The following is a 61,996-nucleotide window of genomic DNA, read 5'->3' as shown; positions in this document are numbered from 1 at the left end:
GTCTGAGACAGGAGTCCTCCCCTCTTGCACTCTCCTGCTCGTGCTTCCTCCCGGTATCCCATTTCCCCACTTACCTCAGGGCTTTGGTCCCCTTCCCCCGGTGAACCTAGTTTAAAGCCCTCCTCACTAGGTTAGCCAGCCTGCTTGCGAAGATGCTCTTCCCTCTCTTCGTTAGGTGGAGCCTGTCTCTGCCTAGCAATCCTCCTTCTTGGAACACCATCCCATGGTTGAAGAATCCAAAGCCTTCTCTCCGACACCACCTGCGTAGCCATTCGTTGACTTCCACGATTCGACGGTCTCTACCCAGGCCTTTTCCCTGCACAGGGAGGATGGACGAGAACACCACTTGCGCCTCAAACTCCTTTAGCCTTCTTCCCAGAGCCATGTAGTCTGCAGTGATCCTCTCAAGGTCATTCTTGGCAATATCATTGGTGCCCACGTGGAGAAGCAGGAAGGGGTAGCGATCCAAGGGCTTGATGAGTCCACATGCTTCACTTTACTACCTTTATGATACTTTTGGACAAAACCTGCAGTTCTCACTCAGGGTGAAATCCGCTCCTATGCAGAAAGCCAGCACAAAAACTATGCACCTCTTTAGTCCAAATTAAGCCCTGTGTACAAGGGAGTATTTCACGTAAGTCCTTAATCAAGCTAAACTTTCATTGAATATGATGGGAGTTTAGTTTTCTTGAAGGGAGGACTCAGAGCCTGACCCAGCTTCCATTACATTGAATGGAAACAGGAGCAGGTCCAGAGTGAAAAAGGGATTTGGTTCTTCGACTATAAACTAGTGATAGAGAAAATATAAAATCATCAAACAGCAAGGACAAATTTTAGTACATATTTTTAGTCACAATGTTTTAGAGTTCAATTAGGTATCCGAGGGATCTGAGCCTGCTCCAAATGAAGTCAGTATTAGCCATGGTTGGAATTACAAATTCATGGACATACAAAATGTCAATGAAAAATGGCTGTTCTTTTGAGCACCTCTAGTCAATATTGGTTTAGTCACTGATATCTGTCGCAACAGAATCTAATCATGGGTCTCCATCTGATTAAAATGTATCTTATTTCTCACACTGCAAATTGAATAATCTCTGAATAAAATATATTGAGGAGTTGCTGTTGACTACAAGCCAGCATGTTTTATATAGAATCTATATACATCTATGAATTTAGTACAATAATTTCATTTAATGTAACTTTTGATTGTATTGCACCTTCAATTTTTAGTGTGTTTATATGTCCAAAAAGTAGTTGATTTTAAACAAAACAAGATGAACATTATACACATTTTATATTAATATTTACAAAAACCAACCTCTTCTTCAGGAAAAAGAGCTTAATGAAAAAATTCCTGGAACAACACTGGAAATTTCAGAAAAGACTATTTCAGAAGAAGACAAGGAAAAGGGAATTGTAAAACAAAGGGTGGGAAGAACAAAACAACCCAGAAAAGAGAGATTGTCCTGGCCCAAATTCCAGTCAATGAAAAATAAAAAGATTTTGGGGCACAGAAGATCTCATAGTACATCTGATGCACATGAACATGCTACACAAGATATTTCCCCAACAAGCCCTGACACCGAGTCACAATTACAACAAGAAGAATTCTGTTCTAAAGAGAAAAAAGGAAGCCAAAAGAAACTGAAGTTCCCTAATATTGTATTCAAAATGCATAGAACAAAAGCAGAAGCAGAAGAGAAGCAGAGATTAGAAATAAAAACCGTGACACCAACAAAAAAGGATAAAATACGAAAAGAAGATGTCAGCATGGAAACTCCAGAAATACCAACTGTACAATATAGCGCATCTTACGCATATGAAACAAAAGCAGGTGAAATACAAGACAATGTCAAAAAAGACTTAAAAGACATGGGAAATGGCTTACCAATTTATACAAAGAAGTACCCTGAAGTTGAAATTCACATTACAAAACAAAAAGACCAGATAGCAACATCTAAACCTACTACTGCAACATCACAAATACCACCAATAACAACACAAATATCAAAACCTACATCAGAAATACAAACACCTGGTCTCAAAGACATACAAAGCAAACAAATACCACAAGCTTTACCAAGGACGAGAAAAAAGAAACAAAAAAGTTCATCAGAACAAAAATCCACCAAAATTTCTCTGCAACATCCTGGAGAAGGGATAACAAATACAGAAATGAGGGATCACCTAGAACACACTTCTGTTCAAATAAAGGGCCTAGAAATAAAAACAACAAAAAAAGAAACCGGAAAAACAAAACAAGAAAAAGAGATGAATGAAGAATGTGAGCAGGATCACATGCAAATATCAGATATACAAAAAGAAAACTTTGGAATTTACACAAATAAGGGAAAGCAGCCAGAAAGTGAAATCACATTACACAAACTGGAAACTGACATACACAAGAAAACAGTAAAAATAGAAGCAATTGAAATTGATATGGACGTCCCAAAAACACCAGTGCAAATTGATCCTGTGACAGAAGGCTCAGGCTGGAAAATGCAAATGCCATCACTGAAAAGGCCCAAAGTGTCGAAAGCAGACATTCAACCACCAAAGGTGGACATCACCCTCCCATCAGTAGATGTGTCTCTTCCAAAGGCCGAGGTGGAGATTAAGGGCCCAGAAGCAACAGCTAAAGTGGTGCAGATAGAAGGTGAAATAAAAGCCACAGATAAAGATGCCAAAGGAAAAGAAAGTAAGTTCAAAATGCCAAAATTCAGTATGCCTTCATTTGGCTGGTCCACCACAAAGGAGACCAGTGGTGGAGTAGCAGATGTTGAAGCAAGCCTCAAAGAGCCCCAGGTGACAATGCCATCAGCCAGAGCAGAAGGAGAGATAACAGTGTCAGGACCTGCAATCCAGACTCCAAGTGCTGAACTGGAAATCGGGACATCTGCAGGAAAAGGTGGTGAGAAGGGAAAAATTAAAATGCCTGACGTTAAGCTGCCGAGTGTGAAGCTTCCGAAAGTTAAGGCTCTTCAGGTACAGGTCAGTCTACCTAAGATGGAGGCAGATATTTCCCTTCCCAAATCACAAGCCGAAATTAAAGAGGGGGGATTTGAAGTGAAAGTTCCCGACATGGAAAGCCGTATTGAAGTTGAGACAGGGAAAGCTGAGGCAACAGGGATGAAAATACACATGCCAAAACTCAGGATGCCTTCTATGGGATATTCTAAACCAGAAATCGAAGCTCCCAAAGTAGACGTGGATGTTACTTTACCCAAAGTCGATGTCAAACTTCCAACAGGTGATGTCAGTCTTCAAGAAGCTGACCTGAAAGCACCCTCTGTTCACGGAGATGTCAAAATCTCAGCACCTGGAGTCAAGACTCCCAAAATAGAAGGTTCCATTCAATTGAAGGGTCAAGGGATTGAAGCAAAAGAGCCATCACCTGAAATTGCGGTGCAGGGACCAGAGGGGAAAGCTTCTGGTTTGGAAGGGAAAATTCAAATGCCTAAATTTGAAAAGCCAAAGTTTGGAGTTTCACTTCCAAAAGGCAAAGTGCTAGAAGGTGATATCAGCTTACCGAGAATGGAAGCTGACATTCCCAAGCCAAAAGTCAAAGGCCAAGTGGCTGCAATCAGCGTGGAAACCCGGACGCTAGCAGTGGAAGCTGATGTTCCTGACATAGAGACTGAAGTTTCTGGCTGGAAAATACAAATGCCATCACTCAAAATGCCCAAAGTGCCAAAAGCAGACATTCAAGCACAAAACATGGACATCACCCTCCCATCAGTAGACGTTTCTCTTCCAAAGGCCAAGATGGACATTAAGGGCCCAGAAGCAAAAGCTAAAGCAGTGGAGATAGAAGGTGAAATAAAAGTCACTGATAAAGATGCTAAAGGAAAAGAAAGTAAGTTCAAAATGCCAAAATTCAGTATGCCTTCATTTGGCTGGTCAACCACAAAAGAGACCAGTGGTGGAGTAGCAGATGTTGAAGTAAGCCTGAAAGAGCCCCAGGTGACAATGCCATCCGTCAGGGCAGAAGGAGAGATAACAGTGTCAGGACCTGCAATCCAGGCTCCAAGTGTTGATCTGGAAATCGGGACTTCTGCAGGAAAAGATGATGAGAAGGGAAAAATTAAAATGCCTGATGTTAAGCTGCCGAGTGTGAAACTTCCCGAGGTCAAGGCTCCCCAGGTACAGGTCAGTCTGCCAAAGGTGGAGGCAGATATTTCCCTTCCCAAATCACAAGCCGAAACTAAAGAGGGGGGATTTGAAGTGAAAGTTCCTGACATGGAAAGCCATATTGAAGTTGAGAAAGGGAAAGCTGAGGCAACAGGGATGAAAATACACATGCCAAAAGTAAAGATGCCTTCTCTAGGATTTTCTAAACCTAAAATCAAAGCTCCCAAAGTAGACGTGGATGTTACTTTACCCAAAGTCTATGTCGCACTTCCAACGTGTGATGTCAGTCTTCAAGAAGCTGACCTGAAAGCAGCCTCTGTTCCCGGAGATGTCAAAATCTCAGCACCTGAAGTCAAGATGCCCAAAATAGAAGGTTCCATTCAGCTGAAGGGTCCAGGGATGGAAGGGAAAGAGCCATCGGCTGAATTTGCGGTGGAGGGACCAGAAGGGAGAGCTGGCAGTTTGGAAGGGAAAATTCAAATGCCTAAATATGAAAAGCCAAAGTTTGCAGTTTCACTTCCAAAAGGCAAAGTGCCAGAAGGTGATATCAGCTTACCAAGAATGGAAGCTGACATTCCCCAGCCAAAAGTCAAAGGCCAAGTGGGTGCAATCGGCATGGAAACACCGACACTAGCAGTGGAAGCTGAAGTTCATGACATAGAGACTGAAGTTTCTGGCTGGAAAATACAAATGCCATCACTCAAAATGCCCAAATTGCCAAAAGCAGACATTCAAGCACCAAAAATGGACATCACCCTCCCATCAGTAGATGTTTCTCTTCCAAAGGCCAAGGTGGACATTAAGGGCTCAGAAGCAAAAGCTAAAGCGGTGGAGATAGAAGCTGAAATAAAAGTCACTGATAAAGATGCTAAAGGAAAAGAAAGTAAGTTCAAAATGCCAAAATTCAGTATGCCTTCATTTGGCTGGTCCACCACAAAGGAGACCGGTGGTGGAGTAGCAGATGTTGAAGCAAGCCTCAAAGAGCCCCAGATAACAATGCCATCAGCCAGGGCAGAAGGAGGGATAAAAATGTCAGGACCTGCAATCCAGGCTCCAAATGTTGATCTGGAAATCGGGACTTCAGCAGGAAAAGATGGTGAGAAGGGAAAATTTAAAATGCCTGATGTTAAGCTACCGAGTGTGAAGCTTCCCGAAGTCAAGGCTCCCCAGGTACAGGTCAGTCTGCCAAAGGTGGAGGCAGATATTTCCTTTCCCAAATCACAACCTGAAATTAAAGAGGGGGGATTTGAAGTGAAAGTTCCCGACATGGAAAGCCGTATTGAAGTTGAGACAGGGAAAGCTGAGGCAACAGGGATGAAAATACACATGCCAAAAGTCAAGATGCCTTCCATGGGATTTTCTAAACCAAAAACTAAAGCTCCCCAAATTGACGTGGATGTTACTTTACCCAAAGTTGATGTCACACTTCCGACGTGTGATGTCAGTCTTCAAGAAGCTGACCTGAAAGCAGCCTCTGTTCCCGGAGATGTCAAAATCTCAGCACCTGGAGTCAAGATTCCCAAAATAGAAGGTTCCATTCAGCTGAAGGGTCCTGGGATGGAAGTGACAGAGCCATCGGCTTCTTTTGCAGTGGAGGGACCAGAGGGCAAAGCTGGGAGTTTGGAAGGGAAAATTCAAATGCCTAAATTTGAAAAGCCAATATTTAGAGTTTCACTTCCAAAAGGCAAAGTGCTAGAAGGCGAGTTCAGCTTACCGAGAATGGAAGCTGACATTCCCAAGCCCAAAGTCAAAGGCCAACTGGGTGCAATCGGCGTGGAAACCCCGACGCTAGCAGTGGAAGCTCATGTTCCTGACATAGAAACTGAAGCTTCCGGCTGGAAAATACAAATGCCATCACTCAAAATGCCCAAAATGCCGAAAGCAGACATTCAAGCACCAAAGGTGGACATCACCCTCCCATCAGTAGATATTTCTCTTCCAAAGGCCAAGGTGGACATTAAGGGCCCAGAAGCAAAAGCGAAAGCGGTGGAGATAGAAGGTGAAATAAAAGTCACTGATAAAGATGCTAAAGGAAAAGAAAGTAAGTTCAAAATGCCAAAATTCAGTATGCCTTCATTTGGCTGGTCCACCTCAAAAGAGACCAGTGGTGGAGTAGCAGATGTTGAAGCAAGCCTGAAAGAGCCCCAGGTGACAGTGCCATCAGCCAGGGCAGAAGGAGAGATAACAGTGTCAGGACCTGCAATCCAGGCTCCAAGTGTTGAACTGGAAATCGGGACTTCTGCAGGAAAAGATGATGAGAAGGGAAAAATTAAAATGCCTGATGTTAAGCTGCCGAGTGTGAAGCTTCCCGAGGTCAAGGCTCCCCAGGTACAGGTCAGTCTGCCAAAGGTGGAGGCAGATATTTCCCTTCCCAAATCACAAGCCGAAATTAAAGAGGGGGGATTTGAAGTGAAAGTTCCCGACATGGAAAGCCGTATTGAAGTTGAGACAGGGAAAGCTGAGGCAACAGGGATGAAAATACACATGCCAAAAGTCAAGATGCCTTCTATGGGATTTTCTAAACCAGAAATCAAAGCTCCCAAAGTAGACATGGATGTTACTTTACCCAAAGTTGATGTCGCACTTCCAACGTGTGATGTCAGTCTTCAAGAAGCTGACCTGAAAGCAGCCTCTGTTCCCGGAGATGTCAAAATCTCAGCACCTGGAGTCAAAATGCCCAAAATAGAAGGTTCCATTCAGCTGAAGAGTCCAGGGATTGAAGCGAAAGAGCCATCAGCTGAAATTACAGTGGAGGGACCAGAGGGGAAAGTTTCTGGTTTGGAAGGGAAAATTCAAATGCCTAAATTTGAAAAGCCAAAGTTTGGAGTTTCACTTCCAAAAGGCAAAGTGCTAGAAGGCGAGTTCAGCTTACCGAGAATGGAAGCTGACATTCCCAAGACCAAAGTCAAAGGCCAAGTGGGTGCAATCGGCGTGGAGACACAGACGCTAGCAGTGGAAGCTGATGTTCCCGATGTAGATACTGAAGCTTCCGGCTGGAAAATACAAATGCCATCACTCAAAATGCCCAAAATGCCGAAAGCAGACACTCAAGAACCAAAGGTGGACATCACCCTCCCATCAGTAGATGTTTCTCTTCCAATGGCCGAGGTGGACATTAAGGGCTCAGAAGCAAAAGCTAAAGCGGTGCAGATAGAAGGTGAAATAAAAGTCACTGATAAAGATGCTACAGGAAAAGAAAGTAAATTCAAAATGCCAACATTTGGCATGCCTTCGTTTGGCTGGTCCACCTCAAAAGAGACCAGTGGTGGAGTAGCAGATGTTGACGCAAGCCTCAAAGAGCCCCAGGTGACAGTGCCATCAGCCAGGGCAGAAGGAGAGATAACAGTGTCAGGACCTGCAATCCAGGCTCCAAGTGTTGAACTGGAAATCGGGACTTCTGCAGGAAAAGATGATGAGAAGGGAAAAATTAAAATGCCTGATGTTAAGCTGCCGAGTGTGAAACTTCCCGAGGTCAAGGCTCCCCAGGTACAGGTCAGTCTGCCAAAGGTGGAGGCAGATATTTCCCTTCCCAAATCACAAGCCGAAACTAAAGAGGGGGGATTTCAAGTGAAAGTTCCTGACATGGAAAGCCGTATTGAAGTTGAGACAGGGAAAGCTGAGGCAACAGGGATGAAAATACACATGCCAAAAGTCAAGATGCCTTCTATGGGATTTTCTAAACCAGAAATCAAAGCTCCCAAAGTAGACTTGGATGTTACTTTACCCAAAGTCGATGTTACACTTCCAACGTGTGATGTCAGTCTTCAAGAAGCTGACCTGAAAGCAGCCTCTGTTCCCGGAGATGTCAAAATCTCAGCACCTGGAGTCAAGATGCCCAAAATAGAAGGTTCCATTCAATTGAAGGGTCAAGGGATTGAAGCAAAAGAGCCATCACCTGAAATTGCGGTGCAGGGACCAGAGGGGAAAGTTTCTGGTTTGGAAGGGAAAATTCAAATGCCTAAATTTGAAAAGCCAAAGTTTGGAGTTTCACTTCCAAAAGGCAAAGTGCTAGAAGGCGAGTTCAGCTTACCGAGAATGGAAGCTGACATTCCCAAGCCAAAAGTCAAAGGCCAACTGGGTGCAATCGGCGTGGAAACCCCGACGCTAGCAGTGGAAGCTGATGTTCCTGACATAGAGACTGAAGCTTCCGGCTGGAAAATACAAATGCCATCACTCAAAATGCCCAAAGTGCCAAAAGCAGACATTCAAGCACCAAAGGTGGACATCACCCTCCCATCAGTAGATGTTTCTCTTCCAAAGGCCAAGGTGGACATTCAGGGCCCAGAAGCAAAAGCTAAAGTGGTGCAGATAGAAGGTGAAATGAAAGTCACTGATAAAGATGCTAAAGGAAAAGAAAGTAAATTCAAAATGCCAACATTTGGCATGCCTTCATTTGGCTGGTCCACCTCAAAAGAGACCAGTGGTGGAGTAGCAGATGTTGAAGCAAGCCCGAAAGAGCCCCAGGTGACAATGCCATCAGCCAGGGCAGAAGGAGAGATAACAGTGTCAGGACCTGCAATCCAGGCTCCAAGTGTTGAACTGGAAATCGGGACTTCTGCAGGAATAGATGATGAGAAGGGAAAAATTAAAATGCCTGATGTTAAGCTGCCGAGTGTGAAGCTTCCCGAGGTCAAGGCTCCCCAGGTACAGGTCAGTCTGCCAAAGGTGGAGGCAGATATTTCCCTTCCCAAATCACAAGCCAAAATTAAAGATGGGGGATTTGAAGTGAAAGTTCCTGACATTGAAAGCCGTATTGGAGTTGAGACAGGGAAAGCTGAGGCAACAGGGATGAAAATACACATGCCAAAAGTCAAGATGCCTTCTATGGGATTTTCTAAACCTAAAATCAAAGCTCCCAAAGTAGACTTGGATGTTACTTTACCCAAAGTCGATGTTACACTTCCAACGTGTGATGTCAGTCTTCAAGAAGCTGACCTGAAAGCAGCGTCTGTTCCCGGAGATGTCAAAATCTCAGCACCTGGAGTCAAGATGCCCAAAATAGAAGGTTCCATTCAGCTGAAGGGTCCAGGGATGGAAGGGAAAGAGCCATCGGCTGAATTTGCGGTGGAGGGACCAGAAGGGAAAGCTGGCAGTTTGGAAGGGAAAATTCAAATGCCTAAATTTGAAAAGCCAAAATTTGGAGTTTCACGTCCAAAAGGCAAAGTGCTAGAAGGCGAGATCAGCTTACCAAGAATGGAAGCTGACATTCCCAAGCCCAAAGTAGAAGGCCAAGTGGGTGCAATCGGCGTGGAAACCCCGACGCTAGCAGTGGAAGCCGATGTTCCCGACGTACAGACTGAAGATTCCGGCTGGAAAATACAAATGCCATCACTCAAAATGCCCAAAATGCCGAAAGCAGACACTCAAGAACCAAAGGTGGACATCACTCTCCCATCAGTAGATGTTTCTCTTCCAAAGGCCAAGGTGGACATTAAGGGCCCAGAAGCTAAAGCGGTGGAGATAGAAGGTGAAATAAAGACCACAGATAAAGATGCTAAAGGAAAAGAAAGTAAATTCAAAATGCCAATTTTTGGCATGCCTTCATTTGGCTGGTCCACCTCAAAAGAGACCAGTGGTGGAGTAGCAGATGTTGAAGCAAGCCTGAAAGAGCCCCAGGTGACAGTGCCATCAGCCAAGGCAGAAGGAGGGATAACAATGTCAGGACCAGCAATCCAGGCTCCAAGTGTTGAACTGGAAATCGGGACTTCTGCAGGAAAAGATGGTGAGAAGGGAAAAATTAAAATGCCTGATGTTAAGCTGCCGAGTGTGAAACTTCCCGAGGTCAAGGCTCCCCAGGTACAGGTCAGTCTGCCAAAGGTGGAGGCAGATATTTCCCTTCCCAAATCACAAGCCGAAATTAAAGAGGGGGGATTTGAAGTGAAAGTTCCTGACATGGAAAGCCGTATTGAAGTTGAGACAGGGAAAGCTGAGGCAACAGGGATGAAAATACACATGCCAAAAGTCAAGATGCCTTCTATGGGATTTTCTAAACCTAAAATCAAAGCTCCCAAAGTAGACTTGGATGTTACTTTACCCAAAGTCGATGTTACACTTCCAACGTGTGATGTCAGTCTTCAAGAAGCTGACCTGAAAGCAGCGTCTGTTCCCGGAGATGTCAAAATCTCAGCACCTGGAGTCAAGATGCCCAAAATAGAAGGTTCCATTCAGCTGAAGGGTCCAGGGATGGAAGGGAAAGAGCCATCGGCTGAATTTGCAGTGGAGGGACCAGAGGGGAAAGTTTCTGGTTTGGAAGGGAAAATTCAAATGCCTAAATTTGAAAAGCCAAAATTTGGAGTTTCACGTCCAAAAGGCAAAGTGCTAGAAGGCGAGATCAGCTTACCAAGAATGGAAGCTGACATTCCCAAGCCCAAAGTAGAAGGCCAAGTGGGTGCAATCGGCGTGGAAACCCCGACGCTAGCAGTGGAAGCCGATGTTCCCGACGTACAGACTGAAGATTCCGGCTGGAAAATACAAATGCCATCACTCAAAATGCCCAAAATGCCGAAAGCAGACATTCAAGCACCAAAGGTGGACATCACCCTCCCATCAGTAGATGTTTCTCTTCCAAAGGCCAAGGTGGACATTAAGGGCCCAGAAGCAAAAGCGAAAGCGGTGGAGATAGAAGGTGAAATAAAAGTCACTGATAAAGATGCTAAAGGAAAAGAAAGTAAGTTCAAAATGCCAACATTTGGCATGCCTTCGTTTGGCTGGTCCACCTCAAAAGAGACCAGTGGTGGAGTAGCAGATGTTGAAGCAAGCCTGAAAGAGCCCCAGGTGACAGTGCCATCAGCCAGGGCAGAAGGAGAGATAACAGTGTCAGGACCTGCAATCCAGGCTCCAAGTGTTGAACTGGAAATCGGGACTTCTGCAGGAAAAGATGATGAGAAGGGAAAAATTAAAATGCCTGATGTTAAGCTGCCGAGTGTGAAACTTCCCGAGGTCAAGGCGCCCCAGGTACAGGTCAGTCTGCCAAAGGTGGAGGCAGATATTTCCCTTCCCAAATCACAAGCCAAAATTAAAGAGGGGGGATTTGAAGTGAAAGTTCCCGACATGGAAAGCCGTATTGAAGTTGAGACAGGGAAAGCTGAGGCAACAGGGATGAAAATACACATGCCAAAAGTCAAGATGCCTTCTATGGGATTTTCAAAACCAAAAACTAAAGCTCCCCAAATTGACGTGGATGTTACTTTACCCAAAGTTGATGTCACACTTCCGACGTGTGATGTCAGTCTTCAAGAAGCTGACCTGAAAGCAGCCTCTGCTCCCGGAGATGTCAAAATCTCAGCACCTGGAGTCAAGATGCCCAAAATAGAAGGTTCCATTCAGCTGAAGGGTCCAGGGATGGAAGGGAAAGAGCCATCGGCTGAATTTGCAGTGGAGGGACCAGAGGGCAAAGCTGGCAGTTTGGAAGAGAAAATTCAAATGCCTAAATTTGAAAAGCCAAAGTTTGGAGTTTCACTTCCAAAAGGCAAGGTGCCAGAAGGCGAGATCAGTTTACCAAGAATGGAAGCTGACATTCCCAAGCCAAAAGTCATAGGCCAGGTGGGTGCAATCGGCGTGGAAACACCGACGCTAGCAGTGGAAGCCGATGTTCCCGACGTACAGACTGAAGCTTCCGGCTGGAAAATACAAATGCCATCACTCAAAATGCCCAAAATGCCGAAAGCAGACATTCAAGCACCAAAGGTGGACATCACTCTCCCATCAGTAGATGTTTCTCTTCCAAAGGCCAAGGTGGACATTAAGGGCCCAGAAGCAAAAGCTAAAGCGGTGGAGATAGAAGGTGAAATAAAGATCACAGATAAAGATGCTAAAGGAAAAGAAAGTAAATTCAAAATGCCAACATTTGGCATGCCTTCATTTGGCTGGTCCACCTCAAAAGAGACCAGTGGTGGAGTAGCAGATGTTGAAGCAAGCCTGAAAGAGCCCCAGGTGACAGTGCCATCAGCCAGGGCAGAAGGAGAGATAACAGTGTCAGGACCAGCAATCCAGGCTTTAAGTGTTGAACTGGAAATCGGGACTACAGCAGGAAAAGATGGTGAGAAGGGAAAAATTAAAATGCCTGATGTTAAGCTGCCGAGTGTGAAACTTCCCGAGGTCAAGGCTCCCCAGGTACAGGTCAGTCTGCCAAAGGTGGAGGCAGATATTTCCCTTCCCAAATCACAAGCCGAAATTAAAGAGGGGGGATTTGAAGTGAAAGTTCCCGACATGGAAAGCCGTATTGAAGTTGAGACAGGGAAAGCTGAGGCAACAGGGATGAAAATACACATGCCAAAAGTCAAGATGCCTTCTATGGGATTTTCTAAACCAGAAATCAAAGCTCCCAAAGTAGACATGGATGTTACTTTACCCAAAGTTGATGTCGCACTTCCAACGTGTGATGTCAGTCTTCAAGAAGCTGACCTGAAAGCAGCCTCTGTTCCCGGAGATGTCAAAATCTCAGCACCTGGAGTCAAGATGCCCAAAATAGAAGGTTCCATTCAGCTGAGGGGTCCAGGGATTGAAGCGAAAGAGCCATCAGCTGAAATTACAGTGGAGGGACCAGAGGGGAAAGTTTCTGGTTTGGAAGGGAAAATTCAAATGCCTAAATTTGAAAAGCCAAAATTTAGAGTTTCACTTCCAAAAGGCAAAGTGCTAGAAGGCGAGTTCAGCTTACCGAGAATGGAAGCTGACATTCCCAAGCCAAAAGTCAAAGGCCAACTGGGTGCAATCGGCGTGGAAACCCCGACGCTAGCAGTGGAAGCTGATGTTCCTGACATAGAAACTGAAGCTTCCGGCTGGAAAATACAAATGCCATCACTCAAAATGCCCAAAATGCCGAAAGCAGACATTCAAGCACCAAAGGTGGACATCACCCTCCCATCAGTAGATGTTTCTCTTCCAAAGGCCAAGGTGGACATTAAGGGCCCAGAAGCAAAAGCGAAAGCGGTGGAGATAGAAGGTGAAATAAAAGTCACTGATAAAGATGCTAAAGGAAAAGAAAGTAAGTTCAAAATGCCAACATTTGGCATGCCTTCGTTTGGCTGGTCCACCTCAAAAGAGACCAGTGGTGGAGTAGCAGATGTTGACGCAAGCCTCAAAGAGCCCCAGGTGACAGTGCCATCAGCCAGGGCAGAAGGAGAGATAACAGTGTCAGGACCTGCAATCCAGGCTTTAAGTGTTGAACTGGAAATCGGGACTTCAGCAGGAAAAGATGGTGAGAAGGGAAAAATTAAAATGCCTGATGTTAAGCTGCCGAGTGTGAAGCTTCCCGAAGTCAAGGCGCCCCAGGTACAGGTCAGTCTGCCAAAGGTGGAGGCAGATATTTCCCTTCCCAAATCACAAGCCGAAATTAAAGAGGGGGGATTTGAAGTGAAAGTTCCCGACATGGAAAGCCGTATTGAAGTTGAGACAGGGAAAGCTGAGGCAACAGGGATGAAAATACACATGCCAAAAGTCAAGATGCCTTCTATGGGATTTTCAAAACCAAAACTAAAGCTCCCCAAATTGACATGGATGTTACTTTACCCAAAGTTGATGTCGCACTTCCAACGTGTGATGTCAGTCTTCAAGAAGCTGACCTGAAAGCAGCCTCTGTTCCCGGAGATGTCAAAATCTCAGCACCTGGAGTCAAGATGCCCAAAATAGAAGGTTCCATTCAGCTGAGGGGTCCAGGGATTGAAGGGAAAGAGCCATCAGCTGAATTTGCAGTGGAGGGACCAGAGGGCAAAGCTGGCAGTTTGGAAGAGGAAAATTCAAATGCCTAAATTTGAAAAGCCAAAGTTTGGAGTTTCACTTCCAAAAGGCAAGGTGCCAGAAGGCGAGATCAGTTTACCAAGAATGGAAGCTGACATTCCCAAGCCAAAAGTCATAGGCCAGTGGGTGCAATCGGCGTGGAAACACCGACGCTAGCAGTGGAAGCCGATGTTCCCGACGTACAGACTGAAGCTTCCGGCTGGAAAATACAAATGCCATCACTCAAAATGCCCAAAATGCCGAAAGCAGACATTCAAGCACCAAAGGTGGACATCACTCTCCCATCAGTAGATGTTTCTCTTCCAAAGGCCAAGGTGGACATTAAGGGCCCAGAAGCAAAAGCTAAAGCGGTGGAGATAGAAGGTGAAATAAAAGTGACAGATAAAGATGCTAAAGGAAAAGAAAGTAAATTCAAAATGCCAACATTTGGCATGCCTTCATTTGGCTGGTCCACCTCAAAAGACACCAGTGGTGGAGTAGCAGATGTTGAAGCAAGCCTGAAAGAGCCCCAGGTGACAGTGCCATCAGCCAAGGCAGAAGGAGGGATAACAATGTCAGGACCAGCAATCCAGGCTTTAAGTGTTGAACTGGAAATCGGGACTTCAGCAGGAAAAGATGGTGAGAAGGGAAAAATTAAAATGCCTGATGTTAAGCTGCCGAGTGTGAAGCTTCCCGAAGTCAAGGCGCCCCAGGTACAGGTCAGTCTGCCAAATGTGGAGGCAGATATTTCCCTTCCCAAATCACAAGCCGAAATTAAAGAGGGGGGATTTGAAGTGAAAGTTCCCGACATGGAAAGCCGTATTGAAGTTGAGACAGGGAAAGCTGAGGCAACAGGGATGAAAATACACATGCCAAAAGTCAAGATGCCTTCTATGGGATTTTCAAAACCAAAAACTAAAGCTCCCCAAATTGACGTGGATGTTACTTTACCCAAAGTTGATGTCACACTTCCGACGTGTGATGTCAGTCTTCAAGAAGCTGACCTGAAAGCAGCCTCTGCTCCCGGAGATGTCAAAATCTCAGCACCTGGAGTCAAGATGCCCAAAATAGAAGGTTCCATTCAGCTGAAGGGTCCAGGGATGGAAGGGAAAGAGCCATCGGCTGAATTTGCAGTGGAGGGACCAGAGGGCAAAGCTGGCAGTTTGGAAGAGAAAATTCAAATGCCTAAATTTGAAAAGCCAAAGTTTGGAGTTTCACTTCCAAAAGGCAAGGTGCCAGAAGGCGAGATCAGTTTACCAAGAATGGAAGCTGACATTCCCAAGCCAAAAGTCATAGGCCAGGTGGGTGCAATCGGCGTGGAAACACCGACGCTAGCAGTGGAAGCCGATGTTCCCGACGTACAGACTGAAGCTTCCGGCTGGAAAATACAAATGCCATCACTCAAAATGCCCAAAATGCCGAAAGCAGACATTCAAGCACCAAAGGTGGACATCACTCTCCCATCAGTAGATGTTTCTCTTCCAAAGGCCAAGGTGGACATTAAGGGCCCAGAAGCAAAAGCTAAAGCGGTGGAGATAGAAGGTGAAATAAAGATCACAGATAAAGATGCTAAAGGAAAAGAAAGTAAATTCAAAATGCCAACATTTGGCATGCCTTCATTTGGCTGGTCCACCTCAAAAGAGACCAGTGGTGGAGTAGCAGATGTTGAAGCAAGCCTGAAAGAGCCCCAGGTGACAGTGCCATCAGCCAAGGCAGAAGGAGGGATAACAATGTCAGGACCAGCAATCCAGGCTTTAAGTGTTGAACTGGAAATCGGGACTACAGCAGGAAAAGATGGTGAGAAGGGAAAAATTAAAATGCCTGATGTTAAGCTGCCGAGTGTGAAGCTTCCCGAAGTCAAGGCTCCCCAGGTACAGGTCAGTCTGCCAAAGGTGGAGGCAGATATTTCCCTTCCCAAATCACAAGCCAAAATTAAAGAGGGGGGATTTGAAGTGAAAGTTCCCGACATGGAAAGCCGTATTGAAGTTGAGACAGGGAAAGCTGAGGCAACAGGGATGAAAATACACATGCCAAAAGTCAAGATGCCTTCTATGGGATTTTCAAAACCAAAAACTAAAGCTCCCCAAATTGACGTGGATGTTACTTTACCCAAAGTTGATGTCACACTTCCAACGTGTGATGTCAGTCTTCAAGAAGCTGACCTGAAAGCAGCCTCTGTTCCCGGAGATGTCAAAATCTCAGCACCTGCAGTCAAGATGCCCAAAATGGAAGGTTCCATTCAGCTGAAGGGTCCAGGGATGGAAGGGAAAGAGCCATCAGCTGAATTTGCAGTGGAGGGACCAGAGGGCAAAGCTGGCAGTTTGGAAGGGAAAATTCAAATGCCTAAATTTGAAAAGCCAAAGTTTGGAGTTTCACTTCCAAAAGCCAAGGTGCCAGAAGGCGAGATCAGTTTACCAAGAATGGAAGCTGACATTCCCAAGCCAAAAGTCATAGGCCAGGTGGGTGCAATCGGCGTGGAAACCGCGATGCTAGCAGTGGAAGCCGATGTTCCCGACGTACAGACTGAAGCTTCCGGCTGGAAAATACAAATGCCATCACTCAAAATGCCCAAAATGCCGAAAGCAGACTTTCAAGCACCAAAGATGGACATCACTCTCCCATCAGTAGATGTTTCTCTTCCAAAGGCCAAGGTGGACATTAAGGGCCCAGAAGCAAAAGCTAAAGCGGTGGAGATAGTAGGTGAAATAAAGGTCACAGATAAAGATGCTAAAGGAAAAGAAAGTAAATTCAAAATGCCAACATTTGGCATGCCTTCATTTGGCTGGTCCACCTCAAAAGACACCAGTGGTGGAGTAGCAGATGTTGAAGCAAGCCTGAAAGAGCCCCAGGTGACAGTGCCATCAGCCAAGGCAGAAGGAGGGATAACAATGTCAGGACCAGCAATCCAGGCTCCAAGTCTTGATCTGGAAATCGGGACTTCAGCAGGAAAAGATGGTGAGAAGGGAAAAATTAAAATGCCTGATGTTAAGCTGCCGAGTGTGAAGCTTCCCGAAGTCAAGGCGCCCCAGGTACAGGTCAGTCTGCCAAAGGTGGAGGCAGATATTTCCTTTCCCAAATCACAACCTGAAATTAAAGAGGGGGGATTTGAAGTGAAAGTTCCCGACATGGAAAGCCGTATTGAAGTTGAGACAGGGAAAGCTGAGGCAACAGGGATGAAAATACACATGCCAAAAGTCAAGATGCCTTCTATGGGATTTTCAGAACCAAAAACTAAAGCTCCCCAAATTGACGTGGATGTTACTTTACCCAAAGTTGATGTCACTCTTCCGACGTGTGATGTCAGTCTTCAAGAAGCTGACCTGAAAGCAGCCTCTGTTCCCGGAGATGTCAAAATCTCAGCACCTGGAGTCAAGATGCCCAAAATAGAAGGTTCCATTCAGCTGAAGGGTCCAGGGATGGAAGGGAAAGAGCCATCGGCTGAATTTGCGGTGGAGGGACCAGAAGGGAAAGCTGGCAGTTTGGAAGGGAAAATTCAAATGCCTAAATTTGAAAAGCCAAAATTTGGAGTTTCACGTCCAAAAGGCAAAGTGCTAGAAGGCGAGATCAGCTTACCAAGAATGGAAGCTGACATTCCCAAGCCTAAAGTAGAAGGCCAGGTGGGTGCAATCGGCGTGGAAACCCCGACGCTAGCAGTGGAAGCCGATGTTCCCGACGTACAGACTGAAGATTCCGGCTGGAAAATACAAATGCCATCACTCAAAATGCCCAAAATGCCGAAAGCAGACATTCAAGCACCAAAGGTGGACATCACTCTCCCATCAGTAGATGTTTCTCTTCCAAAGGCCAAGGTGGACATTAAGGGCCCAGAAGCAAAAGCTAAAGCGGTGGAGATAGAAGGTGAAATAAAGATCACAGATAAAGATGCTAAAGGAAAAGAAAGTAAATTCAAAATGCCAACATTTGGCATGCCTTCATTTGGCTGGTCCACCTCAAAAGAGACCAGTGGTGGAGTAGCAGATGTTGAAGCAAGCCTGAAAGAGCCCCAGGTGACAATGCCATCAGCCAGGGCAGAAGGAGGGATAACAATGTCAGGACCTGCAATCCAGGCTGCAAGTGTTGATCTGGAAATCGGGACTTCAGCAGGAAAAGATGGTGAGAAGGGAAAAATTAAAATGCCTGATGTTAAGCTGCCGAGTGTGAAGCTTCCCGAAGTCAAGGCTCCCCAGCTACAGGTCAGTCTGCCAAAGGTGGAGGCAGATATTTCCCTTCCCAAATCACAAGCCAAAATTAAAGAGGGGGGATTTGAAGTGAAAGTTCCTGACATGGAAAGCCGTATTGAAGTTGAGACAGGGAAAGCTGAGGCAACAGGGATGAAAATACACATGCCAAAAGTCAAGATGCCTTCTATGGGATTTTCAAAACCAAAAACTAAAGCTCCCCAAATTGACGTGGATGTTACTTTACCCAAAGTTGATGTCACACTTCCGACGTGTGATGTCAGTCTTCAAGAAGCTGACCTGAAAGCAGCCTCTGTTCCCGGAGATGTCAAAATCTCAGCACCTGGAGTCAAGATGCCCAAAATAGAAGGTTCCATTCAGCTGAAGGGTCCAGGGATGGAAGTGAAAGAGTCTTCGGCTGAATTTGCAGTGGAGGGACCAGAGGGCAAACCTGGCAGTTTGGAAGGGAAAATTCAAATGCCTAAATTTGAAAAGCCAAAGTTTGGAGTTTCACTTCCAAAAGGCAAGGTGCCAGAAGGCGAGATCAGTTTATCCAAAATGGAAGCTGACATTCCCAAGCCAAAAGTCAAAGGCCAGGTGGGTGCAATCGGCGTGGAAACCCCGACGCTAGCAGTGGAAGCCTATGTTCCCGACGTAGAGACTGACGCTTCCGGCTGGAAAATACAAATGCCATCACTCAAAATGCCCAAAATGCCGAAAGCAGACATTCAAGCACCAAAGGTGGACATCACTCTCCCATCAGTAGATGTTTCTCTTCCAATGGCCGAGGTGGACATTAAGTGCCCAGAAGCAAAAGCTAAAGCGGTGGAGATAGAAGGTGAAATAAAGGTCACAGATAAAGATGCTAAAGGAAAAGAAAGTAAATTCAAAATGCCAACATTTGGCATGCCTTCATTTGGCTGGTCCACCTCAAAAGACACCAGTGGTGGAGTAGCAGATGTTGAAGCAAGCCTGAAAGAGCCCCAGGTGACAATGCCATCAGCCAGGGCAGAAGGAGGGATAACAATGTCAGGACGTGCAATCCAGGCTGCAAGTGTTGATCTGGAAATCGGGACTTCAGCAGGAAAAGATGGTGAGAAGGGAAAAATTAAAATGCCTGATGTTAAGCTGCCGAGTGTGAAGCTTCCCGAAGTCAAGGCTCCCCAGGTACATGTCAGTCTGCCAAAGGTGGAGGCAGATATTTCCTTTCCCAAATCACAACCTGAAATTAAAGAGGGGGGATTTGAAGTGAAAGTTCCCGACATGGAAAGCCGTATTGAAGTTGAGACAGGGAAAGCTGAGGGAACAGGGATGAAAATACACATTCCAAAAGTCAAGATGCCTTCTCTAGGATTTTCTAAACCAAAAACTAAAGCTCCCCAAGTTGACGTGGATGTTACATTACCCAAAGTTGATGTCACACTTCCGACGTGTGATGTCAGTCTTCAAGAACCTGACCTAAAAGCAGCCTCTGTTCCCGGAGATGTCAAAATCTCAGCACCCGGAGTCAAGATGCCCAAAATAGAAGGTTCCATTCAGCTGAAGGGTCCAGGGATGGAAGGGAAAGAGCCTTCGGCTGAATTTGCAGTGGAGGGACCAGAGGGCAAAGCTGGCAGTTTGGAAGGGAAAATTCAAATGCCTAATTTTGAAAAGCCAAAATTTGGAGTTTCACTTCCAAAAGGCAAAGTGCTAGAAGGCGAGATCAGCTTACCAAGAATGGAAGTTGACATTCCCAAACCAAAAGTCAAAGGCCAAGTGGGTGCAATCGGTGTGGAAACCCCGACGCTAGCAGTGGAAGCTGATGTTTCTGACGTAGAAACTGAAACTTCCGGCTGGAAAATACAAATGCCATCACTCAAAATGCCCAAAATGCCGAAAGCAGACATTCAAGCACCAAAGGTGGACATCACCCTCCCATCTGTAGATGTTTCTCTTCCAAAGGCCAAGGTGGAGATTAAAGGCCCAGAAGCAACAGCGAAAGCGGTGGAGATAGAAGGTGAAATAAAAGCCACAGATAAAGACCCCAAAGGAAAAGCAAGTATATTCAAAATGCCAAAATTCAGTATGCCTTCATTTGGCTGGTCCACCTCAAAAGAGACCAGTGGTGGAGTAGCAGATGTTGAAGCAAGCCTGAAAGAGCCCCAGGTGACAGTGCCATCAGCCAGGGCAGAAGGAGAGATAACAGTATCAGGACCTGCAATCCAGGCTCCAAGTGTTGAACTGAAAATCCGGACTTCTGCAGGAATAGATGATGAGAAGGGAAAAATTAAAATGCCTGATGTTAAGCTGCCGAGTGTGAAGCTTCCCGAGGTCAAGGCTCCCCAGGTACAGGTCAGTCTGCCAAAGGTGGAGGCAGATATTTCCCTTCCCAAATCACAAGCCAAAATTAAAGAGGGGGGATTTGAAGTGAAAGTTCCTGACATGGAAAGCCGTATTGAAGTTGAGACAGGGAAAGCTGAGACAACAGGGATGAAAATACACATGCCAAAAGTCAAGATGCCTTCTCTAGGATTTTCTAAACCTAAAATCAAAGCTCCCAAAGTAGACGTGGATGTTACTTTACCCAAAGTCGATGTCACACTTCCAACTTGTGATGTCAGTCTTCAAGAAGCTGACCTGAAAGCAGCCTCTGTTCCCGGAGATGTCAAAATCTCAGAACCTGGAGTCAAGATGCCCAAAATAGAAGGTTCCATTCAGCTGAAGGGTCCTGGGATGGAAGTGAAAGAGCCATCTGTTGAAATTACAGTGAAGGGACCAGAGGGGAAAGCTGGTAGTTTGGAAGGGAAAATTCAAATGCCTAAATTTGAAAAGCCAAAGTTTGGAGTTTCACTTCCAAAAGGCAAGGTGCCAGAAGGTGAGATCAATTTATCCAAAATGGAAGCTGACATTCCCAAGTCAAAAGTCGAAGGCCAAGTGGGTGCAATCGGCGTGGAAACCCCGACGCTAGCAGTGGAAGCCGATGTTCCCGACGTAGAGACTGAAGCTTCTGGCTGGAAAATACAAATGCCATCACTCAAAATGTCCAAAATGCTGAAAGCAGACATTCAAGCACCAAAGGTGGACATCACCCTCTCATCAGTAGATGTTTCTCTTCCAAAGGCCGAGATGGAGATTAAGGGCCCAGAAGCAACAGCTAAAGCGGTGGAGATAGAAGGTGAAATAAAGGTCACAGATAAAGATGCTAAAGGAAAAGAAAGCAAGTTCAAAATGCCAAAATTCAAAGTCCCATCATTTAGCTGGTCACCAAAGAAAGAAGCAGTTGTTACATGTGATACTGAAGCAACCCTTGAGGAGCCTACTTTCGCCTCTTCATTAGGAGAAACAGAAGCTGAACTAACATTAACTGTAGCTGAGGTTCAGTGCCCAAATGTGGATCTCGAAAGTGATATGCCTACAGAAAAAGATGATGAGAAGGGCAAAATTAAAAAGCCTCAGTTCAGCATGCCAAAGATATCACTTCCTAAAATGAAGGGTCACAAAGGACAGATCTCTCTGCCAAAATTGGAAAGTGATGTTAGTGGTCCTAAACCAGAAAATGAAGGAGATGTTTCAGTGCAGATATCAGAGAAAGGAAGCAGTGGAGATGGAGAAGGAATAGCCATAAAAATGCCAAAGGTTAAGATCTCTACTTCAGAATTTTCAAAACCAGAAACCAAAGCTCCCAAAATGGATGTGGATGTTAGCTTACCTACGGTTGATCTCACGCTTCCTACATATGATGCGACTATTCAACAAGCTGACTTGAAATTGAGGTCTGCTGGTGCTGATGTCAGCCTGTCAGCCCCAGATATTAAGATTCCAACATCAGAAGGATCCACAGAGTTGCAAAGTCCAGAAACAGGGGTTGAAGGAATATCAGCTGGACTTGCTGTGGATGGAGCAGAGATGAAAGTTGAAGGTCTTGAAGGGAAGATTAAAATGCCCAAATTCCAAAATCCAAAGTTTGGAATTTCACATCCTAAAGGGAAAGTGCCAGAGAGTGAGATCAGCTTATACAAAATGGAAGCTGATGTTCCCCAGCTAAAAGCAATGACAGATATTGTTGACATTGCTGTGGAAGCACCAACATTAGAAGTTGAATCTGCCATCCCTAATGCAGAAACAGAATCTTCAGGCTGGAAAATCAAAATGCTGAAAATATCTGAAGCTGATATTAAGACACCCAAAGTTGACATTAACCTCCAATCCAACGTTTCTGTTCCAATTACAGAGATTAGCATTCAAGATTCAAATATGGCATCTAAAGCAACAATGGTTGAGGAAGAAATAAAACCTGGAGATACAGATATGGAAGGGAAAGAAGGACATTTCAAGTTGCCAAAATTCAAATTGCCATCATTTAGTTGGTCACCAAAAAAAGAAGCAAGCATTAAAGCTGATTCTGAAGCACTTCTGGAAGAACCTAAAATTACCGTATCATCAGGCAAAACAGACACAAAACTAGCAGAAATTGTAACTAAGGATCAGGGTCCAAGCATTGTTCTTGATATTGAAATATCTACAGGAAAAGAAGAACAAAAAAGCCAAATTAAAAAGCCTCAATTTATCATGCCTAAAATTTCATTCTCCAAAATTAAGCCGCCTAAATCTCAGGTGAATCTGCCAAAAGTGGAAGCTGATGTTACTGTTCCTAAACCAGAAAGAGATGGAGAAGACTTAGTGCAGATACCTGATATAGAAAGCAGTCATACCAAAAGCATAGAAGAGGGAGCACAAATAAGCATAAAAATGCCAAAAGTTCAGATTCCTACTCCGGAATTTTCCAAGCCAGAAATCAAAGTTCCCAAATCAGACATGGACATTAGCCTACCTAAGGTTGATGCCACCTTTCCTACATGTGATGTGAGTCTTCAACAAACTGACCTCAAATTAAGGTCTGCTGGTGATGATGTCAGCTTGTCCCCAGGTATTAAATTTCCCACAACAGAAGTTTCCATTGAGCTGAAAAGTCCAGAAACAGGAATTCAAGGACCATTGGCAGTGGATGGAGCAGAAGCGAAAGCTGAAAGTCTTGAAGGGAAGATGAAAATGCCTAAATTCCAAAAGTCAAAGTTTGGAATTTCACTTCCAAAAGGACAAAGACCAGAAAGTGAGATCAGCTTACCCAAAATGGAATCTGGAGTTCCCCAGCTTACAATGACAACAGATATTGCTGACATTGCTGCGGAAGCTCCAATACTAGAAATTAAATCTGATGTCTCTGATGCAGAAATAGAGGTTTCAGCTGGGAAAATGAAAATGCCTCAAGTTTCTATCACTGACAGTAAAGCTCCAAAGATGGATGTTAGTCTCCCATCAGTTTCTGTTTCAACCACAGAGGTGGCCATTCAAAGCCCTAAGGTGGAGGATATGAAAGTGCAAGGCGAACATGAAATGAAGTCTGGAGAAATTCAGACTGAAGAACATCAGGGCTGGTTTAAAATGCCAAAATTCAGAATGCCAACATTTTGTCGGTCATCTTCTAAGGAAAAAAGAGGTGACATTGATAGTGAAGGGAGCCTGGGAAAGCCTCAAGTAAGTGCTCTTTCTGCTGAAATGCAAACTGAAATAGAAGCTCCTAAATATGAAATATCATTGCCATATGTGGACACTGAATTTGCTGCTGGAAAGGATGTTTTGGAAGGTAAAATCAAATCTGCTAAAGCAGAGATTCCAAAAGTGGGAGTTTCTCTCCACAAAGGTAAAAGTTATGATGTTACCTCATCAAAGTTTGAAGCAGAAGTTTCACTACCTCCAGAAAAAGCAGTTATTAAAGTGAGCATTCCTGAAACGGAAACTTATGCTGATGTAGTTAAACGCGGTGCTGAAGGACAACAATTGAAAACATATACTCCAAAAGTCATGATACCTAAGATAGAACTCTCTACATCAGAAATTAGTACTTCAAAAACTAGGGTGGACATCAGCTTACCAAAAGCTGACATTACACTCCCTAAATGTGATCTGACCCTTCAAGAACAAAAAGCCAAATCAGAGCGTGCAGAGGTTCCAACAGCAGAACATTCCATTGAGCTGAAGAGTCCAGAAATAGGAGCCAAAGCACCATCTGTTGAAATTGCTTTGGATGGAACACAGAAGAAATTAGATGTCCTCCCAAAAGTAGAGCTGGACATTCTACCTGCAGATGCAGGAGTTAAAACTGAAAAGCTAGAGGGTGTGATAAAATCTACAGAAAAGGATGTTCAAGGAAGAGAAAGTAAATTAAAAATGCCAAAATTCAGTGTACCCTCATTTGGATGGCCTGCCGCAAAGGGAACAGGAGATGCTGCTGATATTAAAACCAACCTTGAAGAGACCAAGATAGATGCTCCAGGAATTAAAATGGATTCTGAAATAAGTGTTGTAGACCATGAAATACAGTTTCCAGCTGAAAGTGTTGAAAAGGATATATCTGCAGGAGTCAGGGTGAAAGTGGAAGATGGAGATGAAGCAAGCAAAATGAAAACATCTAAATTTAAGATGCCAAAGTTGGGAGTGTTACATTCAAAAGCAAAGGGTTCTGAAGTTGATGTCTTTCTCCCAAAGTTAGAGGCTGATGTTTCACTGCCTAAAACTGAACTAGGCATAGTAGAAATCCAGTTTAAAAAAGCAGATGGTTCCATTGACCTGCAAAGCCCAAGCTCAGACCTTATGGAATCATCAACCAGGATTTCAAAGGACAAGCCAGACAAAAAAAGTGAAAGTGTAGAGGTAAATATTAAAATTCCCAAATTAAAAATACCAGCGTTCACTTACAATGCACCCACAGTTGAAACTGACATTTCAACATCAAAAGTGGCAACAGACTTGAAAGGTGCTGGTACTGACATTGAAACACCAAAACTGGAAGTAAGCACTAGGATCCCTAAAGAAAGACCAGAGTGTGCGGGTGGTAATATCCAAACACCATCAGTCAAAATTCCAATATTGGCTCAACGTGACATTAAAACCTCAGAGGTATATGTTAAACTCCCATCCACAGACTCTTCGGTTTCAAAAGCAGCACTACAGATTCAGGGACCACTTGCAGAGGGTAAAGAAATAAAGACACAAGGTGAAGTTGAATCTGGACATGTTGATATCAAAACGCACGAGACTTACTCCTCTCAGATAGTGAAAGAATCTGAGATTCCTTCATCAGAAATTAAAACTGCTAGTTTTGGATTTTCACTTCTCAAAGTGAAGATACCCGAGTCACATGTTAAACTAGACATGCCAGTCAAACTGCAGTCTTATACAGAATATAAACATGAGGTGTCCCAGAGTGAAGTTCACCAACCTAAACTTTCTGATGCAAATTTAGGGGTAGCAATACAAAAGACTGACACTGTTGAGTTTAAATTATCTGGCAAATCACAAAGTGAAACTGATGAATCTAATGATGTCATATCTTCCAGTGTTAGTTTGCCAAAATTGAAAACATTTACAGTTGAAGTACAGCCTTCCAGTAAACTTGGAGACACTCAATCTGATAAGCAACCAGAGGAAATAGCTGTATCTCCTCTCTCTAAAGATGATGAAATAGGCAAAATACCAGAAGATGAAGAAAAAGATATGAAGGATCAAAAAGAAAAAACTGACAGTAAAAGATCTTCTGGCAGATTCAAATTTTGGCTTCCAAGTATTGGGTTTTCTTCCTCTGTTGATGACACAGGCTCAGATTCCAAACCTGAAGTCCAAAAATCAATTCCAGAAGAAACCCAACCTGTTGACTCTTCTGCGTCAGATACTGACTCTTCTAAACAAACTGAAAAAACTGGATGGTTTAGATTTCCCAAATTAGGCTTCTCATCCCCATCAAAAAAGGCTAAGAACATTGACAAAGAAGAAGAGACAAATCTAAAAGAAATGAAAACTTCAGATGATGAAAGTCCATCAGAGAAACCTGAAACATTTTTTGATGCAGAAGAAAGCTTAACGCCTAAAGAAGAAACAATTAAGGGTGAAGAAAATGAAACTACAGGGACCTCATCTAACGTCCACGTTTCTGGTGCTATAGTTACATCATCAGCAAGAACTGAATTAATCTTGTTGGAGAGGGAAAGAGCTAGTCAGCAAAGTATTCTTGAAGAAACCACCAAATGAGTATTTTTTTCTGATCTAAACGTATATGGAAAATCTGAAGGTAGAACAAACTAAGAGAAAAACACATTCAGAAAAATGCTGTCTTCCCAAAGAGTTTTCCAGAAGAAATGAAAGTGGAACAGAACTTAAAACTGACACTTATGAAAACAGTCTATGGATCATTCTTCACTACACTGGCATTTGTAAGCATATGAACATACTGTAGGTCCTAATGAAACATTTGTTTCCATGAGATGTATGCAAGAAGAAACACACAACTACTGAAGACAAGGAGGCATTCATACTTTTAACAAAGTCTGATAAAATTCTCCTAACCAAGCAAAATAAAGTGTTGAATGGAGCAAAGATAGTGAAAAGCTTTTATTAAATATAATTCTCTAAAACATGCCAATTGTGTTTAGGTTATAGATTATTTGCAGAAAGGAGTATAAAGCTAGTGCTATGAGGACTAGAAATATACATAACTGTTTAGATTTTATTTTATAAAATATATTTCTGCCTTGATGTTGCTTTCTTACGAAAAATATATTTTCTTTATCTTAGATAGAGCAATATTTGTATTCCATGATCATTTTAAAATGTCAAACAAGTAGAAATAATACTGTTGATATGACAATCCTTCCCCCGCCCCTCCCCCCCCCCCAGTTAGTAGGGTGGATAATATTTAGCCTTAAAAAAAATAAAAATTTCAGAAAACGCTCCAGATTCCTGAAAAATATATACTGCTGATTCACATATTCAAAATACAAAAATAAAATATGGCAACTGAGAAGAAGAATAAAAAAAATTGGGGTAAGAAAGTTCATTATGTATATACTTATCAGAATAGTTAATGCATAGAATGGGGCATATGTGAGTGGAATCACTGGAAAGGTTTTTCCAGAGAAAAAAGATGTAAATAGTTATTTACCTTTTGTTTATATCAATGCTTCTCTTAAGTACACGACCAAAAAGGTAGTACCATATATGTTAGCCATCACTGTACATGTATTACTAAAATGTTGAATGTATTCTCAATTCACAGTACAGTCACTGTATTGATAATAAATGCAGTAACATTACTATTGTGATAATTTTTTTATTATGAAAACTACAATATAAAGTAGCATGAACATTGCTTGAAAGGTTGATGTAGTTGCAACTTCGGTTAGAGGGGGGAGAACTTTTTTTCAAGAGGCATGGTACTGGCCAATTCTGCATATTGCATTTTCACATATTCACTCACACTTCTTTATCCCAGTTTCTTTATATTATATTTTTGTTCCCACCTATTCAATTTAGTTGGGGCTAAGCAAATGCAGCAGAAGAAAAAACTGGAATGTACTAGAGTATGTTTCATGAGTCCCAAATCATATCTTGCTAAATTAACATATTCAAGCTCTCACCTGTCCCAAAGGAGAATTCCACATAAACTGCAGTCACCAATACAAAGTCCATCGTTTCTCGACAGTTTCCACACAGAGGTACTGGACAACCCATATTATTTCAGGTCAAGCTGGACCCCTTTGGGGCTGCTCTAAGTTGTGCCTGGCTGCACACACAGTCCCAATGGGCCATTCAAGCTGCTTTCTTTAGTGATCCCTGGCTGATGCATAGGCAGGGGCACACAGCTTAGAACAGAGCTAAGGAAGAGTAGCATAGACAGACCAGAGAATCAATAATGATGACCACTGTGATGCTGGAAAAAAAAAGACATCCTGCTTTACAGCAATTCAAATAGAAGCAGACAATGATTTCAAGGCTTATTTCATGCTCACAGAGAATTATAGTTAACAATAAATACATTAAAAATACTCCCAGTGTTGCATGCACTCTCTTAGCCCCACAAAATTAAATGCTCTAAGAAGCCCAGATGGGAATTGGATAGCACTACACATGTGAGACTGTTAGAAAGCAGAGAGAGGGAAATCCTTGAAAATGCAGCATGAGGCAGTACTGGCTGCATAGCAAAAATGAATATGTTGGATTGAAGAAGAACAATTGTGAAGCGTAAAGAAAAGAAAAGCCCACAGAGAGTCTCTCCAAAAAGCCTACTGTCAATAGTGGGAAAATGGAGGATTTGAGGGAAAGCAGTTAGATTAATGTGGCAGACTAAAGGAGACTGAAAATGGAACGGCCAGCATAAGAGTTCATTAAGATGTGTACAGAAGAGGGGCACAAACCTAGAGAACACAAAGATACTGTCTAAACAATAAAGATGCACAAGAGATTGTCCCTTGAGAAGGTTTGAGAAAGCTCTTTCCAGAGTGCCGGAGCGGGGCAATGCTGTCTGGTGCGGCCCCGCCCGGAGCCCTAGCTGGAGCAATGGAGTGGGGGCCAACCGTGGTGCGGCTCACAGGCCGGCTTAAAACAGCTTGCAGGATGGATCCAGCCCACGGGCCATAGTTTGCCCACCCCTGCTATGGACCCAGATCTTCAGAGGAGCACGTCTTCTATTTAGGCAAGTTCAGTAAAAAAAACAAAAAAAAAACAGGGCCCAGAAGCTCCCATTCAGAAACCAGAGCACTTTTGAAAACCTGGCCAATAGAGAATTCAGCATAGTTGCTCCTACATCCACCAGACCTGAGTCTGCCCCATGGTCAAATGCAGTGGTTGGCTAGGGAAAACAAAACACATCTACAATGTGACCACATTTGAGAGTTAGAGCTCGGGGAAGCCAATGAAGTCTGGTGTCTGCTTTGTGAGAAACTTATGACCCGGTGATAAATGAAAGGCAGTTTCAAGGGTTAAAACAAACAAAGAGAAAATAACAGTGTGTGATTCAGCAAAAAATAAAAGAAAATGGAGGAATGCAAGCCCAAATATGAAATATACTACATAAAAAATAGAGCAGATGCATCTTCAACAGCTCCTCTGCACTCCGCCAAACTCTTAAATCCAGAAGAAACTGCATCCCTTCCCTTCCACATGTTAAAATTGGTGTATGCCAATTACACAGACAATGCCTTGGAAATATTTTAAAGTAGAGTAAGAAACAGCAGTTAGAGGTGATGTATATGTCAATTCAATAGTGACCATTCCAGGAAGAGGCAAATAAAAGCATTTTTTCAGTATAGTGACGATTTTCCCATAATTGATAAGGTGACTGTTCTAAATATGCTCATATATAACTGCAGCAGTAGCAGCAGCAAAAGTTAGAGTGAAACCTGGCTGAAGTAGTTTTTCTGCTTGTCTCTTATTTTCTAAGGAATCTACATAAACTTTTACATGACATTAAAGCTTCCTCACATTTATTAAACACAACTTGTATTTTAAAATAAAGCTGTACAGAAAAATTAGTGCCTTCAAGGTTACTTGATGGCTCAGAGAGTTGGGTAATGGATTATGGAGAGCTTCACCTTTAAGCATCTGGCTGGAAGTGACTGGAAAATGTACCATGCAATGCTGTTCGGTAGCTTATCTGAAATGAGTTGGGGTCTCATTCTTGTGCAAGTGGAAGAAAACCACCATCATAAGTGGTCCCTTTGTTGGCATTCTCAGCAGAGGCCAAGGCCTGAATAGCAATGGAAAATGACCTATCTCACCTCTCCAGGACTTTTTAGGGAAGCTCTCATTGTCTCTGCCCAGGCAGTACCTTGTCTGTGGATAGAGGACTTCAGTTTCCTGGGCTGTCAACTGGCACAAACACTAAAATACTGTTTTAAAGGACGTGAGCATTTTTCACTGGTGCCCTTTCAGCCTTGCTGAAAACTGGACTCACGTGTGACACTGACAGTACTGTCATCTAACAGACCAGTTTCCCTCCTCATTTCACAATCAGAAAAGGTTGACTGCAGTTTAGCAAGGAAAGTGAACTTTTATGGACTCAGCACCGTTACCTATAGGCTTCTATGAAGCTGCTATATAGTGTGTGGAGAGGGGGAGACAGGGACGGGACAGACAGTGCTGGAATTTTGCCGAGCTCAAGGTGCTTTCATGTTGGGAGGTGGAGCTAAATGAAATTGTAGCCTTCTCAGGTTCGGACATATGCATTCCAAGGTTGGGGACAATCCCAAAAGCTAAGACGAGTTAAATTCTTGATTCAACCCACACTTATTTGAACAACTAACCTTGCATCACATCCTCACTCTCTGTGCACTGCCGTTGTAGCACCATTAAACTAATCATAAATGCCTATGAACAAAGTTCTGACAGCATAACCATAAACATGCAGCCTTCTGAGGGCAGAAGTATTATTCTCAAACACTGTCACCTTGTGGTACGTTGGAGCTACAACATAATCTTTAAAACAACAAGGAGTCCGGTGGCATCTTAAAGACTAACAGATTTATTTGGGCATCTGAAGAAGTGAGGTTTTTTACCCACGAAAGCTTATGCCCAAATAAATCTGTTAGTCTTTAAGGTGCCACCGGATTCCTTGTTGTTTTTGTGGATACAGACTAACACGGCTACCTCCGGATACTTAACATAATCCTTTAGTACAGCTGCAGAATTAGCTTTGGGAATCTATGGCCAGCCATACAGGGCAAAATTCTGCAGTTACTTACACCTGTGCAATGCCTGTGATATGTAATGAAGGGTAGAACTTAGCCCATAGATTCCACTGCAAAAATAGAACCTCAGCTGGAGTTAATTTCCTTGTTTCTGTCTCTGAAATCACTTACCATACCTGTATATAAGACACTTCAAAGAATTTATGCCATATCATTCACGTTGTTTAAAACCAAGCTTAAACAAGATGTTCTGGGATGACATCACTTTGGCCCTAAAGGAACCATTATTCATGTGAAGTGGGATGTCCAATCACAGAGCTGCCAAGTTTTGTGCTGTTCCACGTGTGGCATTACCAAACAGTGGGGAAAAGCCATTAGAGACCCCTTCAGGGTCCCCTGAAAGCTGTCAGTCGGAGTGAGAAGGCAGGGCCCTATCTCTTGAACAGGGCCGGATTAACCTTTTCTGGGCCCCAGCACTAAACATATTTATGGGCCTCCCTGGGGCAATGGAACATGGCACTGGGAGGTCGGTTGCCGGAGCGAGGGGCCAGCCAGAGGCAATGAAGCATGGCATGGTGGGGGTGGCCCCCTCCACCCAGCCCAGTGCAAGGGCACTGTTTACAAACTGGCAGTCGCCAGACGCACACTGGCCTGCCCGGCCCTGTGTTGCCAGCATGCCCCTTCCCCTTGGGGGTGGGCCCATGCCGTGCCACACAGTCCCCCTCCCCCGCCCAACACCCCCCAACTCTCTATACCCAGCGCCCCCCCCAGACCCACTATGCCCAGCAGTCCCCTGACAGGCCCCTCCACACACAAATGCACAGCACCCTGCATACCACCATCCCTGCCCAGTGCTCTCCCAGCCACAGCTCCACCACAAGTGCCCAGTACCCCACACAGGCCTCCCACTGCCCAGCACCCCAACACACACAGACCTCCCCCACTGGCCAGCTCCTCCCCAATAGACCCCACACTGCCTAGCACCCCAAAACACAAAAACCTCCCTCACTGCCCAGCACCCCCTGCCCCGAAGCCCCAGAGACCCACTCCCCCATGCCCTGACCCCACCTCCACCCAGGCCGCACTCACCGGCCCTGCTGAGCCACTGCAGAGCAAGGACCCTCAGTGCTAGGGGCAGGACAGCTGAAGCTTGGGAGCACAGAGCGGCCCCATCTCCCAGGGCCCCACCCAGCTCTGCCCGCCTGGTGCTGGTGGTGCCCGTGGCAGAGGAGCTGTTTCCTTGCAAGGACTGGGGGGCAGCGTGCCGACTTCCCCAGCCCGCTGCTTCCACAGTGCGGCAGGGACAAGCGGGCCCCACGCCCAGGGATCCCGAAGTGGATGGTCACTGGCCTCGAGCAGCTGCGGCCTCTTCTCCGCTCCCAGCTGGCCACCAGACAAGAGGGGCGAACATTGGGTGGGAGTGGGGCCAGGAGGTGGAGAGGAGCCAGCGGCTAGGGGTGCAGCGCAAGTGGAGTGGGCCCGGCCCCATGGCGCCACTGGCACCATTGTAAACCCAGTACCAACTGTCCCTGAATGCCCCATATGCAAATAGGGCTTGGAGGAGCCTGGAGCACAAGGGGCACTGGGGAACTCGGTAGTGCTGAGTTATAGTGGGGAATCGGAAGCCATGAGAGTCCTGGGCATTGGAGGGAGTCAGGGGCTGACAGCAGTGGTGGTTGCTGTTGGAGGGAGCCTGCTGGAGGAACTGGTGGTGAGGAGAGGGCCTGGTGGGCGGGAGGAGGGGGGGAAAGACAGCCTGGGGAGGGGGCTGTTGTGGGGAAGTAGGAGCCAGGACCATGGGGAGGGATTTGGAGCAGGCTTCCTCACTCTGCCCCACACCTCATTACCTCCCCAGCTGTACCCCTACTGTGCTCCACCCTAGCACCTGCCCCCTTGTGTCCTCCTCTGCCCTGTCCCCTCCAGCCCCCCACCCCATCCATCAATCCCTCCACTGGCTGGCCTCTGGCCTGGCTTCCTTGAGCCAGGCACCACTGCACTCCCCAGTGTCCTGAGGGAGCAAGTGCAGCTTGGATGCAGGCGAGTATGTTAGGGTGACACTTGGCCACCCTACTTCATGGCTGAGTGGGAATCTGCCAGCCAAAGTATTAATGATCCAGTTATTAAATTCCAGCTAATGATTAAGGTTTCCAATGACCAGAATCTAAACAAACAAAAGCATCCTCCCCAGGTTTAACACTCTTTTATATGTAAGTAACCACCTGGAAGCTGATTTTTATATTACTGTGTAATGGCAGTCTTGAGACTTTACACCCCATAATTCGAAATATTTGCTTGTCAGAAATGTACTGGTGTGCTCCCTGATTGTGTTGTATGTGAGAGCACCCAGAACCCCGCATAACTAGGCCCTGAAATAGGTTCTTTGGAGAGAATCCAGCGGAGGGCAACAAAAATAATTAGGGGGTTGGGGCACATGACTTATAAGGAGAGGCTGAGGGAACTGGGGTTATTTAGTCTGCAGAAGAGAAGAGTGAGGGGGGATTTGATAGCAGCCTTCAACTACCTGAAGGGGGGTTCCAAAGAGGATGAAGCTCGGCAGTTCTCATTGGTGGTAGATGACAGAAGCAGCAGCAATGGTCTTAAGTTGCAGTGGGGAAGCTCTAGGTTGGATATTAGGAAACTCTATTTCACTAGGAGGGTGGTGAAGTACTGGAATGGGTTATCTAGGGAGGTGGTGGAATCTCCTTCCTTAGAGGCTTTTAAGGCCCGGCTTGACAAAGCCTTGGTTGGGATGATTTAGTTGGGAATTGGTCCTGCTTTGAGCAGGGGGTTGGACTAGATGACCTCCTGAGGTCCCTTCCAACCCTGATATTCTATGATTCTATGATTTCAGCTGAGTCACTAATTTTTCCATTAGTTTTACTAAGATCTGAATCTGCTTCTCTGAGTCCTTATTGCTCCCGGGTACAACGTATCAGTTCCCAACACTAATTCAAGCAAAAGATGGCTCTTTGATGCAACATGTGTTAGTAAACAAATGTAGCTGTCAATGTTTCATTGTAAATGTGGGCTTACTTTAATCAGGGCCAGCACAACAAATATTGGCTATCTAGGTCTCTGTTGCCAGACAGCGTAGTAGAGAGGATCTTCTTAAAGGGATAAGCTTCTCCATATCCCGCTTCTCCACATCCCATAGCTGTGTTCAGAGCGGGAAGTAGGGCAGCTGTGTCATACCTGCATCAACTCCTGGCCTGAGCTGTCCTCCTAATGGTATGACGGGTGCCCTGAAAAGTACAGACCCCTCCAAGATGTCCTAACTACTGAGGTGCAAGGAGTAGCTGGACTGAAGCCAGCTCTAAAAATGTAGGGCCAGATTTTTAAAGGTATTTAGGTGCCCAAAGATGCAAATAGGCACCTAGTAGGATTTTCAAAAGCCTCTAGGTGCCTATCTGGTATAGACTGAAAATTTCTATCTATCTATCTGGTGGTCACAGCCTGCCTATCCTCATCTGTCTCCAGCTGTGAGGAATGCCAGTGTGATCTATTGCCACTGGTGGTTATGAATTGCCAGGCCTCCTCTCTCTGACTTCCTGTCTCTCTGACTCCTTCATAGCCAGCTCCTCTCTTTCCTGAACCTGGGGTACTGATTTTCCTGAACTTTGCAGTCTTTGAACTTCTCAGAAGCATCTCTACATGCCCCACCCATCCAAGACTCTTTTCCTCCAGCACAGCCACCATTGCTTGTGTCCCTTCTGGTTTCCAGCAGGAAAGAACCCATGACACATCCATTGCAGATCATCACCACTGTTCCATAACTGGCAATTTTGAAATCACAATTGCAGAAAATTGTTAAGGAAAGCAAAGGGCCACAAGCAGAAATCTATGGCCAGCAGAGTTAAGGGCAATAGGAACAAGTTTTTAAAGTATATTTGGGAACAAAAAAAAATCCTGACAATGGTACTGATCCAGTACTAGATGGAAATGGTAGAACTATCAATAATAATGAAAAAAGGCAGAGGTAGTCAATACATATTTCTGTTCTGTATTTGGGGAAAAAAAGAGATGATATAGTCATCCCACAGGATGATGATGATAAAATAGCTTCCATTCCAACTGTAACTCAGGAAGATGTTAAAAAGCACCTACAAGAGTTAGACATTTTTAAATCAGCAGGTCCAGATAACTTGCATCCAAGAGTTTTAAAAGAACTGCCTGGGGAGCTTGCTGGACCATTAATGTTGATTTTCAATAAGTTTTAGAACACAAGAGACATCCCAGAAGATTGGAAGAAAGCTAATGTGCCTATTCTTAAAAAGGGTAAATGGGATGACCCAGTTAATTATTGGCCTGTTAGTTTGACATCAGTCATGAGCGAGATAATGGAATGACTGATACAGGACTTGATTAATAAAGAATAAAAGGAAGATAATATAATTAACACCAACCAACATGAGTTTATTGAAAATAGATCCTGTCAAACTAACAATGTCTTTTTTTGATGGCATTGCAAGTTTGCTTGATAAAAGTAATAATGTTGATGTAACAGATGAATACTTCTGTAGGCACTTAACTTGGTACCGCACAATATTTTCATTAAAAAACTAGAACTATATGCAATTAGCATGGCAGACATTAACCAGATTAAAAAATGGCTAACTGATATCTCTCAAAATGTAATAAAAATGAGTAATCGTCATTGAGCATGTGTGTTTTTCTCAGCCCTATGCTATTTAACATCTTTATCTATGACCTGGAAGAAAATAAAATCATCACTGAAAAGTTTGTAGATAACACAAAAAATGGAGGAGTGATAAATAATTTAGAGGACAGGTCACAAATTATGAGTGATCTGGATCACTTAGTAAACTGGGCGTGTCAAGGCTGATTCTCCACTCTGGCACTTTGAGTGCAGAAGGTGGGGGCCTGCAAGGATTCTAAAAATACTGGCCACTTCAGGCTTGTATTAAACTCCCAAGGTTATAGCTTTTCTCTGACCTTGGATGGGTAGATGCTGCCAAGTGCAAAACCCCTTTGAGAACCCAGGAGGGCACACTTGGGAATTCCTTCCTGTGGGGTACCCTCAAGCCCTTTCACACACACATACCCTGGGGAAGAGCCGAGAAAGAAAAAACAAAGGAAATCAGCTGTTGCCACCAGCTAATTAAACAACCTGTGCACAAACCTCTTAGGACACAAAAAAATTCAATCCTGTTCTTAAAAAAGGTAAATTTTATTAAAAACAAAAAGAAAGAAAATACACCTGAAAACTTAGGCTATTGCTAGGTTTAAAAAGAGCAAATACAAGAATTAAGCATCAAGAATGGTTTTCTTGAGGTCCAGCTTAAAGGTTACAAGCAAAACAAAAGCATCTGGAGTTAGCACAGAGGAGTCCACAAGCCATAAAGAAATAAAAGGAGATAAACCTGATCGCATCTTCCTAGACATTTCCTGATCTACTTACATACCTGGGGGTTTCAAATGAGGAGTTTCGAGGTATGATCCAAATGATTTTTCATACCTAACTCAAAGCTTCTTAAAGCATAGTTGCTACCTTGTTCCCTCTCTCCGGAGAACAGCACAGACAGACAAAGGTGAAGTTTTTTCCCAATTTTAAAAAGTTCTAGCCCTCCCATTGGCTCTTTTGGTCAGGTGCCCACTCCCTTCCTTTTACCTATGCAGGGAGACGTTTTAACCCTTTACAGGTAAAGCAAGTAGAGAACAACTACTAAGAGGGATTTTATAGCTAACTGGCTGGCTGGGTGTCCATAACAGGGGGCTACCCCCACCCCACTTCATTTATCACAGGGTGTAAGCAAACAATATGTATTTTAATATGGCTAAATCTAGGAACTAAGAGTGAAGGCCATACTTATACAATAGGGCACTCTGTCCTGGGAAGCAGTGACTCTGAAAAAGATTTGAGGGTCATGGTGGATAATCAGCTGAACATGAGCTCCCAGTGTAACACTGAAGCTAAAGAGCTAATGCGAGCCTGGGATGCATAAACAGGAGAAGCTAAAGTAGGAGTAAGGAGGTTATTTTACCTATATGTCTGGCAGCAGTGTGACCGCTGCTGGAATATTGTGTTCAGTTCTGGTGAAGATAAATTGATAAAGGTTCACTAAAGAGCAGGCCAGCCCCAGCTTTTTTGCCACCCCAAGCGGCGAAGAAAAAAAAAGAAAAAAAGAAAAAGCCTCGATCGGTGGCACTTCGGAGGCAGCTCTACCGTGCTGCTTCATTCTGTGGCGGCAATTCGGTGGCAGGTCCTTCCCTTCCGCCACTGAAGACCCGGGTCTTGGGTCATGGGGGATTCTCCATCACTAACAATTTTAAAATAAAATAAAGACTGGATATTTTTCTGAAACATCTACTCTAGAAATTATTCTGGGGAAGCTTGTGTGATACAGGAGGTCAGACTAGATGATCACAATGGTCCCTTCTGACCTTGTAATCTATGAATCTGAATCTTTAGGTGATTAAATCTGGTCCTTATTGTGCCCTGGGTTGCTGCTTATGTGGTCCATGCCTAATGCTGTCCCGGACAAATATACAAATATTTCACATATTAACTGCCAAAAATTATTTGATTATACAGGTATATTGAACTGTGCTCCCAGAACATTAAGTAGTGGGCCATACCAGTAGGAAATGATTTTTTTGACACATAATAAAAATAAACTATGTATTTCGTGTATATTACATTTCAAATAGAAAAAAAATGTTGAACTTTATAAGTAACTTAATCCCTCTTCCCAGGCACAGTCTTTCTGCCCATGTAGATCTTCCATATTTACTGAATATTTGGAATTCCAGTCTCGTTCAAAAACATTTTTTAATTGTTCCTGTATAACTGGCTTCTTTCTTTGAGGATCTGTTGAAGTCTGGTTGACAATCAGCCCAACTCCAGCTGTATTACTAAAGTAATCTTTTGACCAATTGGAAGTTCCTACAGGATAGAAACATTGATGGTTAACAAGGAAGAACAATTTTATTTCAAATATTTTGTTGGACAGAGGGGCAAATGGGAGACGTGACATTGGATGAAATTTCAAGCCTGGGGCCTAATGTTAGACTCTTCAATACATATTTAAGGCACCTAAATATAAGTGGACTGATTTTCAGAAATGTGGTACAACCACAAATGCCATTAAACTCAATGGGAGCTGCAAGTCATCAGCATCTTTGAAAATCAGGCCAGCTGTTTCTCATTTGAGGGCTCCAATATAGACGAGCAACTTTAAGTGTCAGCTGGAGGCTCTTTAGGAGTCTAATACAATGGAGGTTGTGGCACAGATGCACTGAAAGTACCCATTATAGAAATAGGAGCAAGACACAAAGTTTGGATTCGGGCACCCTTCATGGTAAATTTAGCTAACATTTGACATAACACCCAATGCCATTTCAACTCTGCCCAACCCTGTAGTTCTGATCATGTCTGAAACTATACATATTCAAAATAGGACGCTTACCAATATATGCCACTTTATCAGTGACCATATATTTGTTGTGGTTCACTCTCCCGAAAGGGATGTTTGTGTGATTCAGAACTGGAACAATGAAGATTTTCTGGATGGAAAATAATTACAAAGCATACGTAGAATTACTGGAGTGAAGCATAGATTATATTATTGGATGCTGCAAACTTTCTTTGTTTTCAAATAAAAGTCTATATAGAATAGAATAGAATAAAATAGAATAGAATAGAACAATATTTTCAAAAGCTCTGGCTTTAGATGGTTTATAAAACAGATTTTGCTATTAGTCAAGAAAACTAACTTGGACAAACAGGTGACTCCCACTGTGAGCAAAACTGGGTAAGACAGCGTGATCAGATAAGTATAATATGTACTTCACAACGTTCCATCTGTAAAGAGCTATCATATTACAGTAAAGACAGCTAAATACAGTTTTAGACAGCTGTTTAATAGTCTTACTATTCTGCATTCATCATTGATTGTTGAGCATTACTGTACAGTTGAATGGGCTGATCCCAGACAGAGACTGGTATTGCAAAGAGCAACAGTGCCTTACAATTTTTTTTACTTTAATTAAAAATTACATTTCAAGCCATTGTTTGTTATCTTCCCTGCTAAAAATCCATCTATCTTGATTCTGTTATTCTCCTCTATCCATCCACCTGCACCAAGCTGGGAGCGCCCCACAGCCAGGGCTTTCACCCTAGTAACCACATTGGTGTATTTGCAGGGAGATCACTAGTAAGGAGTCCCATTCATAAAAGTGTGAGTGGTGCTACTAATCAGACAAAGTGTAATTTCTTAACCATGCCATGCCAGAAAGATGATGCTGTGAAAGTTGTTGGAGCTTATCAATTAAATTACCACAATGACTGCAATGAGTCAGCTATCCTCTTTGTAGATTTCTTTGCATGTACACCAATATTGCAAACTGGCTTGAAATAAGTACAGCCATTGCTTCCTAGAAGAATATCATCATCACCATGACCAATCCCACAGGGATATAGAATCATTGCAGGTCAAGTGCCAGCTGGCTCTGTCTTTAGCTAGGTCCTTAAGATGGTCCGGCTGTATATTCAGTTTACATCTATCACTGGCAATCACATTGCACCACCAAAGCTTTTGGCAACTACGTAATCGCTATCCATATAGTGGCATTCCTTGGTAAATATGCTTCATAATTCACTGGTCTTCCACCCTAATAATATGTCCAAGAAAGCTGCTGAAATCAAGCCAGTGCTGGTGGAAGCGGTTGCTGGGTTCAGTTAAGAATAATGTTGAATAACATTGCCTAGGCCCAAATTTCAAAGGGCTATTGCTGCAAGGTCTGTAATCAAATTTGTATGCACATGCATTTGTGTATACAGCTGTACATTTATACACACAAGTAGTTGTGGTGCCTGCTTGAAAACTGCCTTTTTTAAAGGATGGCCCATTATGTCAAAAGAGTTTTCTTATCTTACCACATCGATGGTGATGTTGGTATGTGGATCACTGAGAGCACAAAGTGACTGCAAATAATGGAACATGGACGGGTCAGTGTGGAGCCAGCAGCTGATCAAAAGCCTGATTTTTACATTGTGGTTGAATGCCACACGTCTCAGAGCATTGTCAATGTCTGGCCAGTATCTATAGGAATGAAAGTAAATGAACAGAAAAACGCATTCAGAGAAAATTGAGACAAGAAATATCTCCCACCACACTCATAACAAAAGAAGCACAGCAATAATAATGCAGAGCTGGATCATTCCTTTGAAGGTACTGCCTGGAGTCAAAGGCAATGGGGAGCCCTGGGGATAAACCAGGAGTCATTTTGCAGAATGCCTCCAGGATATGTCATGTGCACAGAGGCTGTTCCCACTCTATACACTGGTCCCACTCCATCAGCCAATGTAGATGGAGGAAAGGGCATGGCACCATCTTCTCTCCATCCCTGCCTGCCCCCATTAGTATGCTGTAAGACCACAAAGGAGTAAAGACCCTGCTCTGAGTGCAGAGACTAATGTTCTTCCCGGCACTTGTATGAGCCACGCTGTGGGGGAACACAACACGCTGTGGTGACAACTTCCATGGAGGGCAGAATATGTCTTATAATTATTAACTCTTAATACCTATGTAGCACTTTCACTCCCTAGATTATAAAGCACTTTACACAGGAAGGGGAGCATTATTAGCCCCATTATACTGATGGGGAAACTGACACACAGAAACTTGCCCAAGGTTCCCCAGCAAGGCTGTGGTGGGTTAGTTTCCTTAACCTATTCCCCTGCCACTGGGAGATGTCTGAGTGCTTCCAAAGGGAATTATTAACCAATAAAACAAAGACCTAGGGCTTTGTTTCCTCAGATCCTCTCTCTCTCGCTCGCTCTCTCTCTCTCTCTCTCTCTCTCCACACACACACACCTACCCATCCCACTGAAAGCAACAGAGCTACTCATGCGTTTTCAGAATTAGGTCCATGAGCCATAATATATTTGGAAGTCTTGGAAAAACATTCTGTTTAGGGACTATTCTCCATTGTTTTACCCGTTTTCAATTAATTAACCCCTGGGTATGAAAACAGAAGCTTTGTTCCTTCTGAGTTCAGCTGCCTCAGCTGCTTCTTTCTGCCCAACCTGAACTAATCAGCCACAGTTTGTAACATTACAGTTGGTTGCTGTGGAGATGTGCAAGGGCTCAATCCTGCATTCCCTGGACCCTCAAACGTCCATTTGCATCAGATCAGGAGAGAACATAGAGAACATAAACGGGGGATTAAGGCTTCAAATGGAGAATGCACAGCATTAATAAATGGACTCCTAAGGGGAAAAAGAGCCTGTTTTCATACAAATATTCTTAGTGAAAAAGAATGGGAGAAGAGAAATACAGAAAATTAAATATATGACATAGAACAGAATTTCCTCTGAACTGTCTGATTTGCAAAATTATCCATCAGGTGGCAGCTGCTCTGTGAGTGATTGGATAATACTTTGATATTAGGAAAAACTTTCTAAATAAAAGGGTAGTTAAGCACTGAAACAGGCTTCCAAGGGAGGTTGTGGACTCCCATCGTTAATGGTTTTAAGAATAAGTTAGACAAACACCGGTCAAAAATAGTCCAGGTTTACTTGGTCCTGCTTCAGTGCGGGGGACTGAACTAGATGACCTCTCAAGATCCCTTTCAGCCCTACATTTCTATGATTCTATAACCCATCTCTCTCTATAGATGGCTAGGGCTGCAGGTAATACACACAGTCATGCATTCATTATGGAACAATGATCATTTCTGAGCACATGTACCATGATATGACTGTTGATAGATGCATACACTAAATGGCAACACAGGGCCCAGTATGTTTCTCACAGGAGACTTGAAGCAACACACACATATGTAATTACATATGATCTCTATCAGACTTTTTTTAGCGATTAGATAACCCAGAAGTGCTAGATACAGATATAATTTAAAATACTCAGAGAGGTTGGCTGCATATAAACTTCCTAATTCAAATGCAGTTGAGGGTTTTTGAGGCTTTTTTAAAAACACCTAATGACTCCACAGACTTCTGTATTACTCAGAGTGAAGCTTATGGTCAGACACTATATAATTCTAAACCCAGAGAGAATCTGATGGTTGTCCACAGAGCACTAGCTGACCATATAGTGCCTGCTACTTCCCTTCTTTTATAGCTCCTTCTGCAGGCGTTCACAGCCTCAGTGAAGAGTCTGAATGCCCTTAGAAGTACTTGTAAAGTAGGAGGAAAAGTTAAAAAAACTTCATCTAATACCACGACCATAATGGGAGGAAGCAGAGGAGACCAGAGACCATTGAGAGATACCAGGAGGAGCAACGTTTTTTTTTGAAAATTTTACCCTGAACATATCTCCCTAGGTTTTTGTAACTGCTATTCTTTTGCCTTGAGTAAAGTTTGGAGGGAAAAGGCCTGATTCTTCAGCTTGTGTAGGTATTTACTCCAGTAAACTTTCTAACAGTAAGTGTAGTTAAGCACAACTAGGAGATTGAGGAATCCCCGTGATTGAAAGATTTTAAGAACAGGTTGAATAAACACCTGTCAGGGAGGGGATGTGTTTAGTTGGCCTTACCTAAGCACAGGGGGCTGGACTTCATGACTTCTTGAGCTCCCTTCCAGCCCTACATACATTTTCATGAAGTGAGAGCAAAGGCAATGTAAAATGCTACCAAAACAGAAGGGTAGTGTTTTACACACACTTTGCAGTGGCATAACAACTGCAGAATATCCAAAGTCTCAGTTCACTCCATGAGTTTAAAAAATAATATTAATATTTCTAAGGGGGGGGGGGAATGCTGCATTTTTGGTATGAACAAATTTCTGCAAAAGCAAAGGACATTTAGTTATGAAAACAGTTGACTGCTTGATCCAGGTTTAATCTCTTACTTTGCTGGGTGTCTGAAGCGGGTTGTAGGAAAATACTCCATGACTGAGATATACACATATTCTTCTGCATCATTTATAATGTCAATAATAGAAATGAGGTCGTGAGTACGACCCTTTGGGCAAAACACAGGAGGAGGCCTGTAAAGGAGGGAAACAAAGTCTGATGATCATCGTACATTTCTCTGTTCCTGTCCTACTATTTAAATTTTCTTTCAACAAACTTTAATTGATTGAATTATATTAACCTCGACTCAGTTTTGATTACACATACAGAATTTCCCAAGCTGTATTCATTTACAGGTTCAGGAACTGTGTAAACAATTTTTAGGTTCGAAAACTGGACCCCAAATCCCAGAATATAATCAATGTGCCCACCAGCTAGCTAATATAATAAGGAAGAAACCCTATAGAATAGGTCAGTAATTCTTTATTTCAAATCTACTAGCCATTATAAGGTAGTAAAAGAAAGTTTAAAAACCATCATGGGCTAGAATTGCAACACACTATTTACTACGGGCCAGATTTTGACACTCTTAGTCACACTGAGTAATGCATTAATCCTAAAGTAGTCTCTTTCAAATGAATGGGAAGACCTGAGCAGTAGGTTACTACAAAATGTGAGTGACCTATGGCAGGATCTGTCCCTATGTTTTCATCTGAAGATACAGGGCCTGGTTCTATATCCCTTACTCATGTTGCGTAGGACCTTATTCCATGAGTAGCCCCACTGAATGGAGGGAATTCAGTATTCCACTGAATTGTGGAATAAGTTGCTACTCAACCTGAGTAGAGCGTAAATGAGCCCGAGTAAAGAGAAAAATACAGAATATGACATTTCCAGCAAACAGTTTGCCGCAGTTTACCAAAAAATATTTTAATTTTAAATCTGCTTACAGAAAAATAGGCTGTTGTCAAGGTTCCATTAAACTGCACGTCCAGAGGCCCATACTTGTTAATTTTGGTGGAGTAATTGCTCGGCCATGGGGAGGGAACGGTGGCATTAGCATGCCTAAGATCCCAGTATGTTCTGAACGTTTTCCATAGATCATTGGCTAAGCAGCTGCAGTTGTATATCACGGCACCAACTTCTTTCACCTGCAGAGAGAGTAAACATATGTCAAAACCCGCTCTTACACCTCAAAGGCTTTCTTCACCCCACATTGTTTTCCTGATGTGCCCATATTTTATATTACTGTCATGTGTTGGCATGGGGAACTATAATCAAATATGTGAATGATAATTTCTCACACAGCTCCGATCCCATGGATCTCATCTCTACCATATGTATTGAGGTGAGTTTATGTTTAGCAGTATAAAGTACATCTGACCTGAGAAAATGACCTCCAGTCCATATTTGCACTGCCAATATACATGTGTTTCATATCTACAATCCAGAATTTGGAATGCAGCACCCCTTTTGTCAAATGTCCAAAATTGACCCTTCTTACATGAGCCCCTAAGGAAAGATATTGAGTAAGGGGGGGAAACAAACATGTTTTAGCTAAAGTAATTCCCAACACAGTTTTTAATTTTAATCTTAACATGAAAATGGAGTGTAATCTGTATCATTCTTGTGGTGACCAGAACATGTATGGATTTCTAATATTTGTATAATATATGTATATTAGCTAAAGCTTAACTTTCAGAAAAGTACCTTAAATGTATATCAATATTCACAAAGGACCCAACCCAGCAAAGCACTTAAATTCATGCTTAACTTTAAGCATGTGAGTAGTCTCATTGATTGCAAATTAAACATGAGCTGGATTGGATCCTTGGGTCCTTGTTTACAACATTATTTACTTGGGTCCATGTTTACAACACAGCAGAACTGTATAGGCCTTGTGAAGTACATACAGTTACCTTTTTTCTTCAAAACCTTAAGATCAGTTGAATTTACAGCTAAAGTTGGCAGGCTTGTTGCAATATACACTGAGACATTCTCCATAAGTAAACTTTCAAACTTCTTCAGAATATCTTCACCCTGCATATAATGCACCACTCATTATGCTGCACTGTGACAATGAACAGCAAGGACCTTCTAAAAACAGGTACTTCATTTGAAGGAAACACATACAATACAAGGACGGGAATGTTAATCTTTAAGTGAGTTTCAGCTAGAGATGGACTAAAGACACAAAGTAAAGACCTTGATCCAATTTATAAATACAACTTTGCTTCCTATCAATTAATATAATTTGCTGTAAGGTCCTTACAGCCAAACACAGAAAACATTAGAACTGAAATATTTCTGCAGTTCAAAGATGAAATACAAACAGCAACACAAACTATTGGCTGCTGATACATCGAATTGATTTTCTGAGTCATTTTTATTTGAGGATGAAAGTAGTAGGGATTATAACAGGATGAGCTGGCCCTTTAAGAAGGTAGGGACTCAGCTGCACCTCTACCACACCTGTCTCTTCTCCCAAGTGGAGGAAATGAGCAAAATCATGTGACAGGCAGGTCATAGGAGGGAGGAAGGGCTAAGAGCAGCTTGTGGGTCACAGGGAGGGAGAGAGAAGTACTGGGATGGCAGATAGAACAGGAAGGGGACATTAGAAGGAGCGGCAGGGCAGCCGAGATAGTGGAAAGCCCTGTTGTGTCGGGTTCTGAAGGCTGGAAACCCATAGAAGAGGGTGAGCAAGGGTTTCTCCTACACTGCCACCTAGTGAGGTGAAGCAGTGATCCCTGCAAACAAGGCCAGGCACATGAAGACTGAATAGAGGCCAGGAGAGGGCAGAGCGAGCCCAGGGGAAGGGCAGCTTTGGAAGAGAAGAGAGACTCTTGGAAAGGAAGATCAGGGTGGAAGACTCTTTTGGTTTTCAGTATCAGAGGGGTAGCCGTGTTAGTCTGGATCTGTAAAAGCAACAAAGAATCCTGTGGCACCTGATAGACTAACAGACGTTTTGCAGCATGAGCTTTCGTGGGTGAATACCCACTTCTTCAGATGTATTATTAGTATTATTCCATAGAACCATCATGTAATTCACACGCCACTGTATATTTCACCCTTGATGACTGTTAAAAGAGCCACACGTGAAATTAGTTCTAATGCATTTCTCCTTCTTTTGCTAAGATACAGATGTTTAAACACGTCAAACAGGTTTTAATCAGTCGAATGGCTCAATCGACAGGCCTACTGAAATCAATGAGAGTCTTTCCACTGACTTCAATGGGCTTTGGATCATGCCCTAAATATCAAGGAGCACAAAGGCAAAACACTGGCGTGTCCATTCCCCTGCAATAATGTTCTTTTCAAGCTCCTGCTTCCCTACACAGAGACTAGTGGGACCTTGACACTTGTTGTAGATACACGACATGCCACCATCTCACTCCCAGGCTGCTCCAGAGCTTGCACTACCTCACAAAAGCTGCTGCACTCTCTGTGTCAGTTTGCTCTCTCAATTTCAGCTACAGGAGAGCAGTAACCAATCAGGTGAGCGAAGCAGATTGGGTCTCTTCAATGAATTTCCCTAAGCCTCTTTAGTCCCTGAGAGGAGTATCTACATCACTCTCTTTTCTTTCTCTGCAATGACCTGAGGCTCCAGCGCGGCAAGCTGTGATCACTCAGGCACAATGCAATGCAGGCCAGCCTGGAATAATTTGGTGGTCATCCAAGGAAATACATTTAGGAATGAGTAGGGAGTGTATCAGCATTAAGTTTCAGACTAGCTGCACTTTTCCTGCATCACAGAATCACAAAGTCTCCGTCTCCTCATCTGGAGTGGGATTGATTCAACACTCGACCCTCTGAAAAGACAGAGTTTTCCTCTCTTATTATTGTTGTGCTACTGCAATCTACCAAGATGTGTGACTGCTTTCATCTAGTTCTTCCTAACTGGCAAGGATCTCCAGCCAGTGGTGGGCTTACTTTTTCTATACTTTGCTCTATTCTGCTTCTGCTTTACTGTGCTCTGCTAGCTGCAATTTGAAGCAAAGCCTGCAGCTCCTAGGGTGTGGCTTTCTCTGATGCGGCATGAATCAGATAAGAAGGAAAGAATTAAGAGACTCCTCTCCTGTAGTTATCAGTCTAAACTTTCCTCAATTATGCTGGAGCCGAGTTTAAGGAATCCTCCAACATTGTGTATGATTAAATGAAATGCTTTCTAAATTAGTTGTTTTCAGACTGCATGCCTTAAATGAAACATTTGCCCTTCATTTCTCATAGCTCTTAGAAAGTAAACAGCAGCATGCAGTGCATGATGCAAACAAACTGGCTTGTATTGTAGCTAAAATCCATGTCGTATATTATGAATTTTTAAATTTCAAAGTGTCCTGTGCTTTGTATTTGATCTGATGAGTGAACTGTATAGCATTCCAGAAGGTTTTTCTCTCTATTTCTCTACTGCAGAGTAGAGTGGAGAGAAATCAGAAATTTAAACTTTCTTTTGAAAGAAAATATTGTACAAACGTTAGTGTAAAATATTGCTGAAACAGAACATCAGTGACTGGATGATTTAGTCCAAAGACATTAAAAAAAACTATATAAAATAATAAAAACCAAATTCTAAGCTGGCAGAAGCATGTTGATATATTAGAATTTTGTCCTCTAGTATGTAGTTAGATCAGTACTATGACAGGCAACTAGTAGTCTTAAAGTTATGCCTTCATTTCTTCCCAGGATCTGAGAGTCCTGTAGTACCTCCTTTTATCCTAAAGCATAAAGAAACTGCATTTATCTAGGTGCTGCATTAAATTGACCTTCATTCATTCTGAGGGGAAGGCAATTTAAAGATTGTGTGTAACAGTTTTGAACAGATATAAAAGGGAGTGGGCTTTTTTAATTACCATGCTTGAATATTTCTGCTTTCTGTTTTGTAAATGTTTGAGTATTCTGTTTTCCATCGCACGAGATATTAAGGAGTAGCTTGTCTTACTCTTATTTGTTGAATAAAATAATACATTACACCTTGCGTAGTCCCATTGAAATCATTGGGATGGCTCAAGATGTAAATTATCCCTCAGCATCAGTAAGGGAATTACAATCTAGTCCTCTATTAACTCATTGATGTTTTGTTTAGACTGTTGAGTCAATAATGTAAGATTCTCTTTTAGAACTATGCACAAGTACCCATCTCATTTAGTTTACTTAAAATATACCGCACTTATGCTTCCAGAACATTGTTTGATGGCCTTTAAGGGAAGATGTTCCTTTATAAATGTGACTTTTTCAAACAATAATATTCTGTTGGTATTTGCTAATACGTTTATCTCCTTAAACAGGGTCACTTATTTAACAAAGTCACCCCCTTTGCGGGTATTGATATTTCCCACTGTCCAAAGAGTATTGATTGCGGTCTCTAGGTGCTATGTAATACAGCTAAATAGAAAAAAAAATACTAACACTCCGCTCTCACTTCACCATTCGGGCCTCACCCATAACTGATACTTCCCACAGCCATTACCTTAAGAGATTTTGTGTTAGCAAAACGATCATTCTGTTATGCCAACGGTGTGGTTTCCATAAAATTGCTGTTCATGTTCCTTAAAAATGAATGATCACCCATATATGTAGAGGGGTCTCAAATTTGTATATCAGATTTGTATGGATTTCTTAGGCAAACTATGTAATGTCATCTTTCCTGTCTAGGATATGACATGCATGTGAGAAACCTTGCCAGATAAGGAAGGGAGGGGGAGATAAGTCTGTTTAGGGTCAGGCACATGTTGACGGTGGAGAAGCTCAGTACAAATAAGGAACTTCTCAAGTGGAGCAAACAACGCATGTTCCTTCCTTTAAAAAAAATGTTGAAAATAGATAAGGTTCATAGTTCTTAGTCTAGTTCATTGCATTTAGCTTTGCTGTGTCTCATGATGATACCCAACCCATGCGGCAAAAAGATAAACAATATTTTGCATGTTTCCTGTATGAGAAAGGCAAGGACATGTTTGTGACCAGAGATCAGATATCTGGGGAAGGTTTGGGACACAAGCTTGCTGCACATTTTGGAATTGTTGATGAAACATTTTTAACGGATTAATTTTTTTTAAGTTTAAAAAATAATAGAAGGGAAATGCTGTCTCAGCAAAGCAGGGAAATCACTAGATCCCCAAATAACAACCATTAAAGGGCTTCCCAGCACAATGGTCTTTTAACTTACCGTCTACTGGAACTTCTTTTGGGGCCTGAACCAAAGCCCACTGAAGTCAATGGGAGTCTTGCTAGGCCCTGATTCAACAAAGCATTTAGCCACATGCTTAACTTTGAGCATATGCATTTCAATGGGATTTAACAAAGTGCTCACTGTTATGCATGTTCTGAACTTCAAGTGCTTTGCTTAACTGAGGCTTTGGTTCTCAGGGTTGCTGCCTCCCAAGGGCCAGCTTCATCTTTGCCCTGTATGGGAGGAACACACAACTGGGTATGCCAGTACACATGTGGCTGCTGTCAGCAGCAACTATGAACGGGGCCAGAGACAGAATTCTAATGCAAGTAGTAAAAAAGAAGGAATGACAAATAAAAACAGAATTTCCTTTCCCCTTTAGGCAGATTGTCTTCTCTGTTATATGATACCATTGGCCCACTGAATTTTTGGATGTCCACTATCAGTAAGAAGCTGCTGACTATGGGCATCAACTTTGTAGATCTAAAATAAAATAATAAATACAGTTGATTGAATGCCCCTTTTCTCTGAAATGCCCTCTGCTGCCATTTGTCTATAAGAAGCAAAGATTTAACAACATGTATTCCAGTATAGTTAGGAGACAATGATAAGGAAAACATTTTATGCGATTGTAAACTGGCATAACTCAATTGACTTCAACCAGCTGAGAGTCTGGCCTTCTATGCCATATTTCTCTTTTCCTTATTTAATTCATTCAAAGTGTGAAAACAACACTGATCCGTAACATTTTCAGCAGAGACATTATCGAATCTCAACTCCTCGCCTCTCCAATAAGCCGCCACAAATCCATGCACACTTGTATTCATGCTGACACCAAAACAATTGTGGTGTCAGTAGAGGCTGCAAAAGAATCTGATTCATTTTGGCTTCTGGTATGGGGATGGTTGCCAGTTCAGTGGGGGAGCCTATTAAGTTATCTCCCTGTGGATTCTTTCCCCCTCCTTCCAGGGTCATCTCACCAGCTTGTATTTTTTGCTAATGATTTTATATCTGTGTTTCCACTGGACACCCTCAGGTTCTTTTGTACATTGGTAAATGTATTAAGTACCATGTGGAATGGAAACCTCAAAACCACAGAGGCTTATACTCAGCGAGACTTTGTTGGTCTGTCATCACTGTGCAGTAAACACTATTACTATTTTGTACTTAATTGGGCAAACAAGGGATGGTATGTCCTAGTTAGTGGAATAATAGGTTGCCATTGCCAAGATTTCTGATTCATAAGGGAAATGAGCCTGATGTAGGAACCATTCCAAGATGAATGAAAACGGGGATTCTCCTTGGCATGTTGTTTAGAAACTTCAAGAAAGGGGGACAATTTCTAGAGGATCCACAAGCAGTCTTGGTAGCAAATTTCCCCCAGGACAAATGTGTCTTTGAGGTGGTAAATGTTCAGGCCTCATCCGTGTGTGTCCAACCTGCTCAGTATGGGACTCTGCCCTTTTAAGTACTGTTACTGCGCAAGAAGTCTGCGAATGCAGGCCCAGGGTTAGGGTTTGCCGGCTAGAGCCGCTGGGGCTGTTGTGATTGCTACTGGTACTGGTGAAGGCTGTGGCTGAGTGAGATAACTGGCGCCCTCGGTTCCCGTGACTGTCTGCTGTCAATGGAAACAATCACGTTTTAAGTTCTTAGGGACTGATCTGCAGCCCACTGAAGTGACGAGATGTCTTTCTGTTGACTTCAGTGGGTTCTGGACCAGGTCCTTAAAACAGTGGTGCCCAAACCTCTCCTGTTGCACTCCCCCCCACCCCCACCTTTACCACTAATAGAATCTGTCCTCCCCTCCCCCCGTGCTGCAGAGCCAAGACTTCCTCAGCAGAGGAGCTCGGGCTGAAGGTAGAGCTGGGGGAAAAACTGGGGATGGGGAAGGAGCCCAGGGCTAGAGGTGGAGCTGGCCTGTGGGCAGAGAGGGAATGAGGGCAGAGCTGGACTGGGGGTGGAGCAGGGAGTGGAGTGGAGCTGTGGCTGGGGTCGGAGCTGGGCTGGGGGCAGTGCAGGGGGCAGAATAGAGCTGTGGTTGGGGGCAGAGCTGGGCTGGGGGTGGAACAGGGCTTGGTGGCACTCCCTCTCTGCCCCCCTGGGGGGGGCTGGCCCAGGCCTCACCACACCCCCTCCCCCCGAACGTTCCTCTGCGCTCCCCTTAGGGGGCATGCCTCACAGTTTGGAGACTCCTGCCGTAAAAAGTGACTGCTGCAGCTTTAACTCATGCCACTGAAACAGTGACATCTTAAGGACACACCCTTGTTTTTTCCCCTTTAACATGGATGTTTATGTCATCTGATTTGGTTACTAGACACAGGCAGGTTTTGAAATGCCCGATATGTCCTGATTTGATATACTTACCCATTCAATACCAGGTAACTGGCTTATGGGTACTGATCTATGTCTGAGACAGATAGTAACTGATCAAATTACTGTGTCTGAGGGCTTGTTTCCATGCAGAACTATAGTGATACAGTAATACCAGTATAAATCCTCATCTGGATGCTCTTATGCTGGCGTTATACCAGTATTGCTAAAGCAGCATAAATAATTATAATGGTATGGTTCTGTTGGTAAATGTCCCTGGGTTGACAAGCAATAAGACATGGGAGCCTAAGGGAAAACAAAACGTCTCCTCAGTTGTCCTGTGTTATGGTGGGACTTTCTGTCTCACTTCTAAATGGATTCTCTCTCTTAAATCATGCAGCTGGCGTGTTGGGCGCTGCCCTGATGCCTCAGCCGCAGTGCTCAGATATGCAGATGTGCTAATCCAATCTACACTCATACCACGCTAAAAGGAAAAGAGAAAACAGCCCAGTCACCTTCATCATTCTTGGAGTTACAAATCAGCGGTGGCAGGTATGCTGAATAGTCTGGGAAGTTTTCCAGACTCATTTTTTTAAACGAGAGCTCAACACAAGCAGCCCTAAACGGAGTGCTTGAGTCCAGAGCAGCACCAGGAGTTGCTCTGAATATGGAGGAATGCAGAAGACAGTTTGAGGTGGCCACAGTCAAGATCACAGTTTCCATTACACAAAGGCGTTCTCTGACACATGGAGACCTTTCTGCATGAAAATATTCTTCCACTCAGTCCAGGCTTTTTTTATTTCACAAATATTTGCATTCCATTCTGGAATCAGATCAAATGTATCCCTATGGTCTACAGCATTTACTGTGTCTCAGAAGAGACACTAGCAGTTTTGCTGCAGCCATGGTTACAACGGCTGTTGACGTGTGCAAATCGGTGTTGTATTTGGTCGGAACAGGGGGCTGGGAGTAACGACTGCTAAATTCCATTGGTTAATCTGCCATAAACCATGAGCCTGACCTTGCTTGCAGTAAAACCAATGGGAGTTTTACCATTGCCATCAATGAGAGCAGGGCTGGGTCCTAGCTATGTGGCTTTGGCAGCATTGCCAACTCTTGCGATGTGATCATAACTCTAACAATTTTGGTTCTTTTTTTCACTTGTCTCATTTAAAAAAAAAGATAAAAGGCGCCAACTCACTCCCTTATTCAAAATGGCCACCATTTCCTGTCTCACCATCTCATGACAGTCAATGGGTCTGAAGCCAGCAAGAAAGCTGCCATTTCCCTACAGTCTATCTGCATGTGGGAGTTAATAAAGTGGGCTGCCAACTCCCATTGTTTTGAATGAGATTTAAGTCATGCCCACAAGCAAAATGGCTGCCACTGTGCAGTTCAGGGGGCTAGATAAGACAATCTCACTGCCATTTTTAGTTGCACTAGCTACATTAAAGCTGGTGTGGGCATGCCTACTGAGCTGCAATCGCACCTCCGATTGCAGTGCAGACATACCTTGGGAGAAGAATTTGTCACACAGTGAGATTTAGTGGGTGGAGATGAAGTCAACAACTAGGAAAAAAGACTAAGATTATCAGTCAAGGTAGCACGAGCTGTAGGTGAAAATTGGAATAAGCTGAAGTCACTGGAGCTAAATCAATCCACCTCAGCTGAGGATTTGGTGCAGTTAATTGTAATGGTATCTGTACATTCAGCAGCTGTTCTCTGAGTTATGGAAAAGAGCAGAGACTCTTGCTGGGGTGGGAGAGCAATGGCTTGGTCTCCAAGTCGAATGCAAAGGAAGGAGGGAAGCCAGAGAAAGCTTGAGATTCAGATGGGCAGTGCAAATAAGGGAATAGCACAAAAAGAAATAAGAATAAACAAGTCCTAGGAAAGTTCTGTTATGGTCAATTATGCAAATATATCTCAAACCATCTTAATGATTCTGAGTAAAGGGAAAGATGTCAGCTGCACTGACAAAAGACTAAGAAAACAGACGCTCTTCTTGTCTCTCTTCCATCCCCTCTGTGTTGTCTCTCGGCTTTGAGTCACATTCGTATAATAACACAAGGATGCTCTAGCACCACCTAGCCAACTCCCAAGGTGACTTACCTTCCCCATTCTATTTTCATGCCTCCATCTCTTCCTTACGTGTATGGTGTGTGTCTCTGATGCTCTTTTCTACACCTTATGTGTGACAGTAGATAGTAGAGACAGGAAGACACTTCAAACTTTCCCCAGCTGAACTGACCACTAATGGGGGAGGTCTCACGATGCCTTTGCTTAATTAATGAATTTATTCACTAATCAGAAGGAAGCTGCCATTTGCACATGAATATCTTGTTAATCAGCAAAGATGGAAGAAAAACGGAAAACACACGCCTGCCGGTCCAGTAGTGTTGTAGTGAAATATTTGCCGGGCTAGCTATATAGATAAGCATCAGGACTGCTTGTGAGGGGGTTACAATTTTCACCCCACAGTGGGTTTTGGTGTGGAAAGCAAGGACGGACAATGCTCAAAAGGTTCAGAATCGGTCCCACTCAGGTAAACCCTTAAAATACTGGATATGCTTGAAAATCTGGAATCTCTCTAAATTGTTGGTCTCTCCCTCTTCTCCCTTCCCTCTGTGCTACCTGTGCTGTTATTCTTTTCTCTTTCTTCTCACAATGCTATGGATTGGCTCTGGGGGAGCCAGTGGAGGCTAGGCACTGAGGATGGGGCAAAGAGCTAGAACTCCTGAATCCACACCTTGCTCTATCATTGACAAACTGTGTGACCTAGGCAACTCACTTGACCCCTCAATGACGCAGTTTCCGCACCTTTAGCCTGTGGACAATACCACTTACCTGTCCCACCTGGAGGTTAAGAATTAATTAGTTAATATTTGTGCAGGACTTTAAAATGTAAGGTGCTGAGCCTTAATTTTCATTCAGTGGAAGCCCGGCAGAAAGAGACAAAGGATGTTTGAAATCAAGGCACAAGCAAACGAAACCCTGGCTTGTGTTCAGAGAGAATACAGACACATTAGTGTTCTGTAGTCTTCTTACAAAAGCAGAAAAGCTCATCAAAGCCAAAATGATATTAAAAAAATCCTAGACAAACTGAAATGGCTTTTGAGAACTCTATTACATCACAGATAGTTCACATGATGCAGGGGGTGGTTTCAAAACTAAAAGCACCCCACTCCATGTTATCATTACAGGAAACTGCAGATGAATAGCTAAAACATCTAACCCATTGGCGTGGGAACATCTGGCAGACTGTGGCTAGAAAAGTATCTATATCTCCCCAGGTAGATGGTCACTTTTCACCTGGACATGCTCAAACTTTGATGAAGTGGTTCAGTCTATTATGCTGTATTCACTCTTGTAGATAAAAGGGCTAGTCAGTAGCTCTTGAGAGACTCCGTTTCAGGGCCGGCTCCAGAGCCCAGCGCGCCAAGCAGGCACGTGGGGCGGTGTTGTCGGGGCAGGGTGGCATTTGGCTCCGGCGGACCTTCCGCAGTCATGCCTGCGGGAGGTCCACCGGAGCCCGGGACGAGCGGACCTGCCGCAGGCATGACTGCGGCGGGTCCCCTCTTCCCGCGGCTCCGCTTGAGCTCCCGCAGGCATGACTGCGGCGGGTGCGCTGGTCCCACGGCTCGGAGGGAGGCATGGCCGCGGGACCAGCGCAGGCATGCCTGCGGCTGCTCCACCGGAGCCGCGGGACCACCACACCCGCCGCAGACACTTCTGCCCCGGCCGCGGGACCGGGGAAGGGCGGCGCAGCGCGGCGCCCTGCTTGGGGCGCCGTATTTTATAGAGCCGCCCCTGCTCCGTTTCATACCTCTTTGAGTGAACAGCATACTAGTTGGAGCGATTCTGAGTGTTAAAGAGCTCTTGAATTTTGTAATTCTTAAATTCATCTGCTGTCAGGTTGGCATATTTTGCTGGATATGTGCCCAGATTATGAGTTTTTTCCTTTTTCTTTTCAACAACATTGCTGCAAGCTGTGGAAAGGATAAGCCCACTGTTCTGATAGATAGAATCTACCCATGACTGTGCTGTGTAAATGTGCTCTCTGAAAGAAGAGAAAATGGAGAAGAGCTTCTTTAACTGATTATGAATCATTGGACCTAACTGGCATCTAGCCCTATTCCAAAACGGGGAAAAGGTAGCTATTTTTAAAGACACTTGTACATTCTATTAAAAATATAAAGTACAAGTTACCACTACTTCTCTATTTGTATGGGCCAAATTCAGAGGTGAGTCTAAGCAAGTCTAAGAAAGTCAAGGGGCGTCAAACTTGGAGTAGCTCACACATTCTTTGGCTGTCGACAGTGAGTATCAATTTATACTCCCTCTGTACTTGCTTAGGCAGCCTGTGACTTAATTACTCATTTAGGCTTTCTTCGACTCACAGGGCCAACATGCATGAGTTGGATCCTAGTATACTAGCTTGGGGCTGGTCTACACTACAAAGTTAGGTCTGCTTAACTACATTGCTCCAGGCTATGAAAAATTTCACACCCTGTGTGATGTAATGAAGCCAACCTAAGCCCTGGTGTAGACACTGCAAGGCTGACTGAAGAATTCTTCCGTTAACCTAGGTAGCACCACTCAGAGAGGTGGCTTTACTACAGCAACAGGAGAACCCCTTCCATCACTGTAGTCAGTGTCTACACTACCGCGCTGCAGCTGCACTGCTATAGCGTTTCTACTGTAGAAGGAGTGGGAATTAATACACTCAGAGACAAAATATGTGCAAAGCCTTTGAGAGAGGAAGTATGGTCTTGTGATTAGCCACATAACTAGAACACAGGAGGTCTAGATTCTATTGCTTTGCCACAGACTTCCCATATGATGGCACACACTTTGAAACGTTCCCATTAAATTTGGATGCCCTCATTTTTTGAGGTTCCTTACCTGCAAAGGTAATTTTTGTTAGGCAAACAAAAATGGAGACACCCAAAGTTAGTGGACACTTTGGGGAAATTCTGGCCCCCGTACTGCAGTCGGGTGCATGTAAGTGGACCATGATCTGGGAAGCACAGGTGCTGTTTGCTTCTGTTTTTCCTCTGGGGGGCAGGTTGCCAAAAGGGGTTTGGGTGGGACAGGAATAAATTGGGGTCATGGTCTCTCTGAATCAGCCCCAAGAGATTTTTCTGCTCCATCCCAATGGATCAGCCTTGGAGGGGCTGCACAGTATGGGGAGGAGGTGAGCAGCCCTCAGTGGTGAAAGAACAGTTTAAGGACTACTTAGAGAAGCTGGACATGCACAAGTCCATGGGTCCAGATCTATTGCACCCGAGGGTGCTAAGGGAGTTGGCTGATGTGGCTGCAGAGCCATTGGCCATTATCTTTGAAAACTCGTGGTGATCAGAGGAGGTCCCGGATGATTGGAAAAAGGCAAATATAGTGCCCATCTTTAAAAAAGGGAAGGAGGAAAATCCGGGGAACTCCAGACTCACCTCAGAAGAAGTGCAACCAGAAATAGAACCCTCCTTGCCAGAGTTGGATTGGCTCTGCTGTGCTAACAGGAGTAAAAACTAGTAAAACCTATCCTTGTCCCTAAACTCATCAGCTCGGACTGACAGAGCAGATCTCTTCATTTCATTTGCAAGCAGTGGCCCTGTACCATATTTACAGCATCATTGTTCAGGTTAGAGCTCAGCCTTACATGGAAAGACAGGTATTACTACTGATGGGGCCAATTGTCAGCTGTTGTAAATCAATATAAGTCCACTGAGACCAATGGCACAACATTGATTGACACCCGCTGAGGGTCAGACACATTATTATCGCCCACCAATTTCTGTTACTCAGTATTTTACCTTTTAATTTTCCATTCCCCTGGCTTTCCTTATGTTGATGAGTAATGGATCATTTACAGTACATCAAAATAGTACAGCTGCATGATGACAGCTTCGTTCCATTTAATCTGTTCAGACAGCTCATACCGCAGGAGCACACGTCCTTCGTTCGCCAGATTATACCCCTATAATGTGAACCTGCTGCCGAAAGCCACATCCTATTGTTGCAAAGGGGACATTAGCCTGGCAACTTCTTCCCACAAGATCATTTCTAAAAGCGATCATCTGCCATTTTAACAGCTGGCAGTAGCTGATTAAATAAGAGGAGCCCAGGGTAATGAGAGATCCAGTAACTGATGCACAGCAATCAGCTGTGTTAACAATTATAGAAGCAAGAAGGCTTCAGACACCAGACATCAGTTTATCATAAGGAGAACTGAGCAGACTCAACAACTGTAAATAACTGTGTGGATAATCTTTATTACATCAGAATAAATAAGCACCTGCAATGTAGTTTTGTTCTCCTGCATTAGGTTGATCCTGCTTCCGCTGACTACTGCATGTAGTTCTGTTGGCTCTCATAGGGCTACACGCAGACATGCAGGACTGAATGCTAACTACTACTGAGATGACTTCAGTGGTAGATGTTGGTAGATTTAGGTACCCTTAATGTATATTTTGTTGTATCTATAATATGCTTCTCCTGATGCTTGTGAGTAGTCTTAAGGGCTAAAAGATTGTAGGATCAGATCTTTAATTCTTAAACTCGCAGCACAGATTTATTATAGTTGTGTCTACTTTCAGCAAGCAAGACATAGGGTTTTCTTTTCAATCATAAACTTTCCCTCTTCTATATACTGGTTATTGCAGAAAAATGAGTATTTGCAAAAGGAAAATGTTTCTGTGAGTATAAGAATATTTCATGTAACGCAGGAGATTTTATTTCATATACTGCATCAAGGATTTTGCTTTTGGAAACATATGGCCTGATCCTCCAAACTCTTGCAAGAGGTGTTCAACACCTGTTAGAGTAAGGCCATCAATCAAACTTATAGATGGAACAAAATGGGAAGAATTAGTTTTTGAATGTTGAGGTGTGTTTATATCCTGAGTCATTCTGGTTCTCAAAAGCATAAGCTCTGATCCTACATGTTTCTGCACAGGTGGACCCCTCATCGCACCCATGTAGAGCCTTACGGAAGTCAGTGGGCTCTGTGTAAGCAGGCAAGGCTTGTCTGTGTACAGCTAATTGCAGGATGGAGGCCATAAGGAATATATGTGCACATTGGCTCTAAATGCATAAGCCATTAGAGCTCACTGAAAAGGGGAAAAAACCCTCAAAATTCTGAAATAATTTCTATTGTGTTAGTTTATGATCAGAGATGACTTTTTATGTAGTGACATTTCCCCCCAACATTTGTACTGATATTTTTATTTTTAAAAAGTGTGAATTTTTCATTTTTTAAATATGAATTGTTTTAAAAATGAAAAATATCCACCATGTGCCTAAGATAATTAATTAAAATGTTACCCAGTACTAAAGCAAAAAAATGTGGGGGATGGGGGGGAAGGGGAGGAAAGTGAATTCCTCTCTCCTTTTCTCTCTGCTAGTTTATAATTTTTAATTGATTAGCTTAGATACATGGTTGAATTTTTAATAAATAAACATTTCTGAACATTTTCTGTTTCGAAAATAATTAAAACATCAGAAAGATTTAAAAAATGATAAACACCACGAAGTTTATTGAATAATTTTTTTTCAAAAAGATGAAAATTTTTGGAAAAAACCGCTAGGATTTCCCTCTCAAAATGGTGTTTTTTGACAAAAACAAAAGTTTGAAAAACTTCAACGAGCTCTAAAAGCAATAGATTATGAAAAAGAAATCAGTAGCTATCCTGGATGATGGACTCTGGTGACTGTATACCAAAAAGGGTATGTCTCCCATTATATGAGCACTCCTCCTTTCAAAGTAAGAGCTCCCCGTTTTTTGGTGGGGGTTTTATTTTTGACTTTCAGGAGCTTTCTGTCTGTATAGCCTTTCCATTTAACTCCATGTTCACTGAGTTGATGTAAGAGACTGACATCAAACTTTGATGCTGGAATACTTCTGAAATGTTTAATGTTTAATCTCTCTTCCCGAAACAATATAAAGTCTTGGTTCATTGATTTCTATTTATGAACAACTGCAGCCAATCAAACAGAGCAACATACACTATAATGATTGAACATTAGCTCAGTGCACCACTTCCCTAGATCATCAAATCATGTTCCATTCGTTATTAGCTCAAGAGTTTGTTCTAGGGTGGATAACAATGGCCATTCAAAAGTCACTTACAAGCAGTGGCCAATACACAAACTGAAATACACCAAATGTAGAGAATTTTGAAACAAAACAGAGGACTTCTTGGGGGAGGAGGGAAGCGATGAGGAAAAGGGATTTCTCAATATGTCAGAATTATGAGCAATCCCTTTCTTTGGTGCATGCTACCTGACAAGTTGTGCCACTCATAAGCATCCCACTTCAAACAACACAGATTCAGTTCAATCTACCAGATACTATGATTGTTCTGTGGCTTTGGCAGATACCCAGTGCATTTTACTTATTACACATAATCATGTCTTTTAACTCTAGTCATAATCAGATCCTGAACCTTCTATTTACGCTGTTCAAAATAACTCTCATGGCAAGTAGCATCTAAAATAATTAGAATTTCTGGCTGCATACATAGCAACCAGATGTGCTTCAGTGCTAATCACAATAAGAATATTTTACTCTTCTACGGCACCTTCCTTCTGAGGATCTCAAAGTGCTTTAAAAACATGAATGAGGTAGATAAGCATTGTTCTCCCCATTGTTCAGATGGAGAAGCTGAGGCAAAGAGAGCAGAGGGCTCCACTCTGCTCCCATTGAAGTTAAAGGCAAAACTCCCATTGACTTCATTGACTTCCATTGACTTCAATGGGAGCAGACATGGGACCCTCAGGGCCTGGTCCTACAAGATGCTGAGCACATCCGGAGAGACTTAACTTCTGTCAGTTTCACTGGGACCTGAAGGTGCCTCAGAATCTCACAGGATCAAGCCAACATCAACAAATCTATTGCGGAGCCAGCAATCCTATCTGGACACTTTGCTGCAACTGCCATTTCCCACAGACTGGTCTCTAGGGCCCTGCGTAAGCCAGTCCAATCAAACCAACAAACCAAACAAGCAGAAAGCAAGGAAATGTGTCGTTCTGAGCTATCTTGCACAGGATCCTACCACCCTGGCTTCTTCCTCCAAAAGTGAGTTCCTCGCCATCCCAGGTCCTAGAGGCCCCACGGGGTTTATTTACAGTGTGTGATATTCAGCCCATGCAATGGGCCAGCCCAAGACACAGAGGCAGTGCGCCAGGGAGTCTGGGGGGGTGTCAGGTGCTCCACCCAGATTTGCTGCTTGGCTTGTACTGAGCATGCTCAGTATCACTGCAAAATCCGGTTGCCCTCACTCTGCCCCCGCCCTCCACTATTTGCAGGCTTGGTGGTCTCTGCCAAGGCCCATGGCAAGTCGAGTCCTATTTTGAGGGCTTAAGTGGGGCATGGGGCTTTGGGGTAAATTTCACACAGCTTGATTATAAATTTCAGCTCTCAGGAAATCAAGACACCTACAGTCCTCAAATCTTTACTTAAAATCAGATCCACATCCCAAGGATGTCACCTACACAGAGAATTAACACGAGCAGTGAATGCCTTATCTAAAACATCAAATTTCACTGACACGTGAATCTACCCAGTTCCATGAATAACAGGCGGACACTTGACACCAATGAGGGGACTCATTTTATTAAGAAGTAAATCCTCCCTGAACTGCTGACTTCATAACGGGAACAATTAGTCCTATTGTCACTTCCTGAATCTTTCCACTCGCCTAGGCCATGTTCACACACACCTAAAAAGCATGGGACACAAAGCTCTTCTACTGGGTGAGCTAAGGGGAGACCCTCGCCCCGGACAAGCGAAATGGAACTGTGTTAAGCTGGTCTCAGTTAAAAGGTGCTCCTTTAATTTCTCTCACTTTCCTTGCTTTCTGGAGCCCATCTTCACTCAGGAGCTAGTCCCTTCCTTGCCGCCAATTGCCAAGTCTGACACATCGTCACCAAACACCAGAGCACAACTATGACCATTAGTAATCCAGTAATAAGTGACAGGCAAGGGTCCCAGCTCTCTAGGGTCTGTGGTACAGCTGTCTCAGCAAGCAGTCACTGTGGATGAAATTCACCCCTGTGCAGAGAGCCACCACAAGGGACCACTTAAAAACCATGTAATTCCTATTTTGACTGAGACTTAGTGATGCATAGGCTAAACCCACGGTGGTGTAATACCGCATTACAAAATCTACTTTAAATAAAATAAAAGGCGACAGCCTGATGTTCACCGTCTGCATGGGGATCACATTCACCCTTGTTGCATTTATAACACCTATTCCACTGTTAATGCCATATCCAGATGAGACCCCCCCGTTTCAGGGTAACCTAATCATTTTCTCTTTCTTTCCCAATTATTCCTTTGCCTTTCTCGTGTCAGCATGTCCTCTATAGATTTCATGGAAACCCCATTGTTTAGCCTTTCTTTGTTGAGATCTTTTGGTTTAGAGAAAGGACTGAAGAAGGATTAATTCTGAATCACTTCCACTTCTGGTTATAGTCTTTGTCATATGAGCTGATTGCAGCCGTATCACTGTCAACATCTTTACTTGCACAAGAAGCAAAATGTTTAACTCTTTGTAAAGCCTGCGAAGGACAGGAGCCCTCAATCCCAACATCTGATGCTTAACTTATTTCTGCTCCTCTAGCTACAGCTTCAATGATTTATATAAACAAAAAAGGGGAGGAAAAGGGGTGGATTTTATTTATCAATTATTTTATTTATTGCATTTCCATAATAGGCTACTCAGACAAAGCTGTACAATTCCATGGGAATTTGTTATATAAAGTACGGTAGTTAATTTACCAGACAAGATGTACCAGTGAAAACACAAATACACAGAAATGCTGATGTACAGAGCCCACCCCTCCAATCACCATACAGCATGCAGGGGCGGCTCTAGGAATTTGGCCGCCCCAAGCACGGTGGCATGCCGCAGGGGGCGCGCTGCCGGTCGCCGGTCCCATGGCTCCGGGGGACCTCTTGCAGACGTGCCTGCAGAGGGTGCGGAGGTCCACCCGAGCCGCAGGACCAGCGCACCCTCTGCAGTCATGCCTGCAGGAGGTCCACCCGAGCCGCAGGACCAGCGCACCCTCTGCAGTCATGCCTGCAGGAGGTCCACCGGAGCCGCGGGACCAGCGCACGCTCTGCAGTCATGCCTGTGGGAGGTCCACCGGAGCCGCGGGACCAGCGGACCCTCCGCAGTCATGCCTGCAGGAGGTCCGCTGGTCACGCGGCTCCGGTGGACCTCCCGC

At 43.6% G+C, this 61,996-nt stretch overlaps 2 protein-coding genes across 2 annotated transcripts; one reads left to right on the top strand and one right to left on the bottom strand.

The window, feature by feature from the left end:
• Window positions 1-1,332: 1,332 nt before the first annotated feature.
• LOC123360960 (protein AHNAK2-like) lies at window positions 1,333-27,144 on the top strand (the record flags this gene model as incomplete). The annotated part of the gene is made up of 2 exons (XM_045001290.1): window positions 1,333-13,673; window positions 13,988-27,144. Coding segments are annotated over 2 exons (24,444 nt in total), but the record flags the coding sequence as incomplete, so codon positions are not given.
• A 9,533-nt stretch (window positions 27,145-36,677) lies between these two features.
• Window positions 36,678-45,014, bottom strand: LOC123360962 (5'-3' exonuclease PLD4-like). Its single transcript, XM_045001293.1, has 7 exons — window positions 44,217-45,014; window positions 43,682-43,809; window positions 43,243-43,448; window positions 42,354-42,488; window positions 39,420-39,585; window positions 37,951-38,047; window positions 36,678-37,427 (listed from the first exon to the last, which is right to left on the bottom strand). The coding sequence occupies exons 1-7, from the start codon at window positions 44,341-44,343 to the stop codon at window positions 37,210-37,212; spliced, it is 1,077 nt and encodes a 358-aa protein (XP_044857228.1). The 5' UTR covers window positions 44,344-45,014; the 3' UTR covers window positions 36,678-37,209.
• Window positions 45,015-61,996: the final 16,982 nt, after the last annotated feature.

This window comes from Mauremys mutica, unplaced genomic scaffold (assembly GCF_020497125.1).
Source record: "Mauremys mutica isolate MM-2020 ecotype Southern unplaced genomic scaffold, ASM2049712v1 Super-Scaffold_100335, whole genome shotgun sequence".
Lineage (NCBI taxonomy): Eukaryota > Metazoa > Chordata > Testudines > Geoemydidae > Mauremys > Mauremys mutica.
Note: the sequence above shows the minus strand (reverse complement) of the source record. Positions and strands in the feature narration are given on the sequence as shown.

Excerpts from the sequence above, each read along its gene's own strand:
- LOC123360962 (XM_045001293.1), bottom strand. The coding sequence starts at position 44,343 with ATGCAGGGTGAAGATATTCTGAAGAAGTTTGAAAGTTTACTTATGGAG. Across the intron at positions 38,048-39,419 it reads CCAACATCACCATCGATGTG|AAAATCTTCATTGTTCCAGT; the intron begins GTAAGATAAGAA and ends TTTTCCATCCAG. Across the intron at positions 37,428-37,950 it reads TGATAAAGTGGCATATATTG|GAACTTCCAATTGGTCAAAA; the intron begins GTAAGCGTCCTA and ends TCTATCCTGTAG.